The 72,089-nt window shown below is 45.6% G+C and overlaps 3 protein-coding genes across 3 annotated transcripts; 2 read left to right on the top strand and 1 right to left on the bottom strand.

Moving 5' to 3' along the window:
- Positions 1-17,587: 17,587 nt before the first annotated feature.
- Positions 17,588-19,217, top strand: LOC124657339 (UDP-glucosyltransferase UGT13248-like). Its single transcript, XM_047195909.1, has 2 exons — positions 17,588-18,247; positions 18,492-19,217. The coding sequence occupies exons 1-2, from the start codon at positions 17,588-17,590 to the stop codon at positions 19,215-19,217; spliced, it is 1,386 nt and encodes a 461-aa protein (XP_047051865.1).
- A 13,622-nt stretch (positions 19,218-32,839) lies between these two features.
- On the top strand, positions 32,840-36,538 carry LOC124653236 (acyl-coenzyme A thioesterase 2, chloroplastic-like). Its single transcript, XM_047192302.1, has 5 exons — positions 32,840-33,448; positions 34,726-34,912; positions 35,014-35,501; positions 35,805-35,933; positions 36,054-36,538. The coding sequence occupies exons 1-5, from the start codon at positions 32,885-32,887 to the stop codon at positions 36,195-36,197; spliced, it is 1,512 nt and encodes a 503-aa protein (XP_047048258.1). The 5' UTR covers positions 32,840-32,884; the 3' UTR covers positions 36,198-36,538.
- A 508-nt stretch (positions 36,539-37,046) lies between these two features.
- Positions 37,047-39,934, bottom strand: LOC124658141 (formin-like protein 15). Its single transcript, XM_047196562.1, has 4 exons — positions 38,853-39,934; positions 38,532-38,731; positions 38,154-38,398; positions 37,047-37,844 (listed from the first exon to the last, which is right to left on the bottom strand). The coding sequence occupies exons 1-4, from the start codon at positions 39,932-39,934 to the stop codon at positions 37,047-37,049; spliced, it is 2,325 nt and encodes a 774-aa protein (XP_047052518.1).
- Between the last annotated feature and the right edge of the window lie 32,155 nt (positions 39,935-72,089).

Genomic DNA, 72,089 nt, shown 5'->3' with positions numbered 1-72,089 from the left:
GATATAATCTAAGAAACAATTGTTCCGCGCTCGCTTTGAGTTTTCCGCGTTCTTGCTCGGTCATTCCCGCCATGGTTGTGCCTGTAAGAGGGCTGCAGTCGGGGAAGAGAAACCCTAAATATAGCACAACATCCACGGCCGACCACACCGCTACCTAGGCGAGGGACGCGCAAGCACTACCCCGACGACGCTGACGCGGCGGTGCTCGCCATCAAGGAGGTTTTCGAGGCGGGGGAAATGTCGCCTACGCTCGCGAGGACCGGTTTGAGCCATACGTCAAGGGGGTTGGGAGGAGGCGGATGCTGCCTTGGTCGAGGCGTATGCAGAGGCAAGGGCAGAGCATAGGAAGGCGAACATGGAGGCAGTCAAGGCGGACTCTGTGATGACTGTTTGGGTGATTGTCGTGGCCTCAGCTCGCTGAATAGCGTCAAGGCTCAGGCCACGCTGGATGGGGCTCAACCAGCTCTGGCGATGGTTGGCACGAGCTGATGGGGATCGCGGTGCACCCGCCAGCGGCCGAATATTGGGAGGACGAAGGCCTCCATGAGTTTCACGATGACGACACACCCGACGTGAGTGACGAGCAGCTGGCTCTGCTCGAGTCATTCCGCACCGTCCAACGCGACGAGACCACTCAGAAGCTCATGGTTGTCGAGCGGCAAGCCTCCACGTATATGAGGGCGGTCAGGCGCAATGCCGCCCAAGGGCCACTGGCGGCGGCACACCGTCCAGCGCATGCGGCAGTGGTGGAGGCTAGGCGGGGCCACTAACCGCGGGTGGACTGGGCCAACCGAGAGATGGAGCGGGCCATTGTGGTAACTGCGCAAGCGGCGAAGATGGTGGCAACGGAACAGGCAGGGACGGAGACAAGGGGGGCGAGCAGGGGCTACGCCCCCCCTATGATCCTGAGTTTCTTCACAAAATTAGCCATGGTTGCTTATCATCTATGGTGTTTAGCAAGCTTTGCCCCCCTTATAGACATCATAGCACTAAGTCTGCCCCCCTTAACCTCAGATCCTGGCTCCGTCCCTGGGAACAGGCTCACTTCGATGTCAACATGGAGGTATCGCTTCTGGTGGAGAGAGCTCGTTGGGACGACGCCAGGCACGCTGAAGGTGGGAGGATTGTCAACGTGACCGCAACAGGCAGCAGATCATGTTCATCCATAGGGCCATACGCCACCGCGCCGAGAGGGGGCACCGCCGCACATAGGTTGAGCGCGCGGTTTGGGGCTCGCATTTGCCGCCCAACGGTGCTGGCCCTTTCGGCCACGCCAGCGGCCAGTAGCGTAACATCCCAACATTTAAGACCAAATAAGGGGTAGACTTAGTATTATGTACATTTGTATTCATGCATTTTTACAACATGGAAAAATTTTCGCACTCAAAACAAAACACAAAGAGATCATAGTCTCTCTTAAGTGGTGACTAGGTTTTGGTTCATCGGTTCAGTGCTATGGATTTTGATATGATCTTTGTTGATCTTATGGTTTAGGGGGAGGAACTTGGAATTAGACTTATAAAATTCAAAACATATTTGAATTTGAACTTCAGCATACTATACAAGACAAGTAATACATAAAGACAAAGATTATACAATGAAGGAAAATACCTCTTTATTGATATTAACACAATATACATTACTTTTACAAAAAAATATAGAAGAATATCACAATTTACAAGATTTTGAAGAAAAAGAAAACCCTAAAGTAAATCTTGATGATATTCTTCTCATTTGTAAGACCTGCGAAACAAACACACACAAACGGAAATACTTTTTGGCAATAGTTAAAATAAATGGTTAAAATAACTGAGATATCTTTACGGCTGAGCTTATGCACAAAGGGGAATGAACCTTAGTAGAAACTTGCACCAACAAGCAGGCATGTTACTCACAACTTTGCATGGTTGTGTTGTCGACCAAGGGAAGCCCCAAGGCACCGTATAAAAACAACATTACTTGCATGCATACCACGACTGCTTAGCACAGCAACATCACAAACCATCGACCATTCTCACTGATCATCCAAGAATAGCAAATCAGTTCATCACCCTTGTTTACCAAGAACACCAGATCATCCATAACAAACCAAAGAATCATCATACCATCACAAACCACAAACCGACTGATGCGTGCAGTTGACACACGTCCGTTGGGAACCCCAAGAGGAAGGTGTGATGCGTACAGCAGAAAGTTTTCCCTCAGTATGAAACCAAGGTTATCGAACCAGTAGGAGTCAAGGAACACGTGAAGGTTGTTGGTGACGGAGTGTAGTGCGGCGCAACACCAGGGATTCCGGTGCCAACGTGGAACCTGCACAACACAATCAAAGTACTTTGCTCCAACGTAACAGTGAGGTTCTCAATCTCACCGGCTTGCTGTAAACAAAGGATTAAACGTATGGTGCGGAAAATGATGTTTGTTTGCGAAGAACAGTAAAGAACAAAGTTTGCAGTAGATTGTATTTCAGATGTAAAAGAATGAACCGGGGTCCACAGTTCACTAGTGGTGTCTCTCCCATAAGATACATAGCATGTTGGGTGAACAAATTACAGTTGGGCAATTGACAAATAGAGAGGGCATAACAATGCACATACATATCACGATGACTACTATGAGATTTAATCAGGGCATTACGACAAAGTACATAGACCGCTATCCAGCATGCATCTATGCCTAAAAAGTCCACCTTCGGGTTAGCATCCGCACCCCTTCCGATATTAAGTTGCAAACAACGGACAATTGCATTAAGTATGGTGCGTAATATAATCAACACAAATATCCTTAGACAAAGCATTGATGTTTTATCCCTAGTGGCAACAAGACATCCACAACCTTAGAACTTTCTGTCACTCGTCCCGGATTCAATGGAGGCATGAACCCACTATCGAGCATAAATACTCCCTCTTGGAGTTACAAGTATCAACTTGGCCGAGAGCCTCTACTAGCAACGGAGAGCATGCAAGAACATAAACAACATATATGATAGATTGATAATCAACTTGACATAGTATTCCATATTCATCGGATCCCAACAAACACAACATGTAGCATTACAAATAGATGATCTTGATCATGATAGGCAGCTCACAAGATCTAACATGATAGCACAATGAGGAGAAGACAACCATCTAGCTACTGCTATGGACCCATAGTCCAGGGGTGAACTACTCACACATCAATCGGGAGGCGATTATGGCGATGAAGAGTCCTCCGGGAGATGATTCCCCTCTCCCGGCAGGGTGCCGGAGGCGATCTCCTGAATCCCCCGAGATGGGATTGGCGGCGGCGGCGTCTCTGGAAGGTTTTCCGTATCGTGGCTCTCGGTACTGGGGTTTTCGCGACGAAGGCTTTAAGTAGGCGGAAGGGTAGGGTTGGAGGCGGCGCGAGGGGCCCACACCATAGGGCGGCGCGAGGGGCCCACACCATAGGGCGGCGCGGCCCCCCTTGCCGCGTCGGCCTATGGTTTGGCCACCTCGTGGCCCCACTTCGTATCCCTTTTGGTCTTCTGGAAGCTTCGTGGAAAAATAAGACCCTGGGCGTTGATTTCGTCCAATTCCGAGAATATTTCCTTTGTAGGATTTCTGAAACCAAAAACATCAGAAAACATCAACTGACTCTTTGGCATCTCGTCAATAGGTTAGTGCCGGAAAATGCATAATAATGACATAAAGTGTGTATAAAACATGTGAGTATCATCATAAAAGTAGCATGGAACATAAGAAATTATAGATACGTTTGAGACGTATCACCGACCAACCATAATCCAATATGGTGATATAAAATCACTAGAGTTAAGTGAAGGAGAGAGGAGGTGCAAGCCTACCACAAGATGGAGGTTTTCCAACATCCAGATGCTTATTAAAAGATCAACAATAAAAATAACCAGGAGCTAGAAAGGTATAAACCCATATCATTGGATAGATAAACTGAGATCTGATCCAAATAGTACACATCATCAACCATGGTTTGTTTGATTAGGTTTTTAACATTATTTGGTTAGACAAGAAATTGCAGTGGTAACTAATATGGACTATAGGAAATCATAGCACCAAATTTCATTTAGCAAGACAAGGAAATCCATGTATATTTGAACCAGATATCACAACAGCAAATCCAACTAAGCAACATCACAACATGGACACCCAAAAGAAATTAAAAGCCACCTAGTGCATCATATCTCGGTTACAGGAGCCAACAAAGACCATCCCTGTAACATATCCATGTTCTACATATTTAGCCCACATGTAAATTAGTAGTGGCAACCAAACAAGGTCACCTATTGCCACTCTATTGACAACTTACCCAATAGCCATTGATTGCACAAGTCTGCACACATATAGGGATTTCCAATGCCTATACTAGCTACTGGAGTAACCAGTTGGTGGCACATGCAAAGGAATTTTTTATGTCATACTCAGGATTCAATCACAATTGGTTAGTCAAACAAATTCAAACATTCTCTACTTCCATTCCTTAATAGAAAATGTTCAACTAGAATTTAACACAACAGTGAGCAGTATCATATGACATATGATCATTTGCAAGCCAGAAGAGTGATACCAATTAATAATTATCATGATACAAACCAATGTATGAAACAAAAACTGCTTAGACCTCATTTAACATGACTCCTCAATTAATGGATTGTGGAAGTTTGGGCAAATAAGGCACAAACAATGAATAGCAGTTCATGATCCACGATCACAAAGCACATGACCACATGCAAGTAAAGCAACTACCGTGAATCACTAAAAGTAATCTAAATCATCTAAGAAAGCATCCCAGATGAATGCACAAATGTTAATTATCAAAATTAACAGAGTTGAGAAACAAAAGGAGACCAATTCACAAGTCTGTGACCAATAGTGACCGTATCCAATCAAGAAGTAACAACATATGACCGCTAGAACAAGAATATACTGCAACAGATAGAGAACCAAAACCCTAACCCTAAGAATCAATGAGTAGAGCTTTAGTAGAGGAAGCTGCAGAAATAGAAGAGATGAAGGACCTTACCATGCGCCTGGAAGCAACCACCACGACATGGTGAGGCAGGCTCACGCGACTATGACGTTTGTGAGTCCAAGGATGGAACTAAGGTTAATCGGTGACACCCGGAAGAAGAACACACACCAACGCATTCACAAGCACCACGAGATCACCAAGACGTCAAGAAACCACTACGACGTACAATAGAGCACGACAGAGCCATCCCTCTAAAACCCTAGGTTAGGGTTTCTGAGAAGGGTGCGCATGGCCACGAGAGACGGGAAAACGGATTGAAGTGGACATGAAGATAGAACAGACGACAACGCATCAATTTCAACCGACAGAGGTGATGGAGCAGGCCAGAGCCAGCGGGAATTGACTGGCGCCGGTGAAACAATCCCCATGGGTGTTGCGGGACAGGAGAGAGATGGGAGAGCGGGGGATGGCGCGGCTGGCCTAGGTCGGCTGACCTGACTGAGCCGGTCGGTCAGACCTAACCTACTGGGTCAGTCTAACTGGTGGGGCTAGGATTATTTTGGAAATCCCATAATTCTTAGAAAATCTATTAATACTAATATAGTTTTTCCGGCCTCAACAAAATAACAAAAATACCAAACAATACTTATATTATTTCCTTTAAAGTAAATATTAAACGAAGAGAAGATTGTGATTTTTGATGTAACTTATTATTATCCAAAATAATAGTATTGAATTATTTAATCCCAACAATAATTTTCAAATTCTAGAAAAAATCTCAAGAAAATGCAAAATAATTATTTGGATTGTAGAATGAAAAATAAACTAAAATCAATTCATTTAAAATAAATAATTTATGTTTTAAATGAAGTAAATATTCAAGATTTCATTATTAATTTCCAAATAATATAAACCATTTAAATATTGAAACAATTCCACTCAAAGGGTAAAACACACAAAGAGGTTAAATGCATATCATTACTATGCATCATATAATCAATTGGTTCTTTAATCATTGAGTTACGAGAAAATGATGCCACCTTTTCAGAATCCAAGTTCTCGGGTCGAACCGAAGCATAGAACTGCACTATCTTGCAGTTTTCACACAAGTTCAAGGCATGCTCATGCCACTTGATTATTTTATATCAAATACTTTCAAAGTACTAATTGTATCGTTCCTACATCAAGAAAACAAATCATTACTTTTCTAATCTTCTCTTTCTAAATAGGTGATCCCATTTTCCTGGCCTCTCATGAAGCCACGTCACCTCATATACCTGTCCACCCCTTTCCACACGGTTTGTTTGACAGCCGGATACCTCACAGAACCAATGCAAAGGATCCACTTCCTTTCTTGCCATAATGTGACCTCCTTTAATATACCATGAACGCCCCATCTTCATGTCCCGTCCTTCCGTTTCATCTCCCCTCCATTATTCCCTCATGGTGCTACCTCTTTATCATAGGTCCCTCCATCCTCCCAATCTCGCATCTTCTCTAGCCTCCAGTTTAACGACGATGACACAGCCCAGATGGTGTCTTTCTCTTCCACGACTTGAACGCCTCTGGAGCGATAGTCTCTCAGTTTTCCCTTCCATCCATTTTTATGCTAAGATCCAGATCGCTGTTTCTATATAAGTTGCATGGTAAATTCGCAATTGTTTGTTGATTCTCTGATTAACCTGTCGCTTTTGTTTGGCATGGAAGGAGATGGATGCCGCAGCGTAAGATTCGTGAAGACCTGCCCAATTAGTGTTCACTAAGCAGAACGAATGTGTCATGAGGTTCTTGCGCTCATTATGCATCTCACGTGGTACATTGGGCCTCATTTTTTACCCACTTGCTGATACCTATCCAGCAAAGCTGATTATACCTATCCAATTCCTGGCGGTGTTACTCTACCATAGGTAAGCCCTCTTACATTGCTTCTCTTTTTTGATTAGTTTATCACATACGACTAGTGCTATCGGTTCATGTTGTTTTGTGCAGCACATGTAATCTCAATCTCAGATGTTGTATTCATAATCTTAACTTTTTCGCTGTGTTTCAATTCAGTTAAAGGTCGGTTACTCCTTGCTACAATCATCTTGATGATCTGCAGTCTTTTTATTAGTAGTATGGAATTACAGAGTATGCGATCAATCATCAGATTCTCGAGGGATATTCTGAGCATCGTTTGGGGAAAAATGCAGTTTCAAGAGCATGCGCAGGCCCCAATTCCCAAGTATATATAGCATCAGACTTCCTCTCCACGGATGGTATGCAAGTTGACATGGAACAATAACATTTACTTCAGGTTTTTCTACTAACCGTTTTGTTTTCCACTCTACCTCCAATTTCAGTGGTACCCAATTTCATTAGTTTTGCCTTGACAAGATTTAAATCTGTCATGTAATTATAGCTGCTACCATGAGACTCCGACAATACATGTACTGCAATGCAATGAATATGTTGAAGTTTGAGGTGTCTCTTTCTACATGCTAATCAGGTCATCTGCTCCGTTTCCCGCTGAGCACATCTTGATTTCCACTTTGTCTTTGCCACCATTGAGAACATCTGGAGTCAAATGTACTTGCCCAGCTAGAGTCACGTATAAGTTGCATATTCTTTCTCTTACTTAGTCACATGTTGTATCCTAATATATTTAAGGAGTCTGTAAACTTACATGGCCCGTTATACTATGGTTTCTATCCAATGTTGTATATATCATATTTGTGCTTTTGATTATATACATTTACAAAAATTATACTATGTACTAAAAGCTTCCATTAAAAAAACCTTCAACCATACTATTTAATTTGTGTTGCATCTAAGGTCTTTTAAGTCTCGCAGCAACGCGCGGGGTATCATCTAGTTATGAATATGACTATGTGCTGGGGAATGGAAACATGATTTGAGTTCTTGGTGGAGGTTCCATTTCAAGTAGGTAACTATTCAGATAGGACTAACAACAAACATTGTCTAGTGATTCTTGCGTCCTATATTACGTGTTAATCATGAGATATATAATGGCTTTGGGGAATGTCATGTGGACCATCTTCCTTTCGCATATCAACGGATGACCAGGCGACTTGGGTTGTATCTGGTTGCGATCCTACGTAGTATAGCTGGAAGGCTCCTAAACTCCCCAACAGTGTTGACAAAATGAGCTCCTAGTATGGCAAGAGACCTAGACAAATTCATGGCTACGAAAGTGTGGGTATGCAGAGTTGTGGAGAAGATTAATGGTTGGTTTGAATCTTATACTGGACACACACCAAAAAGTGCAACCTGAAGGTACTCCTGGTTAGTAACAAGAATAAGAATACCTTGCCAAAGTAGCGTACCTTTGCAGAGTGTATTGAATTGTGGCTTGTCAATCTATGTTGTGGGCAAGAACAACGAATGTGGCGCGAAAATAACTCCATGAAGTTTTACTCAACTTGTAAAGATTGATGGATAGAGTTTTAAAAAATAAAATCAACCTTTTGAAAAAAAAATTATGAAAACATGCACTAGTCACAACTTCCTGGTAAAAGGTTGTATTTAGTGCACCAGAAACCTTTTTCTTAGGTTAAACTTGTTGAGTACGCTCGTACTCATTCTTTTATTCTGAACTCCTTGCTAGACTATGAGAACAAAGGCAGAGACTACACCAAAGAACCCAAAGGCAGCTATGAAGTCTACTACAAGGAAACTGAGGTTGTGGACCAAGGCATAGTCTATGGTGTTGATGAGGGCAAGACCAAGCGGTAGAGAGACTCTCGAGTAGACGTAGATGAGCAGAGAAGCCTACCTAAACAATTTACTAAGCTCCATTGTTATACTTAGTTTGGTACTTCCGTTGGTTTGTAAGATGTTTAGAGTCGGAGTTAAATCTCAATGGCATCCTCACTGAAACAATGAGGATATTGAATGGTTTGTACACTTTTGACTTATAATAATAAATGTTTGATATTTAGATATGCAATGTTTCTGTTGTAACACTCTGAGAGATGTAATGAGATGTAATATTCATGAGATGAAACTTTTATAAAGGTTACGCTAACGACTTGTGTACTACAACATTCATTGATATGCTAGGTCACCGTAAACAGACAGCGCGACTACGAGTAGCCCCGGCCATGGCAGGACGGACAACGGCAAGTAGATACAACCGCTGTAGTTTAGTAAAGATTAGATTAACCCTCTCTGTAAAGATTTGTCATTTTGGCCAAATATTAATGCAACCCCTAATTATATTTGCTAGATCGCTGATGACAAATGAACCGGGGCGGAAGAGGAGGACACTTCAGAGATCCACTCCAGTATCCCCGGCGACGTATTTGCGGTCTAAATTTAAATTTAGAATGATCCATTTGCGTCGAGCGCTAAAGATGCCTTTCTGGTCCTATCTCTGAACATGAGTGGTAAGGTCAAGGACTAGTTGAACCTGCACAAATTATATACTCCTACAACTGACATAGTCCCCAATTACCTTAGACCTAGGAGATTGCGAACTGGTATAAAATTATTGTACTATATATAAACGACTCATTCAACACCTAATCTGACTCTTTTTGGTTTTGTCCGCTGGACAACCTCTAACATATCAGCTGACATTCTTGCGACTAGCATGATCACAAATACACTTGTAGCGGCAGAAAATGTGATGCGTATTTCTCGGTGGCAGCGTGCTTATACTACTACAAGTAGCATCGGTCGTCGGTCGTCCCGGACAGTTGAACTGGTCCGTATTTCTGAACATGCATGGCGAGGTCCAAGACTAGCTACTTCGACTTTGAAACAATTCGCAAAAATAAAAAAGTTAGACTTTGAAACTTGTTCAAGTTATACGTCCATGTGTTACTCGAACTACGCTTCATGCACATGGGCGTGCGTGGCCTCGGCGTTGCCTTTGACCGCGACCGCAGGTTGCCTAGCTTGCTTCCCAATCGCTTCCCATGTACAACACTGAACACTCCAGTTGTGTCACCGGATGACGATAGTGATGAGGCGATGCAAATACTTGTACTTTCGATTCAAATAAATTGACTACATAGTACATACAGATATATCTAGTTATGATTAGATATATTTATATGTAATTAAAGTTAAATCAATTAATATGATCGAAAGGGATACCTCTATCAGATCTCCAAGGTTTTACTCTGAGATGTGAGCAGGCGTGTCTGGCTAGATGTTAACCGGCATTAACAATCGGCCGCTCCGCTGAGAGCGTCGTCACGCGGGTAACTCCAACAGGATAGCAAGAGGCCATATACGTTATATGTGAAATTTTGATAGGGGAGCTAAAAAAATGTTTTAGAGTTTGCGAAAGAGCCATTTGAAACATCTCTATCGACACAACGCAAACAGACTGCGAATGTTTGTTTTGTTCTACGCACATAGGTGGACAAAACAGCGGCCACCAATGGATATGCCGGTGGCAACCCATTTTCATTCTAAATTACGGTTAAAATAAGTCAGCGCAGGTAGCTAGCAACCACGTCCGCATGTTTTCCTATATTCTAGCCCGTGAGGCAATGGCACACGTAGCCACTCCTCTCCTGCCACTCCCACTCCAATTTTGTCTCGTGAACCGCCGCGATGACGAAAAAAGATGACGGCAGTGATGAGCAAACATCTGTAAATCTATGCTCACAGATTTGGCTTTGAGGTGCGAGAGCATTTGGCCCGGACACCATACATTAGGGCATCTCCAGCGGCGCGACGTATTTCGGACATCTAAAATGTCCGCGGGCGTCCGTTTGCGTCGCGAGGCGGACGCGGAAATGGTCGCGTGTCCGTTTGCATCTGGGGCTGGCTCCAGCGGGGCGACGCATTTTGGGCGCAGGCCAGAATTCAAAAAATAGAAGCACGCATAAACTTTTGCACCAAATTTACAGCCGCATTTTGAGGGCTGAAACAAGTTCACCCCACTTTGCATATCGGACTGCGCAAAGTGGAGACCAAAAGGGGCACAACAAGGCTTGTGCAGCAATAAAAATGTCCAAAAGAAGGCCAAGGTGCTGGGCGCATGGCGCCGGCGATCAAGCGTCTCGCGCGCGGATTTCGGCGCGCCTCTTCATGAACCAGGCCCTGGTGTCGTCGTCGACGCTGCTCAAGTCGGCTAGCATGATCCTAGTGTCCTCCGCAAGGATCTTGGCCTTGGCGTCCATCCTCCTAGCCTCGGCGTCAAGCAATTTGGCCTCGGCGTCTGCCTTTTGGACCTCAATTACCTCTTTGGCGAGGTTGTGGTAGATGGCAGTGCGGCCTCTTTTCCGAGACGCCTCTTCTCGTCCCTAGCAGCCATGGCGGCATGATTGTCGGCCATCATCTTCTCCATGCTCTGCGTGAACGCAAGGGCCTGCGCCTCCCGCCGTAGATCGGCCTTGGTAGCCTTGTGGCCTCGTGGACGAGGTGGAAGGGCTGGACGGCCTTGATCGTCGTCCTCGGCGTCGAGGTTGATCGCTGTCCCATTCCTCACAGCTTCTAGGTAGGCCGCATAGCTTGTCATCCACTTGTTGGCGTCCTTGAGCACGTCCCAGCAATGGACCATATGGAAGCCATTCTTGTGCGTCGCCCTGAACTTCTCCAAGGCGCGGGATACCTGCATTCATAGCCGCCAATGATGTACATACAATGATGCACATAGTGTTGAATGATGATGGTTCTATCGTGTTTACCACTGTCATGACGCCATCACCGCTTACGGGGTTGTTAATAGCATGTTCGACCGCCGAGCAAAACTTGGCTGTCTCTTGCTTGATGTAGTTCCATCTTTTTCGGAGGGACTCTAACGTCCGAGGGCTTGTGATATTGTAGGGCGGGTGCCGCCTGGTCTCGTTGTACCTGCTGCGAGACCTTGTCCCAATAGACCTTGCCCTTTTGCTGCGCGCCATTAATGCAATCATTGCTCGATGCAAGCCATGCTTCGCACAAGCACTTGTCCTCCTCGTCGACGAAGCCTTGTGTCCTGTGGCTCTCCCCCTTCTTCTTCGCAGGCTTCGTTGGCGCGTCGTCGAAGTCGTCCACCGACACGGGTGTTGGCTGCGTCTGCTGGGTGGCGAACAGGCGTGCGGTTTCGATGTCCTCCGCGCGTTCATCTGCCGTTGGCTCCCAGTCATCCAGCGGTGTCCCGGCCGGATCACCGCGAACGAAGCCGCCGCCGTAGATAATTTCCTGGATGTCAGCGTCACGGCGGTCCTTCCAATACTCCTACGAATCACCGGACGTCAGACGCATGAAACACGGCGAACACACACATTGAGAGAGCTCACGTACCGGGTCGTCCATCGTCGGGGCAGCCGGCGCCATTTCGTCGAACAGGGTGCGGGGCTGTGGCATGCTCTCCTCCGGCAGCTGGCGCGTCTTCTGTGTCGCGCCCGAGCTGGAGTCACCGCTTCTAGGAGTCCGATTGAGGTCGGGAACAACCGCCCCGTGTTGAACTGCTCCGCCGCCCCGGTCAACTCCACCGGCGGCAGGCCGGACGCGAACCGCGACGCCGGGTGGCCCTGCAAGGGAGCGGGAGTTCCAGGCAGGGCCGGCCCTGAGGGGGGGCAGCCGGGGCGGCCGCCCTGGGCCCCCGGAACCAAGGGGCCCCAAGGTCCCGGCCATGAGCCTTAGGCATATGCATCGGTGGTGGACATCTTGTGGCGACGCCATGAGAGCAGCGGAGGTTTCCTCTGGTATGGTCGAGGGAGACCAAAACGAAGGGTTATGGGCCTTATTGTGAACGAATCAACAAATCATTTAATGCTGCTTCTAGTGGCTTGGCTCTTGGGCCCTTATTTTTCCCTTTCTCTAGCTTGGACGTATTCCATTTGTTAGACTGGGCTTTTCCCCTTTAATTAGCTACGAAGGGGTTAAGTGAGGTGACCGATCTGGAAATACTACAACATCATACGCTCTCTCTTCTCTCAGAAAGTAAAAAAGGAAATGCAACATCAGTCCATGCATTTTCCCGCTCAAAAAGAAAATTATACACATTTTTTTCATCGATCCTTGATTTTTCTAATAGACACTAGTCGATGCATTTTTCCCCTTGAAAAGAAAAGTTGACACAATTTGTTCATTGATCCTTGATTTCTCTAGTAGACATCGATCGATACATTTCCCAGCTCAAAAGGAAAACTCGACCCCTTTTTTTTCATCTGAGTATTGATTTCTCTAGTGGACGTTGTGTGATGCACTTTTCGGTTCTTCTTTTGACAAGAGCGGGAGACGAGTAATTTCCAACCCTCTTGTTGCCATGGCCTTTATCGATGATCTGCACCATTCACATATGTCAATGATCTGCACATTGTGTATTCATGGATTTCTAGCGGTGGTATCAAGCAATCATGTCATTCAAAAATTATGCAGCCATAAGAAAATATATGACTTAGAGTGAGTTACATAGATGTTATATGGACGATTTAAGATAATATTGTAAATTATTTTATATAAACATGAGTTTGAATACTCTTTATTTATTTATTCATCAGGTTATTATATATACCGATATTGCTTATTTTAGTGAATATTAAGGGCCCTAAATTTTAGGTTCGCCCCAGGCCCCGGAAATCTAAGGACCGGCCCTGGTTCCAGGACGCAGCTGGGAACTTACCGAGCTGACCGACGAGGACGGAGGAGCGACGCCGGCGATCCCCTCTCTCTTGACGAGCATGTAGCCCTCCGCCAAGGTCGGATGGAGGGCTACTTGCGCGACGCCGGCTTTGATCTGCATCCGCCACGCTCGCTGGTTGGCGGCCGCGGAAATCTTCATCTTCCGGTTCTGCGCGCCGGCAGCGACGTTTCGCAGCCTCGATCGCTTTCTCCTCCGGGGAGAGCACCTTCTTTGCAGCCTTCGCCTTCGTCTCCCGGCCGCCGCCGGTGCCGGCCCGCTTTGCTTCCGGCGGACCCTCCATTGTGGCTACGGTCGTGGCTACGGGGAGTGTGGGGCGGCGGCGGGTGCGGCGGCGAGGGTTTGATCCGCATCCATGGCGGTGGCTGCGGCGGCGAGGACGTCCATCGCTTCTGGAATGTTTCGCGCCGGTCTAGTTTGCTTTTTCGCACGGGGAATGGGCAATGGCGGGAATTATATCGGCCTCGCTGCCACTGACGCGCGGGTCCTACGTCTTTTCCGCCGGTCACTTCAGCGCGACGCGCAGCGTCCGCGGAGACGCAAACCTGCCGCATATTTGGGCCAGGTTTGCGTCTCCGCGGACGGGCCGGTCACTTTGCGTCACCCCGCTGGAGCAGGGCAGACGCATTTCCGGTCACGGCGGACGAAAACGATCGCTCAGCGACCATTTGCGTCGCGCCGCTGGAGATGCCCTTAATTCAATGATATTTTGGTTTACTATATGCACTATATTGCGGCGGAAAAACGGCTGCCGTCGTGTGCACGTCGTTGTGGGCACCTGCCAAAGGAAACAATCAACAGCAGCATGACAGGCACTGTGTCAAGCAGTGCCACCGACGCACGCGTCTCTCATTGCTTATTTGAAAGATGATCAATGGACACGTGTTAATGATCCTATTTCACGTAACAACGTTGTCCCAGTTTACCCGCAACCCCAAAGAAAACGTTGTTCGAGATATTTACATTAAAAAGGCATATCTGAGCATATGTATATTTATTCGAAAAATAGTGTTTTTTATTTAAAAAGTTTAAGCATTGCACTCTCCATACAACCATCTGAACGTGCATATAATGAGATCGAAGACTAGTTTAACACCGTAGTACTACCACAATTCCAAATTAATAGACGTATTTTTATCAAAATACAGCGTATTTGCATATGTAGACACATCTACATCCAGATATAGCCGCGTCAGTTAATTTGTAATCTAATACATGTTGCATCTAGGCCCTAGCGCAGGTAAAGTGCGTAGCTTAGTCACAAATGCCTCGTGCCGCTCTCCCAGAAGGCCGAAACTTGCTTCCCCTTTGTCTCTCTTGACAGGAGGCGAAGGCGACAACCTCTCCCACCTCCAGATCTCCGCGAGCGTGAGGGCTGATCTTCTCTCCCTCTGCTTGCCGCTATGGTGGCAGCAGGAAAGGGGAACTCCCTCCTCCGTTATGATTGAGTTTTTAAGGTTAGGGTTTATCTTCTATGGTGCGTTGTTGGGGTAGTGAGAGCGGCTCTGGGCGAATAAATCCACCTCAACTTTACTCCCACACCGGAGCCGGCCTTCACGGCGGCGTCTCGGAGTTGATTCCATTGTGTTCTTGTCTATCCTTCAGATCGGTGACTTGGTCTCCTCGCTTTTCATGAGATCTGGCGAGATATGTTTCTCGTCGTGACTCTGGCATCCATCGCTATCCACGGTGGAGATGGGGGTCAGGGCGAGGTGGATACTCAGGGGCAAGGTTGCTTGTCCGGAGGTGGTGGATTTATCGTTATTCCCCGACTTCGTCGATGAGATGCAGCGGATGTTGGTCCAAGATAGCAAGGGATGTCCCTCGGTCGATGTACCATGGTGGGATGTGCCATGCTGCTTGCAGCAAGTATGTTCATCTACTCATAAAGCCTCATTGGAGATGGTGGTCTTTTGGATCTCGCAATGGTGGAGGCTCAGCGTCTTTTTCAACACGCGTCTTGGCGGCGGCCGCTGGCTTCAGCAAGTGCAGAAAATTCTAGGGGTAGTTTTTTTCAAATTTTTCATCACACTTGTTTACTCATATTATGCATGTTAGTTTTCACATTTTTTTACTCATGTAACTTGATTTTTTGTTAATGAAATGCGCGAGGTTGCTCAAAAAAATGTCATTTGTGCTTTAGCTCATGATATGCAAAACTCGATCAACGGCACGAGACGACAGGGGTGGTGACTGGTGAGCAAAGATTCACACATCAATTTTGGAGAAAAATGAAGAAGGCAAACTTAAAGCCTGGATTTTTCTAATAAAATTGAAAGATATAACTTTAGTGCTAGCTAAATCTGGAAAAACTTTACAAATACATGAAGGTGACAAGTAACTATATGTAAGCATCTTGAAGAAATATATCAATTTGGTGGTACATAGAAATAAAAATATATGGACAAATTTTTGTTTTTATATACATGATTCTGTAATAGATGCCCCACGTTACCAATTAATTTGCACATATTCCTATACTTATAGGATTTTTTCCAAAAGATATGTATCTTAAAGTCTGATCCCCCTCCCCTAGTTGCAGTGCTTCCTGCTTCCCGGTATGAAGTTCTTGCCTCATGCGACGCAGAAGAGGAAGTTCTAGCTGAGGCAGCATGGCAAAAGAAAAGAGTAAGAGAAACTTGAGGAGTGCAAAGGGATCAATCATCTAGGAATCATGTGACAACGAATTCAGTGGACCGGCGAAGGAGGCCGGTGAGAGCTATATATGCTTTGAGATGTAACAACCAATTTCCCTCTGAACTTTTCTATAGTGAAGTTTACATAAATATTAAAACCTAATCAAATTTGCATAACTTGAAAGTTTGGAAAGTTTAGAAATTTGCATAATTAATATATTGTCTGTGTTCCTCTTTGAAACAATGCATGCATAAATTTGCCACATTTGTTATATAATTGGGAGTCCGCTGTTGATATATCGGGGTTGTGTATATATCTTTGATGTATATGTTGTGAAAGTTTACAATTCATTCATATATTAATTATTTTGAATGTAGTGTATTGCTCCTTATTTTCGAACAAAGCAAGTTCTTGTTGTTACAAGTACTTAGCCTATATGTAATTGAACTACGAATACACCATAATTTAGATCTATTTCCTTTACTCTATTGATCATTGGTTCTAGATTTTCGGTACGGAAAGCATCACCATCCATATAAAGGCGTGTCAAGGTACAACCTTAGACCTAGTTCGCCTTCGCCTCTACCCTCTCATCAAGCAATCATCCATGTGCTCTCCATGCACATTGCATGTTTGCCTCACTGGTTTTGAATGCTTGCTCTCCATGCACATTGCATGTTTGCCTCACTGGTTTGGAATGCTTGTCGACCATAACTCTTTCGTCGCTACACCTCACTGGTTTGCAGGTATGAAGTTCTTGCCACCTGCGACGCAGAAGAGGAAGTTCTAGCGAGGCAGCATGGCAAAAAAAAGAGTAAGAGAAATTTGTGGAGTGCAAAGGGATCAATCTTGTAGGATATATGTGACAATGAATTCAGTGGACCGGCGAAGTAGGCCGGTGAGAGGTATATATGCTTTGAGATGTAACCAATTTCCCTCTGAACTTTTCTATAGTGAAGTTCGCATAAAAAAGGAAACCTAAGCAAATTTGCATAACTTGAAAGTTTGGGAAGTTACAACTGTCTCTAAAAGAGGATAGGAAACAGAAATTGCAACTGTACAGGCACCAGCTAGCTGTGTACGAGTTTTATTTGGAAACTGTGCAGTGCAGGTGTGTATTCCTCTCTGTAGATCATCTAATGCTTTCTATTTTGCACATATCTGTGACCTGTAGCCAGAACGTGAGCTGTGGTCAGACCTCAGAGGCAAATTTAGAAATGAACGATGAAGGAGCTAGCGTGTATGATCGATTGCGTTTTGTTGTACGGTTGTAGAGGAGCTCCGCTACCGCTATAAAACCCCAGCTTCCCTCGGGTCCTCCCACAAACAACAAGCCGCCACAGAAACTGTCTTCCCCGATCGAGCTAGCCGGCCGATCACCCAGCAGACGGAACCATGGTGCACGCCGGCGAAACCACCCACGTCCTCCTCGTCCCGTACCCAGCCCAGGGCCACCTGAACCCCATCCTCCAGTTCGGCAAGCGCCTCGCGGCCCACGCCGGCGTCCGGTGCACTGTCACGGCGACCCGGTTCGTCGTCGGCTCCACGAAGCCCTCCCCGGGCTCGGTGCGCGTCGCCGTCTTCTCCGACGGCTGCGACGTCGGCGGGCCCGCCGAGCTGGGCGGCCACGAGGGCCCCTACTTCGAGCGGCTCGAGGCGGCCGGGTCGGAGACGCTGGACGAGCTCCTCCGGAACGAGGCGGCGCAGGGCCGCCCCGTGCGCGTGGTGGTGTACGACACGTTCATGCCGTGGGTGGTGCCCCTGGCGCGCCGGCACGGCGCCGCGTGCGCCGCGTTCCTCACCCAGACGTGCGCCGTGGACGTCGTGTACACGCACGCGCGTGCCGGGCGCGTGCCCGTGCCGATGCGCAAAGGGGATGCGGCGCTCGAGCTCGCCGGGCTCCAGGTCCGCCTCGCCGCCGACGAGGTGCCGGGGGTGCTGACGGAGGCCGGCGACGAACGCACTGCCCTGCGCAACATGCTGATGAACCAGTTCGCGGGGCTGGACAAGGTGGACCACGTCCTCGTCAACTCCTTCCACGACCTCGAGCCGCAGGTAAGCACAACTCCATTTCGATTACACACACCGAGGACACCGTCACATAGATTGTTCGCACCCGGCGCCAAATGGCAAATTCGGCCGCGTGTATCTCGTGGCAGCCGCCATTGGATGCAACGTGGAGCACCCGTTTCTTGCAGTTAATTGCCGTGTCTGGATCTGCATGAATGCCAGCCTGCACGTGCAATTGATAGTTTCCATCCATTGAATCTGAGCAATGCTACCATCGATGTGCATCCAGGAGGCAGAGTACCTGGCGTCGACGCTGGGGGCGCGGACGATCGGCCCGACGGTGCCGTCGGCGTACCTGGACAACCGCCTCCCCGACGACGTCTCCTACGGCTTCCACCTGCACACCCCGATGACGGCCGTCACCAAGGCGTGGCTGGACGCGCACCCGCCCCGCTCCGTCGTGTACGCCTCCTTCGGAAGCATCGTGGCGCCGGGGCCGGACCAGATGGCCGAGGTCGCCGAGGGCCTCTGCGGCGCCGGCAGCAGCCCCTTCCTGTGGGTGGTCCGCGCCACGGAGACCGCCAAGCTGCCCGAGGCCTTCGCGGCGACGGCGAAGGCGCGGGGCGACCTCATCGTGCCGTGGTGCCCGCAGCTGGAGGTGCTGGCGCACCCCGCCGTGGGCTGCTTCGTCACCCACTGCGGCTGGAACTCCACCGTCGAGGCGCTCAGCGCCGGCGTGCCGATGGTGGCCGTGCCGCAGTTCTCGGACCAGCCCACCAACGCCAAGTACATCGAGGACGTGTGGCGCGTCGGCGTCCGCGCGCGCCCGGACGCCGGCGGGGTGGTGCGAAAGGAGGAGGTCGAGAGGTGCGTAAGGGAGGTGATGGGCGGCGAGGGCACGTACAGGATCAAGGCGGCGGAGTGGAGGAAGAAGGCCAAGGCGGCCGTCAGCGACGGCGGGAGCTCCGACAGGAACATCGCCGACTTTCTCTCCAAATATCGCGCGCCAAAATGATCGCCCTACTTGTCGAGGTCGTGTGGATAATTTGCGTGGCCTGATTTCGGGCCGGCTCCTCAATCCATGATGTGTGACCTGCTAGGCTGCTACTGACAGCCGATTCTTTCTTCCGCGATAGCAACAGCACGTTCAGTGCTCTTGTTGATTAATTTCGCATATTGCCGTCATTTATCCCTTTTTTAGAAGAAAAAAATATAGTCTTGCACACTACGTATTTATTGCATAGTAAAAAAATTGGAATTTGCTAGTTCTCTAACTTCATGTTCAGTCAAGTTTTGCATCATTTGATTTGCATCGTGATTCGTATTAGTCATGAGTTACAACATGAGTTGTAACTGAAATTTGATGACATTATCTTAGTTTTCAGTTGATTGAGAAAATAATCACTCCCTTTAAAAAATTTAAATTGGAGTTTACATCTCATCTATCAATTAGCCCGCGGAGTTTACAGTTTTCTGCCTCTGGTAATATAAAGGACCTGAATCTAGGATGTAGCCATACAGACAAACTTACGAAATGAGCACTTACTGATGAGGGATTAACTCGTCAGTGACTACGTATTGTAGACTTAGAATTTTGTAAGAAGTAGTGGACAAGTAGATCTCGAAGGTTCAGTCGAACAAAAGTGCTCAACTCAATATTACGGTGGCTAGATTACAATAATTTCGATCCTTTCTTTCTCCCTTGGCTTCCCCTTTATATATGAGGCGAAGCCAAGACTTTCCGTGTCGTACAAATTATAAATTATCGGGCCACGTTGGGTCTTTCCTATATTGATACAAGTTTCCTATAGTAACTCTACTTTCCTAATCCGAAAGCTTCTAACCTTCTGGGCCTCTAAAGGTTCGAGTCCATGGGCTTCCTGCTCTTCTGTGGATCTAGGGTACTTATTCGACATGCCTGGTAGGCATACCTATGTCCGTAGCCCGCGAGATTTTGCTTGAATCGTAGAGTCGAGTGAAATCTCCGTCGTGCATCTTCATAAAGATTTCGAGTTACATTCAAATTTTACTCAACGTCTATCTTGTATAGGGATAACGGTAAATAAGGCTAGTTCATCTGACGGATTAGGTACCAGTTAATTGCTCTCGTGGTAAACCCGCATAAACCTACTTCAAACTCAAATTCCTGGACTCTAACCTGAAATACTGGTGTAATTCGATACGTGCCGCTTCAGGACTTACCATAAATCAAATTCAAGCTTATTTTATCGAGTACCCAACGTGTTCGTCAGGATTTTTCTTCACATCTGTTGATGTGGATAAAGTGGGAGAGCGCATTCGTGTGCGATACGACGCCATACAGGACTGGGATCTTATCTTCGTGATCTTTTTTGTGAGTCACGGCATTCAGAGTATTTATCGCAATGGACGCGCTCTGAGAATATATTGTCGAGTGCCTTTGTACGACTGATGAAGTTTTCTATTTCTTTGGGTTGAAATATTATGTTGAATAATATATTGATCTCCCGATGGGATTACACAACGATATGTAACTCGAAGATGTACGTAGAAAAAAAAATCAGCTTCATTCTATATTGTCTTGTCATTTTTCTTTTCTTTTACTTCCATATTTCAAGGGCGACCAACGCTCCCGATGGGTGTAGGCCCCAAGGCTACAGCCGAGTGTTTGCACTTGGGTGTAAGCTCAACTTTTGCTATTTAGTGAACTCTATATTTGTATCATCAATATGTCATCTTATCAGAATTATATTTAATACTTCTGATAAGAGTAGCCCTCGAGCTTATGGACATGTGATTGCAATTGGACATAACTGTAATATCCCAGGTTTAGAGGCTACAAAAAAATAGAATAGAGATGTGTGCATTGCATTCATGCATAGAAAATCCGGGGAATTTTCGCGCTTCCAAATAAAAATTTTCACAGTAACTGAAGTTTCACTTGACTTGCTGGAATTGAAGTAGATCATCAAGTCAAGCGCTATAAACTTCACTGTGACCTTTGCTAAATTCTTATTTTGGGTAGAGATGATTTGATCTATGGGCTAGATCAAATGAGATTAGCTTTACTATAACAACACCTTAAGTGAGGGTCAAATACCAAATCTTATGAAAGATCTCAACATGGTATTCCTTACACCAAAACATAAATGTTTCTTCAACTATAAACCAAAGAACAGAAATAATCAAGAAACAACTCTTTAATTATCTTTTATATGTCTTGTCTACTTAATCAATATTCCTACCATTATTCACATGGTATATTTTCAACTACAATCTTGAACTCATGTCAATGACATTCACATTAGTTCTTTTATCAAATCTTGACCAATCTAATCTTGTTTATCCAAATATATTTATAATAAACCTCAGAGAAGGGAGAGGATCATCCATATGTATTTACATTATCTCTTGAGTAGAACCTTAAGTTATCATTCAAGCCATATTCAAGTAAGGTAAGTTATTGATATTAACTAAGGCTATGAGAAGTACAAGCTAAGAACTTAACACTATTTAACCTAGCCAACACTTGATGGTAAGTGAGAACCTATTTCACTAGTGATTAATTTGGAGACCAATGTTATGATCATCACGCCTTGGTAATGGTCATAAACCCTAGGAATCTAGATGAGTGTGATGAGAGGAATAATAAAGGGAGATTAGTGAGAAATAAGTTGATCATGTCCAATGCATGACCATACCTTGTAGATTTGGATGATAAGATAAACCTATGTGATAATCAGATATCATCCATCACATGAAATAATAGGTAGATCATTAGTAGTCAACCCTAGATCATTCCTCATATCTTGAGTAGAGGAGTAATGGCATTACACTTAAACCTTTCTTATACAAACACTTGAGACAACCCTAGTATTGTCTTAATACAAGAATCCTATCAAGGTGAGGAAGATTAACCCAAGCCAATTAAACATAACCATAGCTTATGCCCATATCACAATCCTAGTTTGTGCATCACTTGGGTGATCACAACTAAAACCCTAGACCACATTTGAGTTCCAGTCTATCTATCACTTGGGATCATAAGTAGAACCCTACCACACCTCATGTCCACTTATACTTCAATTAGTGAAACTTATGGAAAACCCTATACCCTTCAACATTAGATCAACTTCACATAAAATACTATTCCCTAACTTGTGTATCATGGATCACAAGTATAAACCTAAGCCAGAAATACCTTAAGCTTAAGTACCCTTCAGGTGATTAGAGTTAAACCAATATCAACTTCTACTTTGCCTTCAAAGTGCCTTGTTTAGTGGATCAAATGAAGTAGTGTTATAAAATAGAACCACCATATAAGCCAATGCATAAATTATGTTGAGCAAAGGATCTATCTTAAGTAGTTCAAGCTAAAAGTCTACTAAAACAAGGATTATAGAATTTATTTAACCATTTTCTAAATGCTTAGAAATAATTTTTCACCTGAAATCATGAACCTAACATCATCTCCAAATTGAGAAACAAATGTAGTATTAAATTAGAAAGGGTTATTTGCAAGGAAATATTAAATGCAACTAATTCTAGCACTTGGTTAATGGAATATTTCCTGAAAAGAAATTTGAACACTCCCAAATTTAAAATATTGAATCCTACTTATGTTGGATATTTCTTCTCTTTCTCAATAATGTTCAAACCACGTATATTTAATAAACCACTCAAGTATTTATTACTTGGGATCTTTCAGTAGAATTCAGTCCAGTACAAAAATCTACAAAACAAAAGTGAACTCAAAGTTTGAATTCAAACAACAAATTCAAAAGAGAAATTTAAAACAGAAAATAAAATAGAAGTAGAAGAGAGAGAGAGAGAGAGAGAGAGAGAGAGAGAGAGAGAGAGAGAGAGAGAGAGAGAGAGAGAGAGAGAGGCATACCTTGACTGGCAGCCGCAGCAGGCCTCAGCATCCCAACAGCAACCCACGAAGCAGCCCAACACCACTCCTACGCTGCGAGCCCAGCCCATCCCGTGTACCTATTCGATTAAATAGAAGAAAAATGGGGTCGTCTTCTTTTCCGTGGTCGACAGCGCGACGGAGAACTCCAGCCACGTCCTCGTCGTCGATAAGATCAACCCTGAACGCCAACGGGACTCTCAGAAGCTCGCCCTAGTAAATTCACGTCCGAGCTTATCTACTTGCGCCAAGATTCGTTCCTGAATCGTGCTCGACGTCGTCGTCACATCTACGCTTTATCTGACGATGTGCCGATGATTCCGACCATGCTATGAGCTATAAAGCCACGTTTAGGATCGCCCTGGAACACTTGTTCATCACCACCCCTCCTCATCCTCTCCAACCCTTTCCTAACTCTCACATTCATCCAATACATGTCGCCGGCGTCGATCAAGAACCAGACGCTAGGAGCCACCCCAGTCTCCGGCGAGTGGTCGAGGAGACGCGCCTCGTCGAGAGGAGCACCTAGGCGCAAGCAATCATCAAGAGGAGTAAGGTGGAGGACGAATTTAATCGTTCCCTTCCACAGCACCTCGCCGGTAATGGCGAAATCGAGCTCGTCTCCGTCGTCAATCAACTCCGTCGACCACACCATCGTTCTCAGGGTAAGCTTGCGCATCTTTAGAGCCTACTCTCGCTTCCTAGAATCGTTTGTAGCTCCATTTGGGGGTTGGCCAGAGTGCACCGCCGCAGGACATGAATTCCGATGAAGTTTCGGCGACCTATAGCTTATTCCACCACCACCATACTGTCCCCATCCTCTTCTCGTTCGAATGCAACCAATGGTTGGTCTGGGGATGCCCTGTAGCGGCAGCGCCGTCATCTCCTGGTCGTCGGCGTCAAGCCGGAGGCAAGGCCGACATGGCGGTGGGGTCCCAGACACTCGCTGACTGGTCTTTGCCCGCATGGCAATTGACCCAGTCAATGGACCCACTAGTCAGTGATAGTAACTAGAGTATGAGCCGATAGGTTTAGTATTTCCAGTTAATTCAAAATCCAGAAAAATACTAAAACTTTGCCAAAATTTATAAAATTCATTTCAACTCAGAAAAATACAAATAAGATATCAAAATGCTCACAAAAATGAACTCCATTCAATAAAAATATAATATAAAAATATGTGTTCAAATAAAAATTCAATTTAACCTTTATTAATTATGCCTTTCCTTTTATCCTAAATACAATTAAAATTCAATAATTAGATAAGTTTCAAAATTAAATAATAACTATTTAGTAAGTAAATAAAATACTAAGATTAATTTCTTTTATCATATTTGCATTAACTTAAATATTAGTGGTATTTAAAAACTCTAATTTGCAAATTACCATTTACCATTTTCTTTAAATAATAAAAAAATAAGAGAATGTTAAAAACTAATATTATTTTTATAGTCAAAAGTTATTTGTTTACTGCAACCTTTCTAGTTAACAAATTATTAAAATTTAATAACAACCTTAGAATCCTAAATCCTGAATTACAACTCTAAATACTATCTAACTTAATTATTAAACCTGTTAAAATTAATAAAATGTTAAATCCATAATTAGTAACTTCAACTCTATTACCAAATATTATTTTAAGAATTTAGAAACCTAGTTCTAGTATGAATAAGAACCTTGATCTCATTATTTTATGTGATAATCCTAAGTTGTTTCCAACTATAAAACCCTAGGGATTTATCACATGTGATCATATGAACTTCCCCTTTATATATAGATCTTTACTATGCACCAAATAAATGCATGTTCGTGATCTACTAAAATAAAACAAGCCCAATTCACATGAAGTCATCATTTCATGTTTTCATTTTTTAACTAATACCTAATATGAACAACTAGTATCACCTAAGTGTACAACCTAACTTGTTACTTCCATATGTTAACACTATTAATCATCATTCATTAGCATAACACCACCATGATCAACTCAAGCAACAACCATGTGTAATACTTTACTTATGTGCTAATACTTAACCAAATCATACGAGCCTTCATGCTTATGAACTCAACTATGTAAGATTCCTCTAATACCTATTTGGAGGACTCAACTGAACCAAACGGTGAATCGTAATTAACTTGTTTATTGCATGTCCTCAACCTTAACCCACAACTTAGTAGACTCATAGTGATCAACCACAATACTAGCCTTGTATAGTAATTCACTTACATGCTTCTTGTCGTTGCCTATTCGAAGGTACCTCGGAGAAGGGATCCTCACGAGGGGGAGAAGAAGTAGGGGTCATCGGGCGGAGAGTCCTCGGGACGGTGGTACGCGATTTACTCAGCTTCGGATCACCTGCACGATGACAGGGCCTACTGCTGCTTGTCTGGAATTATCTGGGCGCTTTCGCATTATTACAATGAGTTGTGGTTGTGCCTCTAGGGCTCCCGGGATCCGGCTTATAAAGGCGCCAAGATCTAGGGTTTACAAGGAGAGTCCTAGCCGGAATACAAGTTGCCTAACTACGGAATAGTACATTGCTGTGCACGTTAAGGATTCGCCTTTCCTTATACGCCGTATTAGATCCGTCTACCCCTGATGGGTCAGGCCGAATCCGACATCCAGGGTTGTTCGGTGGATCCGGCTCCTCGTTTCTGGGCTGGACTTCATCCATCTTGATCTACAGCAGCTGGGCCGCCTGATGGGCCACCATCACCGTCTATGGGCCACCCGGGCTTGCCGGATCTACCCACCGTCAATGGTACACCCATGGAGTATATCCACAACAGTAGCCCCCAGAGTTCTCCGAGTTTCACCTCTCAATTCTGCCTTGCTCAAATCATCTTGATGTTCAGTTTGCAGTTGCTGAGCTATGATATGAAATTTTTATTTGATAATTTGCTATTAGAAATCATCCATAAAACTAAACAAAATGGGTTAAAGGAACAATAAATATAGCAAAAGCCAATGGACTTGATGATATTGTGATAGCCTACCGCAATGCCAAGGGTAACCTTAGATTTTTCGTTTATGCTTGCATGCCAACATAGTTTGATTTAAGTGTCCACCGATCTTGACCACAGATATAAGAGGACAATAATATGTTTAAAGCCTTTCTAGGGACTTTTGATTAGCAAGATCTAATAGAACATAAGTAGAAAAACCTATAGGATCATAATGTCACATCCATCCAAATTTCGACACTACTCTCGCACTATTCTCTTTTGCTTTTATTTATCACTTCGAAGTGAATGTGAACTAGTTAGAATATAAGTAAGGGATAATTCTCCAACTAATTTAACTAGCATGTATTTTTTTTAATTCTATACTACTTGGTTCTAATAAGTACCTAACATTACCTTTGAAATTGCAACTTTGCCTACTATAATTTAGAAGCCAAATGCGGAGGAGTTCTTTACCTACCGAGTGTAACTTAACAGAAAAAAAATGTAGTTGCAGGCCCAACAAGTTATCCACAAGAAAGTGAATTTGTAGCAGTGAAACACTATCAATTTTCAACTCTAAGTTTAAATTACAAGGGACAAAGAAGACAAGTTCGACAAAAAAATACCCAAAACATATATTCACCTTAGCGCCATAATTTGGAACTACTTATGCAAAATTTGTCATTTTTTTGTTTATCGGTATGTAAATGAAATTTGGATTATTTATTAGTACTCATCTCTCGCTTAACTCAAGTCAATTCACTATATTATTTGTAATATTTTTCTCATACGCCATAACCATACACCATTATATATGTTCTAATGAAGGGGACTTGCCAAATCAAACATCGGTCTACACATTAAGCTATAAATATCATCTTGAGTAGTAGCATCTATTGTGAATATGAATATATCGCTATCCTCTGTAGAATAGCCATATTGTCAAAATATGTGTGAAGTGGGAATTGTTATTTGAGTGCAGTAAACACATTGTGTGGATGCACTAATATTTTTCCATTTTCTATGAAATAATATTGAACATACTCATCTCAATTTAGTGGGCAACAAGGTCAGTGGATATGTTTGGTTGATTGCATCTGAATAAATCATCATGTAATAAAATACAAGAAAATTAAATAGTCAGAATTGACCAAACTACCATGTATTCTCATAATTTTAAAATTTCAAAGAATAAATAAACGCGATAAAATTTGAGAAAGCAATCAATGACGTAAATGATTACCAAGTTTCTCGAAAATTATGAGTCTATCTCATACACTTTGGCTCACCGGTTTGTCATATTTTCCACGGGCAAAAGCCACGGTAATTCTGCACACAAATATTTTAATTTATTGTATTTTTATTCACATGTTTTACAATTCCCAGAGGTTGGCTTTCATGCGGGTTTGTCATCCCAATTTTTTGGGGACAATGCATACGCATGAGGTGTTTTGCACATGTTTTAAAAATTCGCTACACCAATTTGAACGTTTCTTCCTAATATCATTTTTACCATTTCATTTGTTATTTTTAACACCACTTGGCTTTATTTTTTATCATTATCGTATTTGATCTAATTAAATATGAGTGTATATCTTTTTAAATATTTTCAATTTTTGCCTGAAATTAATGCATGACTTTAAACTAGAAAATTTAGGATGTGATTTTGGAACAACAAAGTTTCTATTTCGACAAAATTGCATCCGTTCTTCATTAGTCAAGGCCCTGAAAAGGCAGAATGACATTCTACATAGTCAAGTTGAGTCGAATAGTAAATTACTACATCGGTCCTAAATTATAAGACGTCTTGGTACTCTAATTTAGCTTAGTGAAAACGTCTTATATTTTCGGACGGAGTACACTATTTATGTTTTTTGTTAGGATTAGCTAACCGAACGTGTAGCTCCGTATTTATGTTTCTATTTAAATAATCCAAATTTGTCTAGAACTCTCCTGACCACTCAAGAGGGGCCAACACGCAGAAATAAAAACGGATGAAAGATCCGACGGCTCTGCCCAGAATATCTCCACAATCACTCTGGATCGGACGGCTGGGAATGATCCGACGACCAGGCGAAGAAACCGCGGCCGTCCTAGTTTCCACTGCACCTTCTTTGCCCAACTCCCCATCCGACCTCCGTCATCTTCCCACATGGCCGGAGCCACCTCGAGTATTAACAAACCATGGCGTTGAGATCCTCGACAGCGACGTCGCTCCTCTCCAGAACCCTCCTCCTCCTCCTCCTCGAACCATCCGTCTGCACGCCACCTACCCAACAAGATCCCTCCTCCTCCTCGAACCATCCGCCTAGTATTCATACGATATTGTCATCCTAATTTATTCTCGGCAAAGTCATTCTACAAGCATACTCATGAGGCATTTTGCACATTGTTTGAAAATTGACAACACTTATTTGAATGTTTCTTTGTAATATCATTTTTATCATTTTATTTTGTTATTTTTACACCGCTTGGCTTTATTTTTTACCATTATCAATTTCGATAAAATTTAAAATAAGTGTATGGCTTGTTAAATATTTTCAGTTTTTTCCTGAAATTTATGCATGACTTTAAGCTAGATACTTTTACAAAAGTGATTTTGGAGCAACAAAGTTTTCATTTCGATAAAATTTTGTCTATTCTTCATTGGTCAAAGCCATAAAAAGTCAGTATAATATTCTACATCGTCAAGTCGTGTCGAGTTCTTGGTATAGCTAGTTCTTGGTATAGCTTATCGGAAGACCTTATATTTTGGAATCAGAGATTTGATGTTTGGCACAACCGCTTTTTACGGATGCTGTTGTTGGTTTTAGTAGTGAAATGTCTAGAATGCTCCTGATGAAGATGATGTATAAATGCTGATTTGAAATGAAATAGTGATTTATAACTATTTTATTACATAATTACCATTTTAATAACCTAATTACCTCAATATACTTTTTTGGCTAAAATAATTCAAACACGCTTTGTATTGGAATAATTTTGAAATGTTTGGTTACAAATTATTTAGCATGCAAATAGATTACAAATAGATATGAACCCAAAAGAATTACAAAAATTCCCCATTTGAACCGAAAAGAACAAGTTTTACATGCCTACAAATATATTACAGTTTTTCTCCATTTCAACCGAAAAGAATTACAAAAATTCTCCATTTGAACCGAAAAGAATTACAACTTTTACATGCCTACAAATATATTAAAATTTTTCTCCATTTCAACCCAAAATAATTACAAAAACTCCACTGGACCCAAAAGAATTACAAAATGCAGTGTATGAACTAGATGGTTAGGAATTAATTAAATCTATGCAGTGTTCCAGCAATAGGTTAGCAATATGGTTATATGTAATAGTTATTAAAAAAACTCAACATTAGTTTGTGGCTTCGATGGAAATACTTGCATTTCCATCACCTAGTATCCATATGAGATTGTCATCCTAATTACTTCGCGACAAAGTCATTCTACGTGCATACTCATGAGGCTTTTTGCACACGTTCTGAAAAATCACAACACTGATTTGAATGTTTCTTTGTAATATCATTTTTATCATTTTCGTTTGTTATTTTTTACACCGCTTGGCTTTATTTTTTACCATTATCGATTTCGATCTAATTTAAAATAAGTGTAAGGCTTGTTAAATATTTTCAGTTTTTTCCTGGAATTTATGCATGGATTTAAACTAGAAATTTTTACAAAGTGATTTTGGAGCAACAAAGCTTTCATTTCGATAAAATTCCGTCTATTCTTCATTGGTCAAAGCCTTTAAAAAGTCAGTATAACATTCTACATCGTCAAGTCGTGTCGAGTTCTTGGTACTCTAATTTAGCTTACCGAAAGATCTTATATTTTGGGACGGAGTGATACACTATATATATTTCTACTTAAATCATCAAATTTTCTCTAGAACTCTTCCAACCAATCGAGTGAGAATTCCAAAAACTCCATCATAAAAAGCACGACAAATGTCTCTTCTTTGTTCGACCACCACAGTGAAGGCAGCACTTGTAACCACGGAATGAAACATCCGACGGCTCCGCTGAGAATATCTTCAGGGTCACTCTGGATCCGACGAACGGGAAAGATCTGACGACCAGGCGAGGAAACCGCGGCCGTCCTACTTTCCACCGCACCTTCTTTCCCCATCCGACCCCCGTCATCTTCCCACATAGACAGAGCCAGCTCGTCGGTAGTATTAACAAAATCATGGCGTTGAGATCCTCGACAGCGATGTCGCTCCTCTCCAGAACCCTCCGCCTGCACGCCACCTACCCAACAAGGGCCCTCCTCCTCCTCGAACCATCCGCGCACCGCATCCCCCAAGTCGAATCGCGCGCCGCGTCCTCCGGCGGAGCGGATCCTCCCACGGGCCAGCACCCGGACCCGGCGCCGGCGCCGCCCATAGACTCCCCGACCATCAAGGTGGTGTCCCACCTCCGCGACGTCGGCGGCGGCGGGGGAAACGCGGCGATCGACACGGGCAAATAGGCGGGAAGTTTATTGCGTGAAAATAAAACAATCGAAACTCATTTAAATCTGAATTAATAGACAAAGCTAAATTACAACTTAAATAAAAATACACCACTACACTACAACTAAAATTAAGATACATCGGCACACTAAAACTGAAATTAAGATACATCATTAAAGGAACATCACTCTACTTGCCCTGCATCCAATGTGGTCATTTTCCGGTCATATCGCAGCGTTCTTCGGTTGCCTTGGCCTTAGCGGCCCTTTCTCTTAATCTCTTTTTTTCTGCCTCACAGGCCTCCTCTTCCTCCGCATTACTACGTTCCTCCATCCTCTTCTGGTTCACCTCACGATTTCGAGTGTCCTCCGTCCTTAATTTTTTGTATATGTCTCTATCAACTTTATCATTAGCAGCAGCCTTTCCCAACACTTCTCCTCAAAGAAACTTTCCCATGCACGACGTTGCTTTTCCTCAACCTCAAGCCGCGCCTAATCTGCATGCTCTGTGTCTATCAAGTGAAACCACTTGCACATGGACGGGGAGACTGCAACATAAACAATAACATTAAACTAGAAAAATAAAGACATACAAATATGTCTAAACATCATTATGTTAGAACATATCAGTAGCCTCATGGATGATGAAGATGAATTTGGGGGTGGATCATGATCATAGTTCGCACACATGAAAAATTATGTTGAACTTATGAGAGAAATCCTCCACCTGCTTCACCTCCGCAAGACGGCCACACCAACACATCTCTGCTCTCACACCCGGAGGAAAAACTTGCATCCTTGTGCATCATAACATATCGATGCTTGTTTTTATAGAGGTACACGGATAGAAATGGCAGGAGAATTTGGCGGACATCAACGAGAAATGGCGGGAGAATTTGGCGGGCAGCAATGAGAAATGGCGGGAAAATTTGGCAGGACACAACGACAATTGACGGGAGAAATGGCGTGTAACCGAATTGATAAGGGTAAGCATCGGACGTGATGCATTGATCATGCAGCAAATCGGTCGACTAATGGCAAATAGGGCTTATCGGCCACTAGAAAGCCAATAGGGCTTGTTGGCCACCAGATAGCCAAATAGTCTGCTGTTTTGATGCGCAGCGGGACCAAACTTGATCGGCCACCAGGTAGCCGACCAGGTCCTATCGGTGATCAGAAGGCCGAGGCCGTGTTAGTTTTGAAAAAACCCGCGATTCACGTCACATTTTTTTAACTTAAATAAAGAACTTATTATCTTTTAAAAAATAGCCATCATTGAACTAACTTGAGATATATGCACGAACCCAAAGAATTAACAAACGCTAAAAAAATGAGAACGCAATCAAAGACATAAATGTTTAGCATTTTCTCCAATACTAGGAGTCTATCGTATACTGACCAATTTGTCATATTTTCTACGGTCCATAGTCACGGCGCTTCATCCCATCAATATGTTAACCTGTGGTATTACATGTTTATGTTTAGCTTTACATATTTTTCTATGTAATAATAATTACAAAATTCAACACTTGGTTTTGGTCTCGACGCAAATATTTGCACTTACATTACCTGGTGCGCAGATGGGACTGTCATCTTAATTTTTTGGCGACAATCATTCTACATGCATAATCATGAGGTTTTTTGCACACGTTTCGAAAATTCCCCACACTAATTTGAATGTTTCTTCGCAATATCATTTTTACCATTTCCATTTGTTATTTTTACACCGCTTGGCTTTATCTTTTACCATTATCCATTTCGATTTAAATAAAAACTAGGTGTATACCTTCTTAAATATTCTCATTTTGTTCAGAAACTAATGCATGACTTTAAGCTAGACATTTTAGGAAGTGATTTTGGAACAACAAAATTTCCATGTCGATAAAATTTGGCCCATTCTTCATTAGTCAAGGCCCTAAAACTTCTACATCGTTAAGTTATGTCGAATAGTAAATTACTACCTTGGTTCTAGATTATAAGACGTCTTGGTACTCTAATTTAGCTTACCAAAACGTCTTATGTTTTGGAATGGAGTGATATTCTATTTATGTTTCTGTTTAAAACCATCAAATTTTCTCTAGAACTCTTCCGACCACTCAAGAGGGAATTCCAATAATTCCATCCTAAAAAGCACGACAAATGTCTCTTCTTTATTCGGCCACCACAGTGAAGGCAGCACGCAAAAATAAAACGGATGAAACATCCAACGGCTCTGCCCAGAATATCTCCACGATCATTCTGGATCCGACGGATGGGAAAGATCCGACGACCAGGCGAGGAAACCGCGGCCGTCCTACTTTCCACCGCACCTTCTTTCCCCATCCGACCTCCGTCATCTTCCCACATGGCCGGAGCCACCTCGGCGTTAACAAAATCATGGCGTTGAGATCCTCGACAGCGACGTCGCTCCTCTCCAGAACCCTCCGCCACCGCCTGCACGCCACCTCCTCCCCCTACCTCCTCCTCGAACCGTCCGCGCACCGCATCCCCCGCGTCCAATCGCGCGCCGCGTCCTCCGGCGGAGCGGATCCTCCCACGGGCCAAGAACCGGCGCCGGCGCCGCCCATGGACTCCCCGACGATCAAGGTGGTGTCCCACCTCCGCGACGTCGGCGGCGGCGCGCCGATCGACGCGGGCGGGTCGGCGCGGAAGCCGCTCAGCCTGTGGCCCGGGATGTACCACTCGCCGGTCACCAACGCGCTCTGGGAGGCGCGCTCCAGCATCTTCGAGCGCAAGATGGACGTCGGGGCCGCGGGCGCCGCGGCAGGGCCGCAGACGGAGCTGCTCACCAAGACGCCCGCGCAGAGCCGCACCGCCATCGCATACAAGTTCGCCGCCGACGACATCCTCCGCGAGCAGTACCGGGACGCATGGAACGAGGTGCGCATCGGGAAGCTGCTCGAGGACCTCGACGCACTCGCAGGAACCATCGCCGTCAAGGTATTCTCTCTGCTGCGATCACGAATTCCCGAGATCCCCTCTCTCCGCCGTCAGAATTGCGTGTCTGGCATCCATGAATTGCGAGTAGTCTGCGATGTGTTGTTACACATTTCTCCTCAAATTGGCACTAGTCAAAATTAAATCCTCTTCATGCTTGCTCGTATGGTTCGATCTAATGCTACTTTACGAATTGGCTATGTTGGATGTGATGAATGCCGGAGAAAATGGTACTGCCTTTTTAGAGGAAAGGTAGCATAATGATCTATCTTTGTTAGAAAGTAAAAAAGAAAAGGCATTACCAGCTATTACATGATTAAATCATCTCCTATTAGTCTATTACACGATTAAACATTCCACAACGAATCCTAGCAAACCGTGAAGAACACCCACATTGCAAAACGGCCTTCCATCTAAAACAGGGCATTCCATTGCCGTCACAGTACAGCAACTAAGCCAGATGAACAGGGCATATTACAATTGATTTTTACCTTGTCCTTAGTGTGGACCTGACGCCTTCCACTGCATGATAGCACTTTTGAGATCCTCTCTCGTATCTTGCAGTCATGTAAGATGATCACCTTGTAGAAATTATGGAGTTATATACTTTGTAATGTAATATAGCTGGTTCACTCATCGTAAGAACTCAGAATTAAACAGCTATGCATCACAACAGGCAATGTCTGTATATCGTAGTAAGTAGAAGCCCGGATGTTGGGGATCTGCTGTTCCTAGGTGCACATGGAAATATTAATTTCATGGATCTGATTATTATCATAAAACATGCCAACTGTTCAGATAGTAATGACGAGATGTAGGATTCATTCTAATGCAGTCAGTAGATCTAGGCAAACATCACTTTGTCACAAATTTTAAACCTGAATGAGTAGTTAACTATGCTGAATCAGGATGGTGTCAGTTTGGTAATGGACGTAGCATAGCTGCAGAGGTTACATCGTGCGCACACCCTTTAGCTAGCTGAATGGGGCATACTGTTAAATAGGTAAAAACCTTTAGTAGCATTCTTTTCTTTTTGAACAGCAACTTCAAGTGGCATTCCTTCCAGGCTGTCGGTTCAACATTTACTATACAATGATACCTATGGATGATAGATAACTCTGAGAAGGTTGTCAGTTCAACAAATACTATACAATGATACTTAAGTATGACTGATTACTCTGATATCTATTCATTTTATGTTCTGAGTGCTCTTGAGATGCATCATATGTTTAACGTCTAGAAGGAATCTTTTTTTGATATAAATCTTATGTGACATGCAGCACTGTTCTGATGAAGATAGCACAACACGACCGCTATTGTTAGTTACTGCGTCTGTGGATAAGATGGTCTTAATGAAGCCAATTCGTGTGGACACTGATTTAAAGATTGCTGGGGCTGTTACTTACGTTGGCCGCTCTTCTATTGACATACAGATTGAAGTGACTCAGGTTGATCAAGATAGTCTTGGTAAAGAAATTATCTAGCTGCTTAAGTATTCAATTGTGAATTGATATCACACATGATAGATCTTTCTCATGTCTTGTCTGATAATTCACATTTTGCAACAGGTAGTGATAAGGATTCAGATCCAATTGCATTGACAGCTAACTTCACATTTGTGGCACGAGATTCAGTGACTGGAAAGTCTGCTCCAGTGAACCGCCTTTCTCCAGAAACTGAAAGAGAGACTCGGCTATTTGAAGAGGGGGAAGCACAGGATAAACTGAGAAAAAAGAAAAGAGAGGAACAGAAGGCAATGCATGGAAATGTGTTGCATAAGTTTCATGCTGAGGCTGAGAGGCTGAATGCTTTACTGGCCGAGGGTCGTGTTTTCTCAGATTTGCCTGCGCTGGCTGACAGAGATAGCATCTTGTTGCGGGATACTCGCCTGGAGACCTCTCTTATCTGCCAGCCTCAACAAAGGAACTTGCACGGACGGATATTTGGAGGTTTCTTGATGCACCGAGCATTTGAGCTCGCCTTCTCAACTGCTTATGCCTTTGTTGGCCAGAGACCTTGTTTTCTTGAGGTGGACCATGTTGACTTCTTAAAGCCAGTAAGTACCTATAGCATTTTTCTGCATGCATCTCTGAGTAATTAAGCTCGTACCTTCAGAGAATAGAGTTACCATTTCTAGTTTAAGAAGTACTGTACCATGCTTTATACTTGGCATTTAATTATGTTAACCTCAAAATTAGCACCGATGATATTCTGTATGATGGGATCATAGTAGCAGTTGTGAAGTCTGATTATTCTGTATAATTGGATTATTGTAGCAGTTGTGAAATCTGTTTTAGATACTACAAACTGATTTTCCTATGAACAATAGGAGTAACCATGTCAAACTGTGATTGTGCAGGTGGATGTAGGAGACTTTCTTCGATTCAAATCATGTGTCTTGTACACCCAGCTTGAGAATAAATGGCAGCCCCTGGTAAATGTCGAGGTCGTCGCTCATGTAACAAGGCCCGAGCTCCGAAAAAGCGAGGTAATCCCGTGCAGCCATACATTGCTGACGACAAACTATCTTAACTGCAGCAGCTATTCAAGTCTTTTCACCTTACTGAATACTTTTACTGGTTTCCTAATTGTTTCATCCAACAAACAGATCTCCAACACATTTCACTTCACCTTTTCGGTCAGCAGCGATGCACTGAAGAACGGATTGACGATCCGCAATGTTGTTCCCTCAACTGAGGAAGAGGCGCGTCGTATATTAGAGCGCATGGATGCAGAGGGCTTGTTCGATTGATCCTTCGGCAGAGCCTCCGGTTTTTCAGCCATTCGCTAGCATTTTCTTTACAGGCCATACTAACTAGTGGAAAATGTACCCCATGATCCGAACATCAGCAGATAAGTATTGGAAGTATCAATGTACCATGCTGGCAATAGAGCGGCAAAAATGTAGCTCTATGGTACCAACATTTGGCGTTTCTTTTGGGAAAGTATCTGGAGTATATATAGCATATAATAACCTCAACCTCGAGACGCAAAAATGTGCCTTTTAGTGTAGACACTTTCCATTGATTACATAATGGCAGGTCCAGTGTGTAATAATTATAATTGCTAATGCATCATGGCATGTCGCTTAAACTGGTCTTGTTTATTTGCCCATTTCAGCATGTTAACAAAGCTACACTCCATTAGGGCAATGCCTTGAGCTCAGAAAAGAATGAACAAAGAATCCTGTCAGAAAGGGAGCAAAAGATGAATCCTGCCAGATCCTGAAAGCTCCTAGCTGGGGTAAATGCGGCTACTGGCTACTTCAACTTTGATCATGTGATTGTTTTCTAGACTGAACTTTTCATCATGAGATTCAGAACGGTCAATTCCCCAAAAGCTCTCATCTTAATAGTGATTCTTACTTAGCATGTCTTAATCATCATGTACGAATGCCACTTTCACCTTTGGTAGGCCATTGTGCTGGATGATGCTTTAGCATGCGAAATCATGTACTACTACCATATATAGACTTTGATCTACACTTAATCGTCTGAAGTTACAACATTACTACTTATGATTATAGGTTGGATCCTGCATTGCTGCTCTTCTAGACAATAGCTAACATACAGATTCCAAGCTCAGGCATTCGGCATCACGCCTACGATGATGAACTGTCCTCCTCGGAGCTACTGGATTGCACTGGGTTAAACCTTGGAGGAACTGTCACATTCTCCATCCGCCGTGAGGTGCTGAAGCCCACCGTCGCCGTTTGTTCATTCAACCTGCTAACGTCCTTGCAGACGCGATCAAGAACAGCGAGGAAGTCACGGACCACCATGAAGATCCTCAGAGGGTGGCCTTCCTCCTTCGCAGAGTTGCCATGGAAGAACTCGGTTGTCTCCCTGACGAGGGAAAGGGCAAGGCCCTCTTGATCCTGCACTGCGGTAATCTCGGCTTCAGCCTTCTGCAGAAACTCGCCGATGGAAGCGCGGAACCTCTTGCAGCTATCGTTCGAACCGAGCTGTTGGTTCAGCTGCACGACCTCGCTGATCTTGCTTACACCGGCTGAGAGTTTCGAGACACAGCTGGCCAGCGAGTCAGAATCCATTCCAGCTGCCTTCTTGACATTGTTGAGCTCACCGCCGAGGCTAGCAACGATTTTGAGTCCAACCTTCTTGCACTGGAAATCATCTGCAGTGACGGTTGCTTGGTTGTTCGTTTGGCCAGTGGCCACAATGTTGGCACCTTCAGACCTGGTGATCTCTTCGATGACGAAGTGCAGGAGGGTCGTCTTGCCATCTGCGCCCTTTACATCGACCAACTTGAGGAGCGCGTCAAGCTTGAAGGCATGCGCGTTCCCACGGTTTGTGCCGGTGTTCATGCGGTTCCCGGTCTTCAGGACAGCATCCAAGATCTTGTGGAACAACCTGCTGCTCCTCAGCTCTTCACACGCTGCCTGTAACAGTTGTGGATGATAACAGATTACTTACTGCTAGAACATAAGAAAATTGATGTCCTAGGCGAATGGTTAATCCAACTCTTGAGTCGATAATTTTTAAGTTTCTAAAAATACTTGATTGAGCACAAGGTTGTTGATAGGAAGACAGTAAATGGTAAAAAATCACAATGTGGTGAAGGATCATAGGAACATGGAAAATACGACACTTTAGATCTCCAAGCACACCTTTACAGATATGGAACAGTAGTCCTTCACTCGGTTCAGAGGCATTGCCAGTACAAGATATGACATGATTAGTACTAGTACCTCAAGGGTTTTGAAGGCAGTCTTGAGGTAATCAACTTCTGAATCGAAGTTGGCGATGTAGAGCATCGCTTCCACTCTCTTGAACGCGAACGGTACCCCAAGCACCGCCTTGAGGAAGCTCTCGGCAGTGCCGAGCTTCGACAGAGCGTCCTCCCTGTATTCTCTCAGCTTGAGCTCTTCTTCTCTGGTAGGAGCCATCTTCAGCAGCGTCTCCAGCAGCTCAGTTCCAAGGCTCTCTGCCTGGCCTGCATTTCCAAGAATGGCAACACAAGCAAAATGTTCATGGAGCTAAATGATCATCAGACAAAGCATTCTCCGAATGAATGCAAGCTGCTCACAGACTGAAATGTGTGTGGGAATCGTGTCATCTCATCTCACCATCAAGGAGGGCCTTGCACACTTCCTCCTTGGTGGCGTCGAGCGCCCTAAGCATGATGGCGATGTTCTGCGATTTCTTGGCGTCAAGCACCTTGTTCTCCTGATGGCAGCTTGCCCCATTTGCATCCTTGAACCCGGCCTTGGACATCCTCCTCGTGGAGTTGGAGACGAACAATGTCTCGATCATCTCTTCGTTCACTCTGTTCTCAGGCACAAATGTGTAGACAAATGCACAATGTGAGCATCAGAATGAAGTGGATCCATGGCAGGAAACCCTGATGCAAAGAATGATAAAAGAAGTCAAGTAAGAGGAGGGCTCACCGGAACGAGCTCGCCTTGAGCTGGTCCCACACCGTGGGCCGGCCGGAGCTCGCGCGGAACTTGTCCCAGTGCAGCGGCTTCAGCTTCAGGCGACCAGCGGCGCCGACGCCGGCGTCCGCCTCCTTCTCCTCTGACCGCGGCGAGTCCTCGGGGTGGACAGCCCCCGCCGAGGCCCTGATCACCGTGGGGGCCGGGCGCTCAGAGAGCCGCCTCGGCAGCCAGCCGTTGCCGTTGGCGGCGCGCGGCAACGGCGGGGGCGGCGCTGGAGGTGCGGCAGCCGGTTGCGCGCCCCCGTTGCCTTTTCTTGGTGGCATTGGCGGTGGAGGGGGCGGCGGTGGAACGACCTGCGGAGCCCGCTTGTCCCCTGCTCTGGCTTCAAGAACGGGGTCGTCTGAGCTTGGCATCGGGCTCATCATCCGCGTCTGCTGGAACTGCCGCGGCAGGGGCGGCATGGGCCGGAGCTCGGGCGAGCTGGTGCTCGACAGGGTGGCGGTGGAGCCCCGGCCGTTGCCGTGCTGCTGCTCGTCGTCGTGCGGCGCGGGGTGTTTGGCCGGCGCGGGTAAGGCGGGTTTCTTGTAGACGGCGGGGTCCGGCTCGGGCCGGTCGCGGCGGCGGCGGGCGAGGAGGTAGAGGAGCACGGCGGCTAGCAGGGCGGAGGCGAGGGTGACGACCAGGAGGAGGATGGTGAGGAGGCGGTGGGAGGAGAGGAAGGAGCGCAGCGGTGTGGCCCGGGAGACTGGTAGGGCCAGGGAAGACATGTTGGCCGGCGCCGTGGGGTTCGGCAGGGAGGAGGAGGACGGGTCGCTGCCGGTGCCTGCATCGACAGCGGCGCCGGCGGGTGGTGCCGGGTTGGTCACTTCTGTGGGCTGCGGCGGCGCGGCGTCGGGGAGGAACGGGAAGAATGGCGAGGGGGGCGGCGGTGGCAGCGCGGGCGCGCTGTCGAGTGGGAACAGCGGCTCGTGCAGCGCCCTCCGCCCGCCGTACCGTTGGTAATGGCTGCCATCATGGTGGTGGTGGGAGGCGGAGGAGCAATGGAGGAGGAAGAGGATGTGCAGGAGCACGAGCAGCAGCCGGGGAAGCATTGGCGCGTGGTTACAGACCGCCGGCCGGCGACCTGGACCGGTGAGACCCGCGCGCGCGCCACCTACCTAACACGGCATCCCTCACGAGCTGAGCAGAGCTGACGGCAGCTTGGAGCGAAGCGTGGGGGGAGCAGCCGAGAGGACAGAGGAGTCAGGAGTGAACGCTTGTGAGCACTGAAGCTCTGTCCCTTGTGAACAGCTGTGAATGCAGTGAGGAGGAAGAAGAGAGGGGAGGGATGGGGTACCTGAACCTGGGTAGCGGTGCACTGCCATGGAGTGGAGTGGAGTGTACTGGTGTGTGTTCGTGGTGGGAATGTGTGCTTTGGATTCTTCCGCCTTTTTTCTGTGACATGGAAATGATAGAGTGCATCGCGTTGCGGTGCACTGGCTTTGCCGTGCGCTGCCCTTTCGAGCTGGTTCCCATGGAGGTAGTACATGACAAAAACAAACGCGAATAAAGAAAGAACATGCCAGATGTCTTGGTTTCCGAAATCCCTACAAGGCATTCGACCGTTTTTATTTTTGAATCTAGGGTGAGTGGAGAAGTTGGAGGTGCATGGAGACAGTCGACAAAAATATTTTACACATCTTCATAGTTGTAAAAAAGACTTAGTGCGAGAATATCTATTGTAGAACCCTAAACCCTAGAAATCAATAACTCGTGCATAAACTCAAGGTCAAAACAGAACTGAGTTCTTTTTATCGCGTGAACGTGAGGAATGTGTTTCATGTGTGAGACGCAACGTGATCCTTCCGATTTCCTAAACTGACGGCTAAACGGCAACTTTCCCTTATTCGAAATAGATCGGATGCATCGTGTAAAAATAAAAAGTTGAGTTGCAAGGCGAAATCACAGCGTCCTATTGGGGGTTCTAGGAGAAAGCAACATATATATGTACTCATGGGTGAATGATAGAGGTTTCTTGAAAAATATCATTGGTGGCTCTCAGCGAGTAATAAACATTACTACTATTTGCTAAACCTCACAAAACAATGATGTTCTAGGCATTGATGCCATCTTCAACATGTAACTTAGACCATCAGTTTTTCGAATGTTAAGAAAATTGTTCATGACTATTCTAAAAAGGGGTCAAAGACCTTGATTCACACTTCTAGTGGAAAAAAAACCATGATAGTGATAAGATTGGCTTCTCTTCTTACCAAAAAATGTTCCGCGGCTGGTTCGTATGATCGCATATGCAGTTGTTAGTGATCTATCCTCACAGATAACAATTGTCTTATCCATTAAAATGGATGTAGTATGTACTTTGTTTCGAGAAACTATCCATCAATCGAACTTATAATTTAGGAATACGGTTGTCCAATGCCAAACGATTGTCAATGTTTACCAAAAAAAAGGTGGTTGTGATTGCAAATAAATATCGTCTTTTGAAAACAATATTGGGTAATACTAACTTTTTCATTGTGGTTATACCATTCAACTGAACAAAAGGAATACTGATACTTCATTTTTTTGAGTTATAATTTTCCTCGTTTTGTTTCGCATTGGATCTTTTCTACAAGCTTAAGTTGTTTCATTATCGGTGCTTCCACTAAATTGTCGGTAAGGCTTAATTTCTTAAGCATAGATAAATATGCTTTTTAGAACAATCCACATTAGATATGACTAATAAAAATATGAACAAGCAACTATTTGATTAAATATTGATCTGTAACATTTAGATAACAATTTGCGCCCCTTCCTCACAAACATACAAATGATACAATCATGTGTCTTAGTTTGCAAGTGGCATGTATCTGCTATTAGTACGGAACACGAAAATGTCTCATCACTTATTATAATGTATTTTTTGTTTCACATTTCACGAAGTAGTACCGACTATTATACATGATTTTCTTAGTCTATACATAAATGACGTATTTGATAGTAATGTATGTCTTTGTATTTACACATGAATGAACACGCAAACATGCTGGATGTATAATGTGTCGCCTGCTCAGTATCGTATGCATCGGTATTGTTAATAGTAGATATAGTTTGCGAGACCATTTGTGTCTCCGACATGTGTTGAGATCTAAATCCTCGTGCGAGGTGATATCTTCTACTAGTGCGTGAATTTAGTAGAAAAATAAATAAACTGTAGAGGTGTGCCGACATCCCGCTCATCCGCCGCACCGACCGAGAGCTACCGTGGGAGAAGAGATCCCCGAAAAATAATAATCGTAGAGGTTTGCATGGGTAATCTGGAAGGGCCTACGTAGATCACTACTGACACTTGGCTTGTGACGACCCCGAACACGAGCAAAGAACACTGTCGCACGTCAGCAGCCGCATACAACATCACCTGCCGAACTCCTTGACCCCTTGCGCCCGATGCAGTCGAACTGTCCTCTGTGCTTCTCGCTCACACGAGGATGGGGTCATAGAAAATAAATAAATAAACTCTAACCTAACACTAATCCTCTCTTCTCACGTGCTCACATCATCAGGCACAAGTTTAGAGTATGTACAGTCGCCTCCTTTAAACTGTTTTTCTAAAACATTTGGAACGCGCCAGATAGAAAACCACGCACAGCTGCATGCCCTAAATTTCTATTCGGTCCAGCGTAGCCCTAAGAGCATCTCCACTCGTCCCCCGATGAGGCCCCCGGCGAGCCTTTTTTCCATCCGGACGGCGTAATTCGGCTCAGTCGCGCCCCCGGTTCCTCGTTTTCGTCCGGATTTGGGCCTAAATTCATCCGGCGATCCCACGCCATCTCCGGCCCCCCGGGGAGCGCTCGGGTACTCCGGACGAAACGAAAGCGCGGGAAATACCGAGGAAACTTCCCGCGCGTCTGGTGGCCCCAACTTGTCGGCGAGAGAAACCGATCGTCGTCCTCATCGCATCGTCTTCCGCGCGCCGTAAAGCCTCGCCGCCGGTCTGCATTCGCCGGCCACGCGGCGAGTTAATATCGTCGTCTTCCGCGCACGCATCGTCTTCCGCGCGAATTAAAGGCTGCCGCCGGTCAGCTCGCCGCGGACGCGTCGCATTCCACGCGGCATTAAATCCCCGCCTATATACGCCGCTCCGCTCGCCGCGAGGCGTACCCCGTGCTCCACTCTCCCTCCACTCTCCCTCTACTCTCCCGATGGCGTTCTACGACGACGACGGCGCAGCCAACAACGGCTTCCCCCGCCGGTCGCTCCACGCGTGGGAGGGCACCTCCTCCACCGGGCGGGGTACCCCTGCCCGCCGGACACGAGGCCTCCCGGCGGCGGGTGGCGGCTTAGTCCTGGCGGCGTACCAATCCCGCCGCCGCCTCATGGCCACGCCCTCGACGTCGCCATCGAGGAGGCGCGGATGACCTTGACGGATGAGGAGCGCGCCGAGCCACGCCACCACCCCGACAACTACACGGCGTGGAACTCGTACTTCCTGCGGCGGTGGGAGCGGGAGCTCGCCTCCTACGACGGCACGCCGCCTCCGCCTCCGTGCAACAACGCCGCGGGCCGCCGACGTTGGTGGAGCGCGCCGGGCCAGACACTCGAGGCCGTCCTCGAGCACATCGAGGGCGGAAACTTCCCGGTGCTCACGATGCCCCCTCCATCGAGGGCATCGGCGAGCCGCCGCCGGGGAAACGTCTGGCAGCCACGGCGCATGGCTACCAGCTCGTCGTCTTCCGGATCGGCGCCGAGGTCATCCTTGGCGCCGGTGAAGAGGGAGGAGGCGACATCGCCTTCGACGCCGGTGCGCGTCAAGAAGGAGCCGGCGTCTCCGCCGCCGACCGCAGGGCGCAGCGGCGGCGCCCTCGTCATCCGCGACCAGCCTTCCGCGCGCGAGCGGCCGGAAGAAGACGAAGAAACAGAGCCGCCGCAAACCAGCTCGCCGAGGAGGAAGCGAAGCGCGCGGAGGACGCCGTGATGGCGGAGGCGATCGCCGGGTCGCCGAAGGACATGGAGGAGGAGAAGCGCGCGGACGACGCCGCACCGGACCGGGCCGGCGCGACCGGGAGCGCCAGGAGGCGGAGCAGCAGCGGCGGCCGCCGGACCCGGCCGCCGCACGCCAACTCGCCGCCCGCGCCGCTCCAACCGCCAACGACGATGTCGCGCGCTACCGCCGTCCCCGCGACACCTCCATCCGGCGTCGATGTCCCCGTCGTCGACCTCGAGTCCTCCGACGACGAATGGTACAAGCCATCCCCGGGGTGGGGAGACGCCGGCCGGGGCAGCGGAGCCGGGCCGCGCAGCCGAAGATCAACGACGACGGCTCGACGACGACGGCGGCGACTACACGGTGTTCTACCGCCATTTCGGCATGTAGAGCGCCGTGTTTTAAAATTAGCATTTGAATTCCCTAGCCGAATTCGAAATATAGTCGAATTCGGCCTCTATGTATGAACTCCGCCCGTTATATAATAAATGTCATTAAATTTAGTCTATATTCACCCGTTTTTAGCCGTAGTTTGTCAAGTTTCCGTTTTTTAAATTCGCATCGTCGACTTCGCCTGGGCACGCGGCTGGGAAACTACTACTCCCCACGCCAAATCTTCCTCCAATCCGGATGAAAATTTCGCCGGATTTGGGCGTGGGGAGCGCCAACGAGTGGGGATGCTCTAAAGCGTGTCTGGTGCTTCGATGTCATCCCCGTCTCACAAGGGACGTGCTGGGTACGCCAGACACAAGCCGTTGGCGACGTGTGAAAGGTCACAGATGTCGCCTAGAGGGGGGGGTGAATAGGCGATTTAAAACTTTTACGAGATGGGCTTAACAAATGCGGAATAAAACTAGCGTTTACTTTGTCAAGCCCAAAGCCTATATACTATGGTTCACCTATGTGCACCAACAACTTATTCTAAGCAATGGTTCACCTATGTGCACCAACAACTTATGCTAAGCAATACAAGCAAGTATGTGATAGCAAGATATATATAACTTCAAGCACGATGGCTATCACAAGGTAAAGTGCATAAGTAAAGAGCTCGGGTATAGAGATAACCGAGGCACGCGGGAGACGATGATTTATCCCGGAGTTCACACTCTTGCGAGTGCTAATCTCCGGTGGAGAGGTGCGGTTGCTTAGTGCTCCCGAACGCCACAAGAGGCTCACCTTGAGGTGTGGTTGCTCGATGCACACCAACGCCACAAAGGCCTCACCCCAAGATGCGGTACTCACTCCACACACCGAACGCCACGAAGGCGCCTCACCTAAATCTCCGGTGACCCTCGCCACAAAGGCCTAGGTCACGGTTCCACTAAGGGATTTCCTTCGAGGCGGAAACCGGGCCTTACACAAAGATTGGGGCACACATCCACAACTTAATTGGAGGCTCCCAACAAATCGCCACAAAGGCCTAAAATCCGTCTAGGGTTCCAAGAACCCAAGAGTAACAACCTTCTTGTTTTCACCACCACGAATCACCGTGGAGAACTCAAACCGATGCACCAAATGCAATGGCAAGAACACCACAAAGATGCTCAAGTCCTTCTCTCTGAAATTCCAACAAAGCTACAAAAGCTATTGGGGAAATAAGAGAGGAAGAACAAATAAGAGGAGGAACACCAAATTTCTCCAAGATCTAGATCTAGTGGATTCCCCTCACAAAGAGAGGGATTTGATTGGTAGGAATGTAGATCTAGATCTCCTCTTCCTTTTCCCTCAAAAAGATTCAAGAAGCATAGGAGGAGTAGAGGGAAATGAAAGCTCTCAAGATCAACAATGGTGGAGAGCACAAAGGGGAAGAGGTAGCTGCCCAAGGAGGAAGAAGGGGGCTTAAATACCCCTCCCATCGAAATATGACCGTTTGGGTCAGCTCAGGCCGGATTTTCCGGGCCGGATATTTGCAAAATATCCGGGCCCCGAAAAACGGCTAAGGACATGAGAAAACTGCTCTTAGGATGGGGGCCGGACATTTGGCCGGATATTTGCCCGGATTTATCCAAAAACCGGATTTTTCCGGGGGGCCGGATTATCCGTCCCAAACTTGGGCCGGAATATCCGCCCCCCGAAAACTGGCGAAACATCAAACCGAAACGGGCATAACTTTAGCATCCGGACTCCGATTTTGATGATCTTGAGCTTGTTTTAAAGCTAGGAACAAGCTCTACAAGATCATGCAGGAAACCATCATAGTCCAACAAGGGAGGATAGAAAAAAATGATGAAAGGTTTGACCTATCTAAAAAGACATACCGGTAAAACCTCCAATCTTGAAAATGCAACAAGTTGCCCGTGCAAAAACCATTCTTGATGAACTAGAGCTTGTCATGAGAATAAGCACAAGCTCTAAATCATCACATGGATAAGGTCCAAATAACAACCAAGAAAGATGATGCAAGGATGCAAAGGTTTGAGCTCTCTCCGAACGATACGATCGAGTTACTCACTCGAGAGCCCTCTTGATAGTACGGCAACTAAACTATAAACCGGTCTCCAACTACACTATAAGACCGGTGAGAAAGAAACCCTATCAAGAGCAAACCTTATACTTGCGCATTCCACTTGAGCTTGATGACGACGATCTTGACCTCAACAAGATGGGACGCCTTTCTTGCTTGTGCTTGCTTGACGAAGTCTTGTAGATTGCTCCCCCATAAACCACCATGGGAGAGCTTCTTCTTCGGCGCATCTTCACATATCCATGATCACCATATGGATGGCTAGACTCAAGCAAAGGATCTCTTCGAGATGGCTCATCTTGAACTTGCACATCATTTCTCCATGGCAAGCTTCAAGCTTATGAACTCTTCGAGTTGGCTCATCTTGAACTTGCACTTCATTTCTTCATTCTTCATCATGTTGATGTCTTGAAGTAACTTGAGGGCTCACTTCATCTTCATCTTCAAGACATACTTCACACTTGATATCCTTCATCAATTTCTTCTTATTGCAACCTTGAAGCCAACATATGGTTCAAGAATTGCCTATGGACAACTCCTACAAATATAACTCAATGCAAACATTAGTCCATAGGGATTGTCATTAATTACCAAAACCACACATGGGGGCTCCATGCACTTTCAACGTGCCTCTTCGTGGGCCACGTTAGTCCTAGACACAACCACAGGTGGGTAGCTTTTCATAATGGCAGTGATGGTTCCCGAGGTGGAGCCATGGCAGTGATGGTTCCCGAGGTGGAGCCATGTGAGATGTCTCATCGGCACCGCACCTTCCCCACACGTCGCCCACGGTGTCTTCCCCACGCTGCGCCGACCTAAATGCATAACACTCCTTCCAGCCCTTTCTCCTCCTCATCATCATGTTGTTTCGAGTATCGTCTTCGGCCATAAAAAGCCCTGCCGCCACGCAACGAACCTCACACTCTCCTTCGCTACTTGCCTCCGCCTTCTAGTCAAAGCCACATAACCTCTTACCCACAATATCATGCCGCCGCAGCACCACCTACTCGATCCTGGGTCACAACGGCCACACGTCGCCGGTAAAACATGTGTCGCCACAGCCAGAGCCTCAACTCTTCCCTTCGGACGACAACTCCATGGCGAACGCGGAGCACAAGGCAATGGAGGAGCAGGCTTAGTGGGATGACGGAATGGAGCTAGCGGACCCGAAGCAGGATCTTCGCGTCGTATGAGACGGTGTGACTGCTTAGAAACACCGCACGTAACCGAGAGGATGTCAAAGGGCCATCCTCTGCCGCATCACAAAGATATCCATCGAGCGGGCACCGACGGAGGAGTCTGGGCGCCTCCTATTGGTGGCCAAGTAGAAGAGGATTCTTGAGCTCAATGCTTGCACATGCGCCGAGGCTGGCGGCCGCGAAGCAGCACGGGTCGCCCAAAACGAGTATCGCCTGAGGCGAGCGCAGCTGAAGGGCCACCATCACGGGGTAGCTCCAACGACAACGTCGATGATGCAGGTGAAGCAAGTGTGGAGATGCGAGCGTTGGCGCATCAAGCCAAGGAGAAGAATGACGGCAAGGCTGGCTCATCACGCGCCTAGACCGGAGATAATTAGGCTAGGTTTTAGTTAAAATTGACTCTTTTTCATTCAACTTTATAATATATATAACCAAATTTAAATGAAAATAATATTACTGTTAAATTTAAATATTTTTGTACAAGTTGTTGGAGACACGGCTGGAAACGGGCATCTTCAAACGCACCCCAATCAACTAGAACCAAATATTAATTTAAAAACACGACCCGAGGCTCTTAGATCATCTCTAGGGGTCCAATGTAAACGGATGAAAAGTGACTGGGGTATCCGCGCAGTTAAAATTTGGGTCTGCCCCGAGCCCGACACAAACTAACCTAGTTGTGCGTGGGACGCAAACACGATCCAAATTTGGGCCGCGAATACGTCCGTGCGAACAAAGCTCGGACGGACAAAGCGCGGACACGGGGCGGTCAGCTCGCGTGACCTACCCAGCCCCGCTTGTCAGGAACAGCGAAATCTAGCAGACCAAAATCACGCCTCATACCATTCTTTGTAGCCCTAAAACAAGGCCGCCACCCCGCCGCCACCCGCTACCCCCTCGCCATAGTAGCCAAGCTCTGTTTGGGCCACGACTAGAACATAGACTGCATGCACTAGGAGTGCAAGAACTGTCCATTTCCATGGCAGGGTCGGTACAACGGCCATGTCGAGGGATGCACCGTCATTATTGAGGCAGTGGCATCGCATGATTTGTGAATTTGACACTCTTTCTTTAGCATGATCGGTTCCCACAATTACATTAATGTGCTCCACCGCTCTCCGATATTCGACCGGTTTCTAGAAGGCACTACTCCTGTGGTGAACTATAAGATCAGTAAGAATGCATACCACCAGCCATACTTTCTTGCTTATGGCATCCATGGTGACTGGGCCACATTGTCAAGACAGTTCGTATACCTGATATAGAGAAAACCAAAATGTTTGCGAAAGACAAGAGATTTCCAGGAAAGATGTGGAGCGGACATCTGGTGTGTTCCAAGCTAGATGTGCTATTGTTTGTCACCCAGCTGAAAAATGATCTTTAAAGACCATGCATGAGGGTGATGATTTGTTGTGTGATCACGCACAACATGATCGTTGAGATAGATCGTCCTAATAGCCTCAATAAGCACGGATGGGAATTTCGGATTGACTTGATTCAGCCACAACCTAGGGCGGAAACATGGAAGGAGTTTCTGAATATGAACATTGAATTCCATGAAAAATGCTTACATATAGATTTGATCGATCACATTTGGGCATTGGAATGCCATGAAAAGAATAAGGAGTACTCAATCTAATCTAATTTGCTCTTTGTCCATGCTTGTAAACTTTGCTATTTATTTAGATGTAATAAATTTGTTAAAGATCTCATTGGAACATTTACTTTTTATATATTTATGTGCCAATTTTGGGAGAATTGGTGGAAAAAACTAAAAGGCCTAGGCCGAGGGAAAATACGTTCACCTCCGGGCTACCTCGGACTCAAACCGATATACCAGCAAAAGCAACCAATTTTATATCTGCGGCCTAAGGTAAATGAACGTAGGCAGTTACTTTCAGTAAAAAAAAAAAAATCTTTGGACAGCTAGAAATACCTTACACTCCCAACGCAATAGTAGAACCAAAATATATATCGAATAAAAAACGGGCACGGGACAGCGAGTAGCGGGCGAGGAGGCTGTCCTTCTTGACCAACGTTCGGCTGCCGCTGCTGCACGGTAATCATGGCGAGTGGGGCGCCGTCCTCTGCCGCAGGCGAACGTTGCTCGTTTTCCGTCAGCTTTATTTATGTGTCGCCAGGAAACATGCAGTACTAGTTTGGCACTTTGACTATACAGGCTTTGGGCCCCACCCGGCCCATCCATGCGTACCAAGACTCGCTACCAGTAGTAGGTCCAGTACACGGCGAGCTTGCTACTAGTACTTCCGTAGCTTCGGCAGACTGTAGGGCCCGACGCAGTAGAGTACTCCCGATGAACTGACTGGATACGGTTGTTGTACTGTACCTGTATTTCTTAAATCTTAATTGTACAGCATTTCTTTCGCATGCTAAAAGTGCTTTATTCTTCTGGAATGCTCGCTGATAGTGATAGAGTTTCTGATTCATGAACTCATCATGTCACCAGAATGCCATGAGAGCATCTCCAGTCGCGTCCCCCAAACCGTCCCCCAAACCGTGCCGGATCGAGCGTTTGGGGGACGTGTTTCGTTCGTGCCGCGTTTGGGGGACGTCGCTCCCCAGCCGCGTCACCAAACGCCGCCCCCAAACATTTAAAATAATTTTTCTGGCATTTTTATTTCAATTTCCACAAACTAATACATAATTTGGAACGTGGTTTACACGAAAACACAGTTTGGAACATGGTTTTCCACAAACTAATACATAGTTTGAACCATGGTGGACACAAATATAAAATATTGCAAAGAAACTAAACCTAACTAGGCCGTGCATCGAAGGTTTCGTGTGTTCGCTGCTAAGAAAGAACACTCGAGGGCACACCCGATCACCTAAACTGGAAAATCCAGCGGGAGGATGGTGCCCTTGTTGGTTCTACCGATGAGGCGAACAGGTAGAAACCTCCGTGCACGTATTCGCTGCGAAGAAACAACACTCATTCGGTCGTCCTCCTCGTCGGTCGTTGTCGTCGTCCCTGTCGACATGGTAGTCCCGGAGGCAGCGCCTCTCGTCGAAGACCTTGACCTTCATGTCCCCTGTTGCCGAAGTAGGAGAACACGAGGATGAAGCCGGCTTGGAGGCTGTGGTGGCGCGCGAACTTCTCCCAGCCCGATGTTGAGGTACATCTTGCCGCGCGCGTCGTAGATCGCCTTGACGATCCACCGGCGATAGTCGCACGAATGCTCCCGCGGATGCATCGTGCGCGGGCGTACGCCGCCGACGTACTCGGCGAAGGAGTCCGGCAGCCTCTCGGATGCCGCGCGGGTCGCCCTTGAGGACGTGGACGAACTCGAACAGGACGTCCGGCTCCACGTCCATCTCCGACGATGATGAAGGCGGCGGCGTGGAAGGCGACGGCGAGCGTTCGGCTATGCCGCGGCCACGACCACGACCACGACCACGGCCGCGGCCGCGAGGTCCGCCTCTACCAGACATAGCGTCGAGTCTTGTTGAGAGATGGTGGCGGCTAGGGTTTGGGAGAGAGGCGCTAGGGTTTGTGTGTGAGAGGGACGATGAGAGGCGCCCCTTTTTATAGGCCGGAGGGAGGCGGAGGAGCGGTGGCGCTCATTAACGCCGGCACGCGAGCTAGGCGCGACGGGACGCGTCCGCCGCGCCCTCTCGCGGAAGCTGCACCGTCGCCGCGCGCCAATAACTTCCGTCGCGAGGTAGGCGACGGTTAGGTTTAAATTAATTGTGCCGCCGACGGGTCGGCCCCGCCACTCCCCGCCTCGCTTTCGTTGTGTCCGGCGTCCCCGGTGCGTCCCCCGTGGGACGGGGACGGGCTCGGGCGCCGGACACCGAATGGGGCGCGCCGGACAAAAAGGGCTTTGGGGGACGCGGCTGGAACGCTTTTTTTGTCCGGCGCGCCCCAAATCCCTTTGGGGGACGATTTGGGGGACGCGACTGGAGATGCTCTGATCTCCTGGTCCTCCTGGAGTATACTACTAGCAGAGTTATCGTCTGAACATGATTGATCGTCCATGGTCACCGAAAGTCAAAATGTCGAGCGTGCAACCGGGCTGTGGAATGTTTCGCCGCGTGCAGTAGAGAGGTGCGCCCTGCTTTGCACAGTGACACCTAAAGCGGGGGCATGCACCAAGATAGAGGCCGCAAAAGGATCCATGTGCTGCCGTCTCTTTTGCCTTAAAAAATAGGAGAAAATGTATACTCAAACAGGATGGGAAAAATCACCATTGAATTCGCTGCAAACGAAGAAGCTCAAACAGGGAGCATCACATACCGATTCGCATGGGGCCGGGCAGGGCATCTCCAGCGGCGCGACGCAAACGGACGCTTAACGACCGTTTTTGTCCGCCGTGATCGGAAATGCGTCTGGGGCCTGTTCCAGCGGGGCGACACAAAGTGACCGGGCAGTCCGCGGAGACGCAAACCTGGCCCAAATATCGCCTCGGATGCGTCTCTGCGGACGTCCGGAAACGTCCGCTCGTGTCTGGCGGACGTTTCGGCTGGCACGCTTGGCAGCGATCCTGCGTCGATGCGTCTTCTCAAACGCGCCAGCGACTGCGCCGCTGCGTCGCTTCGGTACTCTGCGCCACGTTAATGGCGACGATGCCTTGGCTGCCGAGCGGCCGCCCACCTCCGCCAACCACGTTAATGGCGACGCCACGCGTCCTGCGGCCACCGCATGCCGCCGGCCTATATAAAGGGGCCGCGTGTTCTTCTTCCTCATCCACTCCTCCAAAGAAACCCTAGCCGCCACAAAGCTCGACCGTAGCGCCGCCTAGGTGTTCCTGCGACGCAGCCAAGCCCGCGAGGAAGTCCATGGCCGGTCCTGGTGGCCGGCGAGGCGGTCGAGGCCGCGGCCTCGGGCGCCCCGTGGCCGGGCAGGGGCCGCCGTGGTGGAGCAGGCTACGGCCCCACGCTCGCCGTCGCCCGCGCCCTCCTCGTCCTCGCAGGAGGAGCGCCGCTCGAGTTCCTCCTCCGCATCGACGACGACCCACTCGCCATCAAGCGGCTACCGGACAAGTTCGCCGAGTTCGTCGACGGCGTCGAGCCGGCGCACTTGCGGCTACGGGAGGCCAGCCGCAACTTCTGCCGCTGGACCGTGGAGGTCCTATTCGACGGGCAAGGCAAGATGTACCTGCACACGGGGTGGGACAAGTTCGCCCGTGACCACGACCTCGAGCCCGGCTGCCAGCTCACCTTCCTCTACGAGGGGGACGGCGAGATGATCGTCAAGGTGTTCGACGACACAGCCTACCGCAGGCACTACCACACCGACGACTCCGGCTCCGACACCGATAGTTAGAGCGTTGAGTGTTCTTTCTTTGCAGCGAATCTGGCTACGGGCGAGACGAAGCCAGTAGTCGAGGTTTCTGGATGTTCGCTTCATCGGTAGAACCAACAAGGGCACCATCTCCTCTCGCTGGATTTTCCAGTTTGGGTGACTGGGTAACCTTCAATGTTCTTTCTTGGCAGCGAACATACGGAAATCAACACAACTGGCTTCTTTTAAAAAAAAAAATTATATTTCTGTCAACCATGGTTCAAACTATGTGTTAGTTTGTGTAAACCATGTTCCAAACTATGTGTTAGTTTGTTAAAATCATGTTTCAAAATGTTAAATTTGAAACTATGTTTAAATGGAGAAGAGGGAAAAAAGGAAAAAAAAAATGCGTCGCCCCGCTGGAGCAGACCCCAGACGCAAAAGGACGCGTGGACAAAAACGGTCATTTTTGCGTCCGCAGCGCGACGTAAATGGACGCTCGCGGACATTAAAATGCGCCGCGCCGCTGGAGATGCCCTCAGTCCATCTCCAATGGCGTCCTCTGCAGTCTGCACCACGTATAAGACAAAACTACCTGATCAATTGAGAACGCATCTACTTCCAGTCACGTTTTCAAAAGATTATTTAAAAGCAATTAAATTTAGTGGAAATTATTTTTTTCATTCAAAATTACTATATATTCAAACTTGAATGAAAAATAGATAAATTTGAATTTAAATCTAGAATACTCGCCATCGGTCAAGACGCGCGGCGGGCCAGGCTCGCCGTCATTCTTCCTCTTGGCTTGTTCCGCCGGTACACGCACCCGCCTCTCCGCCATTTCTTCGCGCGTCTGTCGGTGCAGCATCGTCACATATGTCGCCATACCTTCCCCGCGGCGCTGGCCCTTCAGGCCGCCCTCCACTGGCGACGACTCTCGTTCTGGGTGACCTCTGTTGCTTCGTGGGCAGCTGCCTTAGCGAGGCTCTGAGCGTAGATCTCGATGAGCTTCTATTGCTCGGCCGCCATGAGGAGATGGACAACCTCCTTCGTTGGCCTTCAACGGAGATCTGGGTGACACGCTGCCATCTAGCCTTGTTGGTCTCCTCTAGGGCACGAACGTCGTCCCTAATTTATCACTTTGCCTTGTTGGTCTCCTCTAGGGCACGAACGCCGTCCCTAATTTATCACTTTGTCTTGTACGACGTGAGAATGGCCAACTACACCAGGTTCATCGGCATCGGCCCATTCCTTTCTTCCTCCAGTCCTGCTCACTCCAGCCCTTCTCACCGCAATCCTCCTACTCCTGCTCTGCCGCCTCCTCGCCGCCTTGCATTCACTGCCGCCTATGAACTATACGTCGACCTTCGGCAACTCTGCCATGTCGTAGTTGTTGTAGCTCGAGCTCGGGCTACAGCAACGCAAGTTCAACCGAAGGTGGGGGTGGAGGTGAAGGCAGACATGGTGGTGCCGGCGCGTGACCGTTGCGGCCTAACATGGGGTACCTCGTGGTGTCATGCATTTTGCATCACCAACACGGCTGGCCCGCCACTACCAGGTCGCCAAAACATTGTGTTCGGCGTGCCCGCAAGGAGCCCTCTAGAGCAGGGATAGCCTTGGGGCGCCAAACATGCTATTGTGCCGCGTGATAATCTCCAATAGCGGGGATGACTATAACACAATGGATAAGTATTTAAGTGCCGAATGCACAAGAAGCTGAAGGTAAAAAATCTATTCTTTAAAGGCCTATAAATCACTTGTATGCCCATTCGTGCAATGCAATGAAGTAAAATATGCAGGGTTTTCATTTTGTTGATACTAATAACTAGAAAGCTGTAAAACTAAATCAACTAAGTTCTACAACTAGAGATGCAGGGGAGCTTATGCAAGGTTGAGTGGATGAAGGTAACACAAGGAAGCAAATGTTATAGGTACATGGTCTTTCATTTGTTTTGGTTGTCAAAATCAGCGAACACATGTTTTATAACAGCTAGATGCATAAGTACTAAATATCGTTAAGCATAAAAAACTTGATGATTAAAACTCCAACCTAGAAACTTACGCACAATGAGTCAATTAAGTAAATGTGTCTAGCGTCAACACACCTAACCGTCACATCTACTAACTTATATACTCTCTCTATGCCAAAATATAGTGCGTATAGGATTTCTTCAAAGTCAAAAGGTGTAAACTTTGACCAAATTTGTACAAAAAAAATTAACATCTAGAATTAATATCAAATCAATACCATTTGATTTATCGTGAAGTATATTTTATTAATGTATACATTTTGTATTGTAGATATCGACTGTTTCTCAAGAAACATGGTCAAAGTTAGTATAATTTGAGTTTTGCAGACTTTCCTATTTGCATGGAATTTTGGGTCATGGGGAATAGGAGAGAAAACTTTTGATTGATCAATCAGAAGAAGCGGATCGAGGAGGGGAATTAGAGATGAGATTGATTTGACAAAGAATGTTTCACTATACACACATGTAAATAGTCCATGGAGCCATAATGCATTTATGCATTGGTTTTGGGTTTATTCATAAAGATGGAGATTGCTCTTTTCATTATTTAATTGGCGGCTATTCAAGAAGGTTGACTCAGCGTTATTACACTCAAGACTGGATTTGATTTGCCAAAAATTAACTCTTTTTTCTTTAACCGACAACTATTCAAAAGGATTGACTATGTTATTGCTACACTATTTATCAGGTTTATTTATTTCAGATATAAATGTTCTTTAGGTTTTGATCCTACAACATTCCACATTAGATATGACTAATAAAAAATATAAATAACCTAAATTTGATCAAACATTTCTTTTTAACTTTAAGATTGTAATTTGCGTCTCCCAACCCCATCCCCTACGCACACAAATGATTCTCACTAGCATGTCTTAATTTGCAGGTTGTCCATGCGGTGTTATACCAGTGTTGGCTTTGATGCGTGAAATACACAAAATTTCTCATCATTAATTATGTCTATTCGTTTCACATTTCACGGAGCAGTACATAAAGTTTATTGTGTATATACATGAATGGCCTCGTATATGCTAGCATGTCTTTGTATTTACTCATGTGTGAACACACAAACATGCCGGATGTGTAACTTGGCACCTGCTCATTTCGCGAAGGGTATTGCTAATAAATATGATTTTAGTGACCATTGTTCCTCAGACACGTGTTAAGATCATAACGCTTGTGGGAAGTGATATTTTCTACCAAGTTCGTGAGTTTATTAGAAGAAAAAAGATCATAGAAGGTGCGTCGACAACCCGCTGATCCGCCGCACCGACCGAAATCCACCGCGGGAGAAGGGAGACCCGAGCCAGCCACCCCAGATGTGCATGCGCCACACGAGAAGGGATACTGAGTTGTGACGAGCGAAGAACAGTGTCGCACCATCACCCGCCGAACTCCTTGACCCTTGTCGTTCGACGCAGTCACACTCTGCTCGCCGCTAGTACGTTCACACGAGGTTGAGGTCGTAGAGAGAATTAAACCATGCTTAACGCCAAACTTATCTTCTCACGAGCTCGGATTATCAGCGACAACCAATAAATAACGGGCACGGGCTCACTGCGTCAGGGCATCTCCAGCGACGCGACGGAAATGGACGCTCAACGACCGTTTTTGTCCGCCGTGACCGGAAATGCGTCTGGGGTCTGTTCCAGCGGGACGACGCAAACCTGGCCAAATATGCGCCTCGGATGCGTCTCTGCGGACGTCCGGAACGCTCCGCCGTGGTTCTGGCGGACGTTTCTGGCCGGCTCACCGCGGCGACCCTACGTCGATGCGTCTTCTCAAACGCGCCGGCGACCGCAAAGCTGCTGTCGCCGGCACTCGCGCTCTCGTTAATGGCGACGATGCCTCGGCTGCCGAGCGGCCGCCCACCTCCGCCAACCACGTTAATGGTGACGCCACGCGTCCCGCGGCCACCGCATGCCGCCGGCCTATATAAAGGGGTCGCGCTCTTCTTCCTCATTCACTCCTCCAAAGAAACCCTAGCCACCACAAAGCTCGAGCGTAGCGCCGCGTAGGTGTTCCTGCGACGCAGCCAAGCCCGCGAGGAAGTCCATGACCGGTCCTGGTGGCCGGCGAGGCGGTCGAGGCCGCGGCCCCGGGCGCCCGTGGCCGGGCAGGGGCCGCCGTGGTGGAGCAGCCTACGGCCCCACGCTCGCCGTCGCCCGCGCCCTCCTCGTCCTCGCAGGAGGAGCGCCGCTCGAGTTCCTCCTCCGCATCGACGATGACCCACTCGCCATCAAGCGGCTACCGGACAAGTTCGCCGAGTTCGTCGACGCAGCGCCGAGCCGGCGCACTTGCGGCCACGGGAGGCCAGCCTGCAACTCTGCCGCCGGACCGTGGAGGTCCCGTTCGACGGGCAAGGCAAGATGTACCCGCACACGGGGTGAGACAAGTTCGCCCGTGACCTCGACCTCGAGCCCGCGCCGCGACTCACCTTCCTCTACGAGGGGGACGGCGAGATGATCGTCAAGGTGTTCGACGACACAGCCTGCCGCAGGCACTACCACACCGACAACTCCAGCTCCGACACCGATAGTTAGAACGTTGAGTGTTCTTTCTTTGCAGCGAATCTGGCTACGGGCCAGACGAAGCCAGTAGTCGAGGTTTCTGAATGTTCGCTTCATCGGTAGAACCAACAAACGCACCATCTCCTCCCGCTGGATTTTCCAGTTTGGGTGACTGGGTGCCCTTGAATGTTCTTTCTTGGCAGCAAACATACGGAAATCAACATAACTGGCTTCTTTTTTAAAATTTTTATATTTGTGTCAACCATGGTTCAAACTATGTGTTAGTTTGTGTAAACCATGTTCCAAACTACTACGTATGTATTAGTTTGTGTAAAATCATGTTTTAAAATATTATATTTGAAACTATGTTTAAATGGAGAAGAGGGAAAAAAGGAAAAAAAATTTAAATGCGGCGCTCCGCTGGAGCAGACCCCGGACGTAAATGGACGCGCGAACAAAAACGATCATTTTTACGTCCGCAGCGCGACGCAAACGGACACACGCGGACGTTAAAATGCGTCGCGCCGGTGGAGATGGGCTCACAGCCGGCGAGGAAGTTGTCCATTCTTGACAAACGTTCGGCTGCCGCTGCACCCTGCACGGGAACCATGGCGACGGGCCCCGCCTTCTGCCGCAGGCGAACGTTGGCCGTTCTTTCTTGTTTAACGTCAGCTTTATTTGTGTGTCGCCAGGAAACGTGCAGTGGCATGCGCACTTTGACTATACAGGTTATGGGTCCAGTACAGGGTATGCAGCGGACTCCGGATGGACCGACTGAACACAGTGAGTAGTACAGTACCTGCATTTCTTAATTAGATCAAATTTCCCACAGGACTATTTTCTTCTCAAATTCTTGCAGACAGAGTTTATGATATTTAAATTCACGTCACAACAATCACACGTGCTCAAATAAAGAGAAACATAGTAATCTATGGCGGATTAGGAAGAAAAATAATTATAATTTTTGCTCGCTATGATTTTCATTGTGGTCCACACGGACATGACCGAGGACACAATAAATTGAATCCCAGTGGCTAGCCGCAAACATATCAACTCGCCCAGACCTATCCATTTCAAGGCCAAATTTAGATTGGAAATGCATCTACGCGGATGTGCCGTGAACCGCACACGTGTCCTCCCGCATCCGCCCCAGACTCGCTTGGCAACGTACGTGTGTGCACCTGCTTCAACATCGGCATCAATGGCCCACTCTTTCTTTTGCGGGTGCTAGTATTGTCGGGCGCAGCCGGTCTTCTCCGCTGCCATTAATACCTGTCCCAGCCAACATCGATGACGGTCATGTCCCTGTTATTTTAAGACATGCGCCCGCGCCCAGCCAGCGACAAGCCTCCACCGTTGCCACATCGAGGCATCCCTGTCCCAAGACCACCTGCAAACTCCTTCTGTTCGGCCATGGGGAAGAGGTTGGCACCGAACAGAATGTAACCTTTTAATATGAGATACTTTCATTACTAAATCACATAATTATGTACTACTAACTTTACTTGGTATCTACACATAAACAAACTTTAAGTAATATCATATTTATAGTTGATGTGTTGACACTATAATATGGAAGGAAAGGAACGGTATGTTAGAAATTACCACAAAAAATCCAATTGATCTGGTAGACCTACTTTATTGAATTAGCATGACAAATGGATCATCATAACTATATACAAGCGCAATCCAGTGATCAGATTCTCATTATATTTACATTATCCAACTAGTACATTAGATTTTCATCACTAAAAAAACTCATGACTTTCAGAATCATTTACCTCTACCTCAAATACCTTCATTCGTGCACCGTATGGCTAAAACAAAGGATAACATGTCTTGCTGTTGCACTGTTGCTCTTGCTGTCACCACATAATTTGCATTTGTTACTTTTACATCATCAAGAAAAATGCAAAAGTTTAGTACCTTGGCCGTAACCAGTACAACAATCTTATTTTTTTAGTTGAGGTAGACACATATGACTCAAGTAGATATTCCCTGTTATTGTTTTCACTGATTTTGACACACAAATTTTATGATTATATTGACGACGCATTGCTTTGACTTACTAATATTGCACCCAATTTGACACAATTATTTACAAACATGGCGGTTGTGATACCAAATGAAGTTTTGCCTTTTAAAAAACAAAATCGAATAAAGTTAACTCCTCCGTGTCAATTATACCACACAATTAAATCCACATTGATCACAAATGGACCGACATACAAGTGACATTCAAAGTCATCTAATGTGTCAGTCATAATAAGATGTATTTGCACTCATATAAATTGCCCACGAAGCAATAAAATATACACAAACTTGTTTAATTTTATATATTTGGACACATTGTGTTTGTTTAATTTTAACTCGATTCTCTCCTAGAATAAAGACAAAGTAATCACATTTCTTTTGGGTAGATTTGTTTCCTTAAATTGTAGTGATGCTCTCGGTCTTGAAGGTGGATCATCTACATTAGATATGGCTAATAAAAATAAGTAAAAACTAATATTTGATGAAACATTTCTTTAAAACTTTTCGATTGCACTTTGCCTCCCGAACCATGCACAGCGAGGTTGCATTATGGTTTTTTAAGCCTAGTTTTTGTTTTGTGTTGTGGTAGAAAGAGTGAAGGTATTTTTGTTGTTTTCATTTTCTGTCGGCTACCTCTGCTGATTGTAGCCATTTAATTGTCCTTCTTGTACAAAACTATCTTTTTCTCCCTTAATGAAGTTCAGCTGAATGCCCTTCAACGATATAAGGGTTGTAATCTTAGCCTCAAGCTTATGAAGTACCAGTTCTTCTTGATCTTTGGGTCGACAAACCACAATCTATTTAGTCAGGAGATATCTTTCACTGGTTTTGGCGTGGCTGGTTCTGGACCGCACAATCTTCTTTCTGAACATTCCTAGAGTTGTGATGCTGCATATTCATGGTAAATACTACCGGCACCCCAAGATTTGGTGACCGGCTGTAGCGTACAGATGGTGATCTACAAAGCTCGCAATGAAGGCCGGTGTCTTTTCAACCTCGAAGTTGAGGCTGGCGTTTTTTAGAAAGTAGTGATGATGTTATAATTATATATCGTTCGAGGTCCTTTATGTAAAATATACATGCACAACTTATAATTAACGAAGGCACTCTTCTTCTATTAAAAAATAAAATAAAATACGAGTAATTAATGATGGCATCCGGATCCCTCAGGGGCTCGGGGCCTCTCGAGTTTCAAAAAAATTAATTTGCACCCGTGCTGCCAATTACATAGTGTCACGGTCAGTATCGTCTGATGCAATCTTGGTTGATTAAGAGCAATTCCAATAATGCAGCCGGGTGCTGGCTATAAGGTTAGCTATAGTCAGCTTATAGCTAACTTGTACAATAGTTGACTTTAAGGATTGATAATTTTATGTGTAAAAGGCCCACCACACATACTCAGAAAGTGCCTAGGAGCACGTGCAAGAGCTTTTGCATGAGAGTCCATCTCTTTTTTCTCTCCACTTCTCTCTCATCCACCTAAGCAAAATAACACTATTTTAATTCTTATAGCTTGCTGAGTCAGCCTTATTGTACTATAAATTGATTGTAAATGTCCCGATGTGCCGCTGTGAATCGTCAGGTGATGAATGATGATCACGATGATTATCTGCCTGACTTGATTAGCTTTGTGCCTATGCGTGTGTGAATGCTGGCAATATTAGATTGGGTAGGCTACGCACCGACGATGTTCATGCAGCAAATTCAGTTGTGGTCGATGACGAGTACTTTTTGCTGTGGAAACTCAATTACGAGTTCTCGGCCTCTTTCATCTGTTTGGGCCTGCATTGCAGCATACTCCCTGATATGGGCCGGTCAGCCCACCGATCCACCCAGCGTCGCTCGTCTCTATCCCCTTGTGCAATGCCAACAGTCCAAAAAAAAAAAAACACGCAGGAGCCGATCCAGCTTCCCATCGATCCAGTGGCCATCACGTCCGTATGTTGGCCTATTTCTGCACCACCTTATACACCGACCAGGTCGGCGTGTACCGCGCGCCGCACACCCCGCGCTCGGTACAGGCCAGCCCAGTCAGTGGCGGCCTTTCTCTTTTTTCGTTTTTTTTTCTTTTCTCCTTTTTCTGTTTTCTTTTTACTGTTTTTGTTTTCTGTTTTCTGTTTTCTTTTGTTCTTTTTTCCGTTTCTTTTTTGTTACTTTTGTTTTTCAGATTCGAAAAATAGAAATATTTTTGTTCAAATTTAAAAAATGTTTATATTAAAATTTGTTCATATGAAATAAATGTTTAATTTGAAATTTGTTCAAATAAAAAATGTTCATCTTAAAACTAAAAAATTGAAATAAATTTTTTAAATATATATTTTTGAAAAATGTTCAGATTAAAAATATACTTTTTAAAAATATTTTTCAAACAAAAAATTGTTCAAAACCCGAAAATTGTTCAAGTATGAAATTTTTGAAATTCGAAAATTGGTCAAAATATAAAATTGTTCAAATTTGAAAATTGTTCAAGTTTTAAAAATGTTCAAATTCGAAAATTGTTCATACATAAAAATTATTAAATTTTCGAAAATAATATTCTCCAAATTTTGAAACTTCGAATTTAAAAACATTTTAGCTTTCAAAAAACGTAAAAAGAAAAGGCAAAAAAGAAAAGGAAAAACGAAAAAAATAAAGAAAAAGCGAAACAAAATGTTGGGCCGGCCCAAACCATCAACCGAGGGGTGTGCGGTGCCTGGTCTGCGCCGACCAGGTCGGCATACAACACCCCCCTATTTCTTCTCTCTCTCTCTCTCTCTCAAATTGCACTGTCAAGTTAAGATTATTCCGGAGTGAATTATCTCGAGCAGGCCGTCGTCGATCAATGTAGTACAATGAGTTTGAAGGATTAAAGGCTGACATACGAGAGTAATTCTATATCAACCTCATCAAACAAATTAGGGTATCACTACCTAAAGACCAACCTTCACGAAGATCCACAGAACGCACCAGCGATCAACACGTGTCGCAAATTTGTTCGCGAGATAGTACGCGCGCCCCAGGCGACGCACGACCGAGTACGCCAACAATCCCAACGGCCGCGTACGCGCACCCCGGGCTACGCTTGAGCGAGTAGGCCAACAGTCCCGCACGGCCGCGACACGTGAACGAGTAACCAAATTCGTACGCGGGCAAAACTGGGTGAGCACAGGACCAACACACGCGCGTAGGCAAATCCAGACGAGTACAGATCCAATTACTAGCTAGCTACTAGTATCGATCAGCTAGCTGCATACCTTACTTATCGATCGCGTGCATTCTAGCTGTACATAGGTGCTTCTTTTATTTGAACGCGCTGACTACAAGTATAGGTTCACATAGTGTACAACCGAGAAACACTGCATAAGGAGCACTCGAGTACAGTTACGTATAAAGAACGAGTACCGTTGCATAGATAGCACGAATACTGTAAAGGACGAGTACAACTCAATGGACACCCGAGTATAGTTGCTTACAAGGCACGAGTATAGTTAAACAAACGGGCGAGTACACGTGCAGTCACGCACACAAGTAGGTACAGTCAAACACACGAGTAGGTACAGTTACGCACACGAGCAGGTCCAGTCTCGCGCACGAGCGAGTACTGGTATAGAAGTACAGTATAGTAGCGCACACGAGGAAGTACTAGTACAAAAACACAGGTACAGTAGTGCACACGAGTAAATACAGTTATTGAGTAAAGGAAAAAACTGCATCAAATACACAAAAAATAGAATTACTTATCAGTTGAACCACAAGTACAGTTAGGCACACGCCACGATTACAAACACACTAGTATTGTAAGTACGAAAAAAGTATCTCAAAACCTATCAACATGGGATCTAGTTTTGAAGATCTCGACGCGAGGATCACCAAAGTGAAAACGGTTCATAATTTGGACGTACGGTTCGCAAGATATTTCATTTTGAAAAAATGAATCTAAAAAATAAAGGGAAAACTGGACCATCCCATGTCCTTGACAGGCAGGGAGACCACTTCCCACCAAAATTCTGGTACCACAATGCGCTACGTGTCACATGCGGATAAACTTTTGGACCTTCGCGAAGACCGGTCTTTTTTTTAGAGAATTCGAACAAATTATCAAGTGTTTGACTTTTTAGAAGGAATGTGGTAAGGGGCCCAAGAGAGATTTTATTTTTAAAATAATAAAAACTCAAATCTACCTCCATGGGGACTTTACCTAGGTGACAGGTTGTACATCCACTTTCCAAACCAAGGAAACTAGTCGTTGGCTAATTTAATCAATGGTACTACTAACAATATACTTCTCTTGTGAAGTGTTCCTCGTTTATTTGGTTTCGGGAATGACCATAACCTTGCCGATTTTCCATAAGGCACACAATAACCATCCATATATAGCAGGAACTTCAACGCCATGTTAATCACAAAACAAAGAGGCCATCTCAATGAATTGAACCCAACCATTAGACCTCAAAATGTTGCATTCTTCTCTATTTGCAACGTTAGCAAGTGAGATTGAACTAAAAATACCTTGCTCACTTGCTTGCAAACACTAACAAAAATTATTTGTGCAAACAAACCTAACTCAAAGGTCTACAGTTCTCCAAGCACATAATCTATATCCAATCTTACTTATTTGATGTATCATGTCAAAATTTCGTGAGTACGTCATGAATTGTAGAAAATATTCTTAGGTAAATTCATCTCTTGATTTAATCCAATCACATTTTCAGGTTCACCACAATCAAGTGCTTTCTTCATATCCTCAAGCCTAGCACTTCGAAGCATGACATGACTCATCACCAAGTTCTTCAAATATTTTCTTTATAATTTCTATGGCACACCATTGAATATTTTTCTTTTGCATCTTTGATAGTTGATGTGAAATTACCTCGAACATTGTTCAAACCATATGTCTTCACTAATATGAACCAATAAGGTAATAATATAGGGGCTATACTGATTAAAGTATAAATATATTGAAGCCTGATTAGAAAACCCGCTAAAGTAAAAATATTATTTTACATACATAATATAAGCAACATTGACATGGGAAGAGGGTCAGACCAATGACGTCGGTAGTGGAGGGATGCAATGCTGTTGAGAGAGCCAACCAATAGGCTGAAGAAATAATAGATCCCAAATACAAAATTATACTACTCCCTCCTATCCATATTAAGTGTCTATGATTTATTATAACTATGTACTAAATAAATTGCAGTTGTTATGGATCAGCTATATTATCTTTTATGCCCCAAAAGATTATTGAAAATGTAAAAAATGTAAGCCTGAATTTGCATGTCAAAATCCACACCACAAATAGCATATACCACATAAGAACAAACCAATTTCATTGGTGATAATAAGTTTAATTAGGATGCTAGTCTCTCTCTGATGAACACACTACAAGTTATACTTAATTATATATTAACTAGGTTCCCATGTTTAGTTTTTCCCACAAAATCTTATTTGAGAGACCGACATGGGAGCTTCTATAGACCAAATTAAACCATGCGCATTAAGGATGACATAAAAGATAACCTAATCATACGTAGGCATAAGTAGAATCTATGAAAATCTTAGGTTAGTCACTGATTACTATAAGCGATGATATTTCAAAGCATGCAAATGTTGTCAAATTATTGTTGAACCCAACTTGCAAGATACATTTGTGAATGGTTTAACTTACAGTCAGACTTTTCTATAACTTTACTTGCCTAATAATACACTAGAACCACTAATAAGATATTTATTTGACACACTTTTGAGATATCTATCATTATATTTATGTTATTAAATTATATTATGAACAAAAATACACTCATAAATACATATGTATACACTATATGGTTTTTGCAATTATGAAAAATAATTCATGGATAATTTATATTACAACATACAATTCAAACTTATAACGAGTAAACTTTCTAGTGATATACGTTACAACTATACTGCAAAGAAACACTATAACTAATGTTCAAAAACATAATTTACAAGATAACTATAACATCTAAACAATATAATATTATACTCATTATGACTATAGTATGACAATAATGTGTTAAGTACAAAAGTTTAATATTAATATTTTTACTTTTTACTTTTTAACTAGTCCAATTTTTTGGACAAGCCCTTCTTATGATGAGCCATCTGCATCCGCCCGAAGCGACGGCCCTTGCATGACCTTAGTGACAAGGTTGTCAACGGAGATCACCATTTACGGAGACAGAGAATGCTGATCACTCTTGAGCCGCCTTCCATGTTTCCTAAAGTATCATGTTATGTTTGAGGGTATTTTATGTGTCTTCCCCTAAACACGTTTCTACTTTAGTACACACATGTTAGTGCAAAATGGCATTAACCTTTTGATCCACACAATGGATGAAACATAACAATTTGTGGTATTTTATAGAGAGTGTGGATTTATAGCCACCCGGTGGCAATCTCCCCCCTATGGCTGTCGTTTGATGATGCAGTTATCCATCGCAGTGCGGCTAAAGATTGATAGATCGCGTTCAAACTATTTTAGTCCCTAATTGTCCGATGATATGACAGAAAAACACGAGAGAGGCGCAACGATAAATCCGGCTCCACTGATCACTTTGTCAGGCCACACACATGTCCCTTGTACAAAAAAGAGAGGCATTCATGACGTTCTGCTGAGCTATCAGCTATGCATGCATGGCACACTGCTTGACTTCTCAATGCCGTGCATGCATTTCACATTTAACCCGTCTGAAACTAGTATTGAGAAGTTGGCTACTTATATGTGTGGTTGGACGATGGTGTACCGAATATCCAAACAATAGAATATGATAGCTCATAATGACGTATCTCAGGAGGGTAGCGACGCGAAAAAAGAAACTGGCGACAGACCAAATGATTGAGAACTATTTTGCTGAGTTATATGCAGTGTACACACGATAGCCGCAAATTAGATGGACCTGAGCATACCTCAGAGTTTGCAGTAGTTGCTGCTCATTAATTGTTTGGACATGTGTTTATATCAGTTCGTGTAGCTGGATCGTGTTCATCCAAAATGTAAGTTCGTGTATTCTCTCTTCACTCTCTCCATTCTCTAGCACCAACACAGAGGAGAAGGTCACGTAGCTAGCTTCTTATATTTCGTGCACATACGTATGTGTTTCTCAGCGCAAAGTATTTCGACGAGCTAGTGAGTACACTGGCAAAAGCAAATCAGGAATTAGCTCCCGCATAGTGCGTGCCAGCATAGAGCCGCCGTCCGCCTCCGCCGGCGTTGGACTGCACTCACGAGTGACCCCGGGAGAATTTGCTTCTCACGCCGGCAGTGCAATAGTGAGAGGCAGACTTGGTGACGGCGGCCGCGAGGTCCTGAGCATTGGATGGAAAGTGGAGGCCGCGCCCATTCGAGCAGCGAGAAGCGGGCGTCCTGGAGTCAGTGCGCGAGCTCGCGGAGCTCGTCTATGTAGCTGAGTGACTTCCTGTCATCCTACGTGTCTTGCCTGCCCTTAAACTGGAAAGCAAACCGTACTCTTTCCAAAATAAAAAAAAACCGAGTCGAAATACTTTGCCTCACTGGCACTGTTGGATGCCGAGCAGGTGGTTTTGCAGGTAGTGCAGCTAATTAGAACTTGAGATGTGATAGATAATCTACATGCAGACCGATGGATCGGATGTCAGCTAAAGGGGGGACATTGCCAGCGGGTGGCACAACATATTTACCATAGAGGTATATATTTGTTAGAAATTTGTCTTTTTTGTATAGCTTAAAATATAACATATTTTCTCCAAAATTTCGACCATACATTCAGAATATTTATATGTATGTGGGTGATACGTCCAATTTGCATCACTATTTTATATCATAATTTGCTGTTATTCATTGATATATTTCATATTGGGACACAATACTTATGTTATTTCATTTATTTTGCATATTTCATGATTATTTGGAGATCGAGCACCGGAGCCAGGATTCTACTGGAAAAAGCACCGTCAGGATGCGATATTTCGGAAGATCAACTGTGGAAGGAAGTTTTACAGAAAATCCTATTTTTCCAGATGACGGAGGAAGCCGAAGGGGGAGCCAGCTGGACCCGGGGTGGGCCCACACCATAGGGTGGCGCGGCCCATGGCTCCGGCCGCGCCACCATGTGGTGTGGAGCCCCCTCGGCCTCTTTCGCCTCCTTTTTTCGCGAAACCCTTCGTCCCGAAGACCGAAGCCACGGAGGAATCCTCACGAAGGGTTACAGCCGCCTCGCGGGGCGGAGAACACCGGAGAGAAAAGAGCTCTCCGGCGGGCGGGAATCCGCCGGGGAAATTCCCTCCCGGAGGGGAAATCGACGCCATCGTCACCGCCATCGAGCTGGACATCATCTCCATCACCATCATCATCATCTCCACCATCATCACCGCCATCTCCACCGCTGGACATCGTCACCGCTGTAGCAATTTGGGTTTGATCTTGATTGTTTGATAGGGGAAACTCTCCCGATACCGATTTCTACTTGTTGTTTATGCTATTGAGTGAAACCATTGAACCAAGGTCTATGTTCAGATTGTTATTCATCATCATATCACCTCTGATCATGTTCCATATGATGTCTCGTGAGTAGTTCGTTTAGTTCTTGAGGACATGGGTGAAGTCTAAATGCTAGTAGTGAATTATGGTTGAGTAATATTCAATGTTATGATATTTAAGTTGTGGTGTTATTCTTCTAGTGGTGTCGTGTGAACGTCGACTACACGACACTTCACCATTTATGGGCCTAGGGGGATGCATCTTGTACTCGTTTGCCAATTGCGGGGTTGCCGAAGTGACAGAAACCTAAACCCCCGTTGGTATATCGATGCAGGAGGGATCGCAGGATCTCAGAGTTTAAGGCTGTGGTTAGATTTATCTTAATTACTTTCTTGTAGTTGCGGATGCTTGCAAGGGGTATAATCACAAGTATGTATTAGTCCTAGGAAGGGCGGTACATTAGCATAGGTTCACCCACACAACACTTATCAAAACAATGAAGATTAATCAGCTGTATGTAGCGAAAGCACTAGACTAAGATCCCGTGTGTCCTCGAGAACGTTTGGTCATTATAAGTAAACAAACCGGCTTGTCCTTTGTGCTAAAAAGGATTGGGCCACTCGCTGCAATTATTTCTCTCGCATTTTACTTACTCGTACTTGATACGTCTCCGACGTATCGATAATTTCTTATGTTCTATGCCATATTATTGATGATACCTACATGTTTTATGCACACTTTATGTCATATTCGTGCATTTTCTGGAACTAACCTATTAACAAGATGCCGAAGTGCCGGTTCTGTTTTCTGCTGTTTTTGGTTTCGTAAATCCTAGTAACGAAATATTCTCGGAATTGGACGAAACGAAGACCCAGGGGCCTATTTTGCCACGAACCTTCCAGAAGACCGAAGAGCATACGAAGTGGGGCCACGAGGTGGCGACACCACAAGGTGTGGGCCCCTCGTCAGGCCCCCGACTCTGCCCTTCCGCCTACTTAAAGCCTCCGTCGCGAAACCCCTGAGGCAAAAAACCACGATACGGAAAACCTAACTGAGACGCCGCCGCCGCCGATCCCATCTCGGGGGATTCTGGAGATCTCCTCCGGCACCCTGCCGGAGAGGGGATTCATCTCCCGGAGGACTCTACACCGCCATGGTCGCTCTCGGGAGTGATGAGTGAGTAGTTCACCCCTGGACTATGGGTCCATAGCAAGTAGCTAGATGGTTGTCTTCTCCTCATTGTGCTTCATTGTTGGATCTTGTGAGCTGCCTAACATGATCAAGATCATCTCGTCTGTAATACTCTATGTTGTGTTTGTCGGGATCCGATGGATAGAGAATACCATGTTATGTTAATTATCAAGTTATTACATATGTGTTGTTTATGATCTTGCATGCTCTCCGTTACTAGTAGAGGCTCGGCCATGTTTTTGCTTTTAACTCCAAGAGGGAGTATTTATGCTCGATAGTGGGTTCATGCCCGCATTGACACCTGGGACAATGGATGAGAAAGTTCTAAGGTTGTGTTGTGCTGTTGCCACTAAGGATAAAACATTGGCGCTATGTCCGAGGATGTAGTTGTTGATTACATTACGCACCATACTTAATGCAATTGTCTGTTGCTTTGCAACTTAATACTGGAAGGGGTTCGGACGATAACCCGAAGGTGGAATTTTTAGGCATAGATGCAGTTGGATGGCGGTCTATGTACTTTGTCGTAATGCCCAATTAAATCTCACTATACTTATCATGCCATGTATGTGCATTGTTATGCCCTCTCTATTTGTCAATTGCCCGACTGTAATTTGTTCACCCAACATGCTTTTATCTTATGGGAGTGACACCTCTAGTGAACTGTGGACCCCGGTCCATTCTTTTAATACTGAAATACAAATCTGCTGCAATACTTGTTTTACTGTTTTCTCTCGCAAACAATCATCTTCCACACAATACGGTTAATCCTTTGTTACAAGCAAGCCGGTGAGATTGACAACCTCATCTGTTTCGTTGGGGCAAAGTACTTTGGTTGTGTTGTGCGGGTTCCACGTTGGCGCCGGAATCTCTGGTGTTGCGCCGCACTACATCCCGCCGTCATCAACCTTCAACGTGCTTATTGACTCCTACTGGTTCGATTAAACCTTGGTTTCTTACTGAGGGAAACTTGCCGCTGTGCGCATCACACCTTCCTCTTGGGGTTTCCAACGGACGTGTCAACTACATGCATCAGTACTTTATTCACCTATTACATCAAAACCCCCTGAATACTTGTCTGTGAGCATTTACAGTGAATCCTTCATCAAAACTGCCTGTCAACACCTTCTGCTCCTCGTTGGGATCGACATTCTTACTTATCGAAGATACTACGATACACCTCCTATACTTGTGGGTCATCAGTGGGTATTTAATTTCATATTTTTTGAAATCCAAAAACTATGATTTTTTAAAATCAGGAGCACGTGCTCATGTGCCAAATACACTTTTCCCCTGCCATGGTGGCTATATATAGCAAATGGAAGACTCCCACTTTGCCATAAGATGAAATTGGTTTGCTTCATTATATCATTCATCTTCTTCCCTTAGTATTCTCGTAAACCTAAAATAATAAATTATAATCGATCGTGAAGAAAAATAGAAAGTATAAGTCAAAAATTTAAAAATTCTTATACTTTAGGATTGTTTGGAGTTTACCTTGGTTAATAGTTACATTACTTTCTTTTTACTCCAATCTTCTGGCTAGCAATTTTAAGTCGACCATATTAATTTTTGATGTTGACTCTTTATATGAAGGAAGTTGAGTAAGTTTATATTTGTTATATGATGTGGCATGTCCAAAAATATTTTTATAAATGATCGATTTACAAAAAAAATAGGAATTTATAAAATGGTAAATATGTTGGTTCCACCCGGTGGCAATATCCCCCCTTTAGCTGACGTCTGATCCATCTTGTAGATTCGGTTCGCATGCAGATTAGCTATCACATCTCAAGTTCTAATTAGCTGCACTACCTGCAAAACCACCTGCTCGGTCTGCAGCATCCAACAGTGTCAATGCCTGCCAGATTCGGGGTTTTTTTTTTTTTTGGAAAGAGTACAATTTGCTTTCCAGTTTAAGGGCAGGCAAGACACGAAGGGCAGGCAGCCCAGAGGGGGGCATTGCCACCAGGTGGCTATAAATCCACACTCATACCTCTATACGTAGCCACAAATTTGTTTTTTTTCCTGTAGCTCAAAATACAATGCAATTTCTACCGAAATTTTGCATGAATATTCAGAACATGTGTATGCATTCATGGAATAAATGTGATAATTTTTTGAAACGCAGAAATACAGTTTTTAAATATTTTGAAAACTGTGAGCACTGGTGCTCATGTGCACCAAATTTGCTTCCCCATAGCAGGTCTATTAGTTAGCATGCCCAACTCAAGCATGTAATGGATGCATATGTGGGAGCACCGCTAGTGTGGAGCAAGAGTCTGACTGAGATACCAAAGAAGCTCCTGGAGCATTTTTTTTTAGAGTACTAAGATTCATCTAAAATATTGCTCCATTTCGAAAAAAATCTAAAATATTGCTTCTTGTACCTGGGCACCTTCAAGAAACATGAGATTAGGACTGGCTGCTTATTGCGGAAGTGGATTGTAGAAATCTATGGTTATATTAAAAAAACACGCACATGAGCATCAAGGAATATGCACGGGTACTACATCTAGCTCGTCGACATAAGCATGGTAAAGATACGTGCCATGTCACTTGGCTAGAGGAGCGGATGTATATCCCACATACATATATAGCTTCAGGTTCTCACAGATGTGATAATTTGGGTTCTTATATTTGTAAAAAAGCTCAGTGTGGGGTCCCCCACCGCTTTGCTTTAAGGAAAGCATGGTCCAAACTTAGGAGAAGGCCATGGCTAGCTCCAGATCATCATATACAAGTCTATCAAGGAGAACGAACTCATTCAAAACACGAACGTATGTCACATCTCCTGGATTGGTATCACCAAATTGGAGAAGCTACGGTACCCAGGTGGAGAGGATGAGGGAAAATAAGGATGTAGACAAATGTCATGGCAACCTCTATGATACCTTGGCAGACTAGGTTTGCAAAATTAAGTAGAATACCTGCAGGACTTAAATGCAAAGGAATCCTACCTGTCGTTGGATGCAGAATCGACGGCCTGGATGGATATAAGTTCGTTGGGACGTCCAACTAGTGTGGTAAAAACTGCGTTTCTTTTTCTCCTCGTGGCTTTGTCTTCGACCTCGAGGACGCACCGGCGTGTCTACGTAACGCCACACACGTCGAGGAGTAGCTGTCCTTGGAAGCAGCAGTAGCAAAAAAAA

The sequence above is a fragment of the Lolium rigidum genome, chromosome 5 (assembly GCF_022539505.1).
Source record: "Lolium rigidum isolate FL_2022 chromosome 5, APGP_CSIRO_Lrig_0.1, whole genome shotgun sequence".
NCBI lineage: Eukaryota > Viridiplantae > Streptophyta > Magnoliopsida > Poales > Poaceae > Lolium > Lolium rigidum.
This window is presented reverse-complemented; position numbering and strand designations above follow the sequence as displayed.

Coding starts and splice junctions, on each gene's coding strand:
- LOC124657339 (XM_047195909.1), top strand. CDS start 17,588: ATGGTGCACGCCGGCGAAACCACCCACGTCCTCCTCGTCCCGTACCCA. Junction 18,248..18,491: donor TCCACGACCTCGAGCCGCAG/GTAAGCACAACT, acceptor ATGTGCATCCAG/GAGGCAGAGTACCTGGCGTC.
- LOC124658141 (XM_047196562.1), bottom strand. CDS start 39,934: ATGCTTCCCCGGCTGCTGCTCGTGCTCCTGCACATCCTCTTCCTCCTC. Junction 38,732..38,852: donor CTCAAGGCGAGCTCGTTCCG/GTGAGCCCTCCT, acceptor GCCTGAGAACAG/AGTGAACGAAGAGATGATCG. Junction 37,845..38,153: donor CTGCCTTCAAAACCCTTGAG/GTACTAGTACTA, acceptor CAACTGTTACAG/GCAGCGTGTGAAGAGCTGAG.
- LOC124653236 (XM_047192302.1), top strand. CDS start 32,885: ATGGCGTTGAGATCCTCGACAGCGACGTCGCTCCTCTCCAGAACCCTC. Junction 34,913..35,013: donor GGTTGATCAAGATAGTCTTG/GTAAAGAAATTA, acceptor ATTTTGCAACAG/GTAGTGATAAGGATTCAGAT. Junction 35,502..35,804: donor ATGTTGACTTCTTAAAGCCA/GTAAGTACCTAT, acceptor GTGATTGTGCAG/GTGGATGTAGGAGACTTTCT.